The sequence below is a fragment of the Peromyscus maniculatus genome, chromosome X (genome assembly GCF_049852395.1).
Source record: "Peromyscus maniculatus bairdii isolate BWxNUB_F1_BW_parent chromosome X, HU_Pman_BW_mat_3.1, whole genome shotgun sequence".
NCBI lineage: Eukaryota > Metazoa > Chordata > Mammalia > Rodentia > Cricetidae > Peromyscus > Peromyscus maniculatus.
This window is the reverse complement of record NC_134875.1, coordinates 145,815,542-145,873,964: the sequence shown is the minus strand read 5'-3', so window position 1 is coordinate 145,873,964 and position 58,423 is coordinate 145,815,542. Positions and strand designations below refer to the sequence as shown.

The 58,423-nt window shown below is 39.2% G+C and overlaps 3 protein-coding genes and 1 pseudogene across 4 annotated transcripts; 3 read left to right on the top strand and 1 right to left on the bottom strand.

The window, feature by feature from the left end:
* Window positions 1-1,912: 1,912 nt before the first annotated feature.
* Window positions 1,913-2,692, top strand: LOC143270826 (uncharacterized). The gene has a single exon (XM_076561959.1). It carries the CDS (start codon window positions 1,919-1,921, stop codon window positions 2,579-2,581), a length of 663 nt encoding a protein of 220 aa, XP_076418074.1. The 5' UTR covers window positions 1,913-1,918; the 3' UTR covers window positions 2,582-2,692.
* A 6,234-nt stretch (window positions 2,693-8,926) lies between these two features.
* LOC143270783 (uncharacterized) lies at window positions 8,927-11,287 on the bottom strand. The gene is made up of 2 exons (XM_076561891.1): window positions 11,183-11,287; window positions 8,927-9,710 (listed from the first exon to the last, which is right to left on the bottom strand). Exons 1-2 carry the CDS (start codon window positions 11,209-11,211, stop codon window positions 9,038-9,040), a joined length of 702 nt encoding a protein of 233 aa, XP_076418006.1. The 5' UTR covers window positions 11,212-11,287; the 3' UTR covers window positions 8,927-9,037.
* Window positions 11,288-23,737: 12,450 nt separating this feature from the next.
* LOC143270768 (uncharacterized) lies at window positions 23,738-26,156 on the top strand (annotated as a pseudogene).
* Window positions 23,738-51,777, top strand: LOC102915039 (uncharacterized). 2 transcript variants are annotated; one of them, XM_076561845.1, is made up of 3 exons: window positions 23,738-23,849; window positions 48,461-48,573; window positions 50,987-51,777. In XM_076561845.1, exons 2-3 carry the CDS (start codon window positions 48,545-48,547, stop codon window positions 51,663-51,665), a joined length of 708 nt encoding a protein of 235 aa, XP_076417960.1. In that variant the 5' UTR covers window positions 23,738-23,849; window positions 48,461-48,544; the 3' UTR covers window positions 51,666-51,777. The 2 variants fall into 2 exon arrangements, with proteins under 2 accessions (XP_076417960.1, XP_076417959.1); XM_076561844.1 differs by lacking the exon at window positions 23,738-23,849 and adding an exon at window positions 47,940-48,019.
* Window positions 51,778-58,423: the final 6,646 nt, after the last annotated feature.

Here is a 58,423-nt window from a genome sequence, read left to right as displayed (position 1 = left end):
GCCATTGACATGTGGGTAAGTGTCTAGAAGCCCCATGTGGGACTGCAGGTAATCATTGAGCTGCCCTGCAGATTTAATTGTGTAGGTCCCTGATGTTGAGTTTATGAATTAACCTCTCTCTGTTGTTTCCTTACTTACAAAATGGAGGAAATGATTAGATGGGTGTCCTTAGTAAGATGTATGCATATTCCTGAAGTGTTTAAATGAGATTCTTCTTAAGCCAAGGACAGGAGTGAATGGAAAGGATTGTGGGATCAACAGGGGTAGAGAGACATTGCTCTGAGCTGAAATGTCTGCCTAAACAGAATTTCTTTTTTCTGAAGGTTTTTTCCACTCTTTCTCTGACTGCATATATGGGCATTTACTGTTACTGGGAAGAACGACTGTGATCCTGCCACCTTCTAAATGAATCTTCTTGTCCATAATACAAAAAGGTATAAAACTTTTTGTTATATATGGGAGCTTTCAAATATGGTCTTTATGAATCATGCGCATCTACTCCACGTGTTTCAAACACCCGAAGAAACAGATACTGCCAAGCTAGCTCATTTTTTTTTTTCTGGAACACCAGCAATCTTCATTGTGTTCTCAGTACTGCTTCAAAGCACACTGTTCTTGGAGTCCATTGCCTCCAGCCTGCCTTGGAAAGGAAGATGATGTGGGCAGGGTGTTACCCAAGCCACCATGAATTGTGAACTCATCTTGCTGATGAAACTTCCCTATTAGAACAGCTACTGCCTTCACTCAGTCAGGAAGCACATTCTACAGAGACTTTAGAGCAGGGGGTAGCTGTTAGGGAAAGTTTCCTGGCAAGGAGATCCAGTGTGTAGGCTCCTTCAACCTTCTGCATGCGCAGTTAGCAGTGATGTTATCCACCTGCTTAGTGAGTAAATGACTCACCTCTCCTTCCTTCATCCTAAGATTGGAATTGAGAAAAGTTGCAAAGAAGTTTGTTTAAAGTTACAATATAGAGTGTAAATTTTCTGTGAAAGAAGATATTTGCTAACAAAAATATGTCAGGATTCTTTTTGTTTCACTGAAATGAAGCTAATTATCTAAAGATGAAATTTTAAGTAAGAGATGTGCTAAAATTAGAAAAATCCACTTTTATGGACTTCTAAGATTTTATGTGTTAATTATCCATTTCCCCTATTCCTCTGACTCACTCTCTGGACAATTTTACATATAGATTTTGGTTTACAGATACTAAAGAAGAATTCAGGGCTTGTGTGTATTAGATAATCACTTTACCACTGAACTCTATCCCCAGCTATATTACAGATAGATGTTGATGGGCATATGCTTTCTGGTTTCAATTATAAAATTTGTATAGCTTTCTTTAGAGAAGTGTACATTTCTGTAAAATTCACAAAGAGGGATGGCATTGTACACTATCATTTATGAGGTCTATCATGTATAGATCTCTTTTTATACACATATATGTATACACAAATTTATGTCAAGTTTGTTATTTTTGCATAAATGATTTTACTATGTGAATTATTTTCATTTTCTTTCACAGATGATTTCAGTTTGTAACAATCATGAAATGTTATAGTACTATATTTTCAAAATGACTATTAATTTGAGAATTCCTCTGCTTTTTCCTCTCTTCATGGTATTAAAATATTTACAAATTGCAATTACAGGTAAAATAAGCATGACATTACATATGATATTGCAAACTCTCTTCTCATTGTCAGTTCTAAGCATTAAAATTCCTAGTCAACAAATATTATTATCTACTCTGTGAAGAATAATAATCTGTACAAAGACCACTGAAACATCTCTATGTGACAATAGGGACAAGGTATGAGAGCTCAGTGCTCTCTAAGCCATGACTCCTTCTGTTTTCCTGCCTTCCCTTGTATTCTCACTGACTCTATTCTTCTTTGATGCCTTCTTCAGATTTGCCAACATGAAGGAGTACATCTTCAAGTTCAGTGGCCTGATTTGCAGTACATCAGCTTTAGTATTGGAAATCATCCTTGCAAACAGCCAATGCTGGCGCCTGTGGGAGTTTAACAACAAGGTTGTACAATTTGTGTCAATTGGACTCTGGGAAGCTTATTACACTCAGGACGTTAACATCTCTGGGGCTGTAACCAGGATGTTGGTTCACACTCCTATCAATGAAACCTGGAACAAGTCATCAGAATTTCAGTATTTACAAGTCCTGATAGCGTGGGCCATTTTGATGAAAATCCTAGTCCTGATTTTTACTTCAGTGGCCATTAAGATCAGCTGTAAGGAAGGCCCATTCATTGAGATGGAGCTGTTTTGCTACAAGATATCTGCCATAATTTTGGCTGCGAGCAGCCTTTTCACACTTATCACTGTGACCTTGAACCACCTAGTAGACATCTATGGGCAAACCACTCTTGACTTTTCAGCCGACTTTCCCGTTAAAAAGGAGGACATTATAAAGAAACACTGCACAAACGTGTTCCCAATGGGTGTCCTGACTGCCACGATGTCACTCTTTGGCGTGATTTTGTTTCTCTGTGAGATGATCGCTTTGAAAGTACAGAGTCAGGTGAAGGGCCAGTGTGCTTCCAACCTGGCTGAGCAAAAGGTCTGAAGTGAGGGCTCTGGCATTTTAACATCTACCAGGAGAATCCTTGAAGAAATTGCCCATTTGTACACAGTACTGTGTAATCACCAATTCATTCTATATAAAATATCAACTTGATTTCTGGGAGTGTGTCTAAGTTTTATTCCTTCCTTGCTGTCAAACACATTCCATTCGTTAAATGTTTTCACATTCTAAACTGCAGGTTGTGATCCCATTCCACAGTGCCAACAAGCAATAGCAAGAAAGAATACAGTATAAAGGCATGTGTCCTCAGTAAACCTAGTAAATCCCATGAGAAATACGGTTTGCAAGTAAGCAGACACCTCAACACAAAAAAAATAAACCCCATTCTTGTGTGGAGACACTTAAGTATTCATATCTCTGAAAGGTAGAGCAGGAAGTTTTAGCCTTGGCACTGCTGGGAGTGTGGGATGCTGCTCTCTTGGAGAAAGAAGGCAATGCTGTTTGTTCACTGAGTATGCTAGTGCCATCTGTTGTCTGTCTCTATTAGAAGTCAGTAGCCATCTCCTATTTGCCCAGTTGTGAATAAATGCTCCAAATACTGAGGCATTTCCAGTGTGCTCTGATGGTCCATGTGGTGGGTAGCATAGGACCATGCTAATCTATCAGCCATCCTTCAGGACCTTAAAAAAATCCTGATTTTCTTTCTGGGAACATTAGTCCCTATTCTTTAATCAGGTCATCTTTCTGAGTGTGTGTTAGACTGTGTGAATACTTTCTCTCAATGGATCTATATCAATGGTTCTCAACCTGTGGTTTGTGGTCCCTTTTCTGGGTTGAATGACCCTTTCACATGGATTGCCTAAGATCATTGGAAAACACAGATATTTACATTATGATTAATAAAAATAGAAAATTGCAGTTATGAAGTAGTAATGAAAACAATTTCATGGTTGGGGGGTCACTAAAACACGGGAGAGGGTTTTAGAGGGCCACAGCATTAGGATGTTTGAGAACAACTCATCTAGATGTTCCATCTCCTTCACCACCAACCACCATATCACATACCTGATTCATTTCTCTGACAAAATACATAACATGAGCAATAAAGGAAGAAAAGTTTATACTGGCTCTTAATTTGAGGAAATACACATCATGAATGAGAGATCATGAGGGCAAGAGTCCCAAGTTGCTTGCTACATTGCATTAGTAGTTAGGGAGCAGGGAGAGTAGTTAGAGCACTGCAGATGCTCACCTAGCTCCCTCCTTGTTAGGCAGCCAGGAGCCTCAGTCCAAGGAATGATGCTACTCTATTTCAGATGGTTCTTCCCTGCCCAATTAACCTCATCTTAACCTCTTTGAGACATTACCATAGGCTTCTGTATTTCTTGATTTCAGATCCTGTTCACTCAACATTCAATATTAACCATTCCTAATCCTCTTCTTGACAATTTATGGTCCAAATATATCATTTTTATTACATTAATTTTTTTTTGTGGGTGTGTGGTTGTACCAGAACATTTGTGCCATGGCTTGTGGTGATGTTATAGGGGACTTGGAAAGCAGTAGCCTTCTAGAAGTATATGAATTTCATTAATTCAAGTGGACAAACTATGTATGTGCTGGAAATTTAACCCACACAGGACAGAGAGTAGAGTGACAGGTGAAGATGGTAGAGTTACATCTATAGATATGTGACAAGGAATTTTAAACAGGAAGCCAATGGGTTGAAAATAACAGAGATATGCGTGTTCCTGACAGAAAGTAACTATTATAAACTCAATATACCCAGACTCAACTGAGCACAGAAGCAAGATCAGATGTCAGGAAAAGTTTTGATTATGAGCAATGTGTGGCTGATGACAGGATATAGAATCATAGAACAAAAAGACTTCTAAACATGTATGTGAGAATATTTAGGCTAGGATAAGTGAGGTGGATGATTTATGATAAATATGTGTGGCATCATTCCATGAGCACTGGACTCAGACTGCATAAAAAAGAAGAAGAAGATCAGAATCATTCATAGCTCTCTGTTCCCTGGTGATAGGCACAGAGTGACCAGAAGCCTCATACTTCCTACACCATACACTCTCTGCTGTTATAGTACCCTCAAACTGTGAGATCTCTAATATCTTCTTGAAGTCATTTTCATGGTAGATATTTTCTGTTTTTTCTGGGTTGGGATGTTCAGGTCTTGCTGATGTATTCTAGAAAATCTTTGACATTAACCAGAAGCTCTTAACCTCTTCTTGACTCTAGCTCTTGTCTTTTCATCATTCAGTATTAAACGTCTTAAGCCCACTTCTTGCCAATTTCACTTCATAGTATTACATTATTACATTCATTTACTTGTGTGCAAGTGTTTGGAGTGTTTATGTGTTATTTTCTAACATGGCACCATGTGCAACTGCAGACATATGGAGGTCAAGAGTCAACTTTTAGATGTGTTGTATGGGTCTTGAGTGAGGGGTCAAAGCTTGAAGGTATCATCCAGGTTCATTGGGGTTAAGAACTTAGGTCCTGGAAAGAAAACTCAGAAAGACAGGAAAGGGAAATAACAATTGAGTAGAGAAGGGTACTATACAGAGCAGGGCGATTCCAGTCCTGAGGTAGGAAAGGCATGCAGTAGCTGCCTGCCAAAAGTGACACTGACAGAGATGTGAAGGATTCTGATAGAAAGTAAAAGGTATGGATCTGAGAAAGACACAAAAACAATTCCCCACAGGAGTGAACAATTGTGAGAGTCCCTAACAGTTGCAAATTGACAGAGAAACAGATAGTCTCTGGGCATAGGGAAAGAAACAGAAGCAAAACCCCACAAACTTTATTAAAACAGTCAAACAGTATCCTCTAGACTAGTGGTTCTCAACCTTTCTAATGCTGCACCCCTCTAATAGAGTTCCTCCTGTTGTAGTTACTCCTAACCATTTTCTCATGGCTACTTCATCTCTGTAATATTATTAATTTAAAGAATTGTATTTTCAATATTTTTGGAGATAGAGGGTTGTCAAAGGGGTCTCAAACCACAGGTTGTAAACTAGTGCACAAGGGGATGGGAGGTGCACTCTATCTGGGAATCTGCTCTGAAGCTGAGGTCAGATCATTTTGATAGGCAATGTCACCTCTAGAGTCCCTCTCCTTCATGATTGGTCCTAAGCAAGTGTTCCTTGAACAGTTTCTGTTGCCTCTGCTTCCTGCCTGTTAACAAATTTTATCAGTTCCAGTCTCCTAGTTGGTGTGAGAAATGAGCATTCTTTTTTAAAGGAGACAGGCATAATTTTTTAAAATAAACAATTTCCCTCAACTTCTCTACATTGCCCTTTCTCACAGATTAACATTGGATGGCACCAGACTGTGTGCAAATGGAGTTCTGGCTAATTCTAGCTGAAAAGACATGATGTTTCCAGGTATTGATCAGAAAGATGGGAGCCCTTGGTTAGAAAGCAGACTCTTCATGCCAGTCAAGAAGGCTGCATTAGGACACACTTGTCTGTGTAAATATAGGATCTGGAACAGCCAGTTGATAACTGTGTTGTGCTGGTGAGGTACCATCTATCATAGTGTGAATCTACGAAAACAATTACAACCCGAAGTGATCATGTGATTTAAGAAAAATCATAAAGAGCCACATTGTGATAGTTTTGAGCTTTGTACTTATGAGAGGAGGAATACAGGCAAGAAACACCGCAAACCCCTCTGCAGGCCTTAGAGTAACCATAAGTGAGGGTAATGAGTTCCTTGTTGCTTTTCTCTACTGCAGCCTCTGTGTGCTGACCACAGGGAGGTACATCCCCAGGTCGGTGAATCCCAGCTGCAAAGGACTTTTCAAACAGGGTTTCAATTAGGGCTCTCTGTTTTCAAATGACTGTGGTTTTAGTCCCAATTGCTTATTTGTTTTGTATTATAAACCTGTGTAAGAGTCCTGATCATTTCCTGTGCCACAACCTGCAGGTGATCCTGCTTTGTAATGTCCTGCACAAGACAAATTATTCTACAAATTTAAGTTCAGCCATATTCAGGTTTTTAGGACACAGGTACAATGCAGCCAGCTCTGTGCCAGCATAGAACATGAATGACCCCTGGCCCCTTTCACCTTACATTCCTTGATCCTCTTTGAATACTCATAAGCAGCTCCCAACTCTCCACATCCTTCTAGAATTGCACACTCCCCATGGAATGGCCAATTAAAATCTTTTTTTTAGAACATTTGAGAGCATTTCTAAGGCATAGGTCCAAATATTTCCACATTACTCAAGTACTGATTCCAAAAGTTTAAAATTTCATGGTTAGGTTAATAATATTAACTTGAACAATTCTATTCCAAGGACCAATTTTCTACTTTGCTTTCCAGTCTCATGGTTGTGACAAATATCTGACATGATGAAAGACAGGAAAGAGTGGATATTTGAATATTATTATCTCACAGTTTGAGGGTACTATAACAGCAGAGAGTGTATGGTGTAGGAAGTATGAGGCTTCTGGTCACTCTGTGCCTATCACCAGGGAACAGAGAGCTATGAATGATTCTGATCTTCTTCTTCTTTTTTATGCAGTCTGAGTCCAGTGCTCATGGAATGATGCCACACATATTTATCATAAATCATCCACCTCACTTATCCTAGCCTAAATATTCTCACATACATGTTTAGAAGTCTTTTTGTTCTATGATTCTATATCCTGTCATCAGCCACACATTGCTCATAATCAAAACTTTTCCTGACATCTGATCTTGCTTCTGTGCTCAGTTGAGTCTGGGTATATTGAGTTTATAATAGTTACTTTCTGTCAGGAACACGCATATCTCTGTTATTTTCAACCCATTGGCTTCCAGTTTAAAATTCCTTGTCACATATCTATAGATGTAACTCTACCATCTTCACCTGTCACTCTACTCTCTGTCCTGTGTGGGTTAAATTTCCAGCACATACATAGTTTGTCCACTTGAATTAATGAAATTCATATACTCCTAGAAGGCTACTGCTTTCCAAGTCCCCTATAACATCACCACAAGCCATGGCACAAATGTTCTGGTACAACCACACACCCACAAAAAAAAATTAATGTAATAAAAATGATATATTTGGACCATAAATTGTCAAGAAGAGGATTAGGAATGGTTAATATTGAATGTTGAGTGAACAGGATCTGAAATCAAGAAATACAGAAGCCTATGGTAATGTCTCAAAGAGGTTAAGATGAGGTTAATTGGGCAGGGAAGAACCATCTGAAATAGAGTAGCATCATTCCTTGGACTGAGGCTCCTGGCTGCCTAACAAGGAGGGAGCTAGGTGAGCATCTGCAGTGCTCTAACTACTCTCCCTGCTCCCTAACTACTAATGCAATGTAGCAAGCAACTTGGGACTCTTGCCCTCATGATCTCTCATTCATGATGTGTATTTCCTCAAATTAAGAGCCAGTATAAACTTTTCTTCCTTTATTGCTCATGTTATGTATTTTGTCAGAGAAATGAATCAGGTATGTGATATGGTGGTTGGTGGTGAAGGAGATGGAACATCTAGATGAGTTGTTCTCAAACATCCTAATGCTGTGGCCCTCTAAAACCCTCTCCCGTGTTTTAGTGACCCCCCAACCATGAAATTGTTTTCATTACTACTTCATAACTGCAATTTTCTATTTTTATTAATCATAATGTAAATATCTGTGTTTTCCAATGATCTTAGGCAATCCATGTGAAAGGGTCATTCAACCCAGAAAAGGGACCACAAACCACAGGTTGAGAACCATTGATATAGATCCATTGAGAGAAAGTATTCACACAGTCTAACACACACTCAGAAAGATGACCTGATTAAAGAATAGGGACTAATGTTCCCAGAAAGAAAATCAGGATTTTTTTAAGGTCCTGAAGGATGGCTGATAGATTAGCATGGTCCTATGCTACCCACCACATGGACCATCAGAGCACACTGGAAATGCCTCAGTATTTGGAGCATTTATTCACAACTGGGCAAATAGGAGATGGCTACTGACTTCTAATAGAGACAGACAACAGATGGCACTAGCATACTCAGTGAACAAACAGCATTGCCTTCTTTCTCCAAGAGAGCAGCATCCCACACTCCCAGCAGTGCCAAGGCTAAAACTTCCTGCTCTACCTTTCAGAGATATGAATACTTAAGTGTCTCCACACAAGAATGGGGTTTATTTTTTTTGTGTTGAGGTGTCTGCTTACTTGCAAACCGTATTTCTCATGGGATTTACTAGGTTTACTGAGGACACATGCCTTTATACTGTATTCTTTCTTGCTATTGCTTGTTGGCACTGTGGAATGGGATCACAACCTGCAGTTTAGAATGTGAAAACATTTAACGAATGGAATGTGTTTGACAGCAAGGAAGGAATAAAACTTAGACACACTCCCAGAAATCAAGTTGATATTTTATATAGAATGAATTGGTGATTACACAGTACTGTGTACAAATGGGCAATTTCTTCAAGGATTCTCCTGGTAGATGTTAAAATGCCAGAGCCCTCACTTCAGACCTTTTGCTCAGCCAGGTTGGAAGCACACTGGCCCTTCACCTGACTCTGTACTTTCAAAGCGATCATCTCACAGAGAAACAAAATCACGCCAAAGAGTGACATCGTGGCAGTCAGGACACCCATTGGGAACACGTTTGTGCAGTGTTTCTTTATAATGTCCTCCTTTTTAACGGGAAAGTCGGCTGAAAAGTCAAGAGTGGTTTGCCCATAGATGTCTACTAGGTGGTTCAAGGTCACAGTGATAAGTGTGAAAAGGCTGCTCGCAGCCAAAATTATGGCAGATATCTTGTAGCAAAACAGCTCCATCTCAATGAATGGGCCTTCCTTACAGCTGATCTTAATGGCCACTGAAGTAAAAATCAGGACTAGGATTTTCATCAAAATGGCCCACGCTATCAGGACTTGTAAATACTGAAATTCTGATGACTTGTTCCAGGTTTCATTGATAGGAGTGTGAACCAACATCCTGGTTACAGCCCCAGAGATGTTAACGTCCTGAGTGTAATAAGCTTCCCAGAGTCCAATTGACACAAATTGTACAACCTTGTTGTTAAACTCCCACAGGCGCCAGCATTGGCTGTTTGCAAGGATGATTTCCAATACTAAAGCTGATGTACTGCAAATCAGGCCACTGAACTTGAAGATGTACTCCTTCATGTTGGCAAATCTGAAGAAGGCATCAAAGAAGAATAGAGTCAGTGAGAATACAAGGGAAGGCAGGAAAACAGAAGGAGTCATGGCTTAGAGAGCACTGAGCTCTCATACCTTGTCCCTATTGTCACATAGAGATGTTTCAGTGGTCTTTGTACAGATTATTATTCTTCACAGAGTAGATAATAATATTTGTTGACTAGGAATTTTAATGCTTAGAACTGACAATGAGAAGAGAGTTTGCAATATCATATGTAATGTCATGCTTATTTTACCTGTAATTGCAATTTGTAAATATTTTAATACCATGAAGAGAGGAAAAAGCAGAGGAATTCTCAAATTAATAGTCATTTTGAAAATATAGTACTATAACATTTCATGATTGTTACAAACTGAAATCATCTGTGAAAGAAAATGAAAATAATTCACATAGTAAAATCATTTATGCAAAAATAACAAACTTGACATAAATTTGTGTATACATATATGTGTATAAAAAGAGATCTATACATGATAGACCTCATAAATGATAGTGTACAATGCCATCCCTCTTTGTGAATTTTACAGAAATGTACACTTCTCTAAAGAAAGCTATACAAATTTTATAATTGAAACCAGAAAGCATATGCCCATCAACATCTATCTGTAATATAGCTGGGGATAGAGTTCAGTGGTAAAGTGATTATCTAATACACACAAGCCCTGAATTCTTCTTTAGTATCTGTAAACCAAAATCTATATGTAAAATTGTCCAGAGAGTGAGTCAGAGGAATAGGGGAAATGGATAATTAACACATAAAATCTTAGAAGTCCATAAAAGTGGATTTTTCTAATTTTAGCACATCTCTTACTTAAAATTTCATCTTTAGATAATTAGCTTCATTTCAGTGAAACAAAAAGAATCCTGACATATTTTTGTTAGCAAATATCTTCTTTCACAGAAAATTTACACTCTATATTGTAACTTTAAACAAACTTCTTTGCAACTTTTCTCAATTCCAATCTTAGGATGAAGGAAGGAGGTGAGTCATTTACTCACTAAGCAGGTGGATAACATCACTGCTAACTGCGCATGCAGAAGGTTGAAGGAGCCTACACACTGGATCTCCTTGCCAGGAAACTTTCCCTAACAGCTACCCCCTGCTCTAAAGTCTCTGTAGAATGTGCTTCCTGACTGAGTGAAGGCAGTAGCTGTTCTAATAGGGAAGTTTCATCAGCAAGATGAGTTCACAATTCATGGTGGCTTGGGTAACACCCTGCCCACATCATCTTCCTTTCCAAGGCAGGCTGGAGGCAATGGACTCCAAGAACAGTGTGCTTTGAAGCAGTACTGAGAACACAATGAAGATTGCTGGTGTTCCAGAAAAAAAAAATGAGCTAGCTTGGCAGTATCTGTTTCTTCGGGTGTTTGAAACACGTGGAGTAGATGCGCATGATTCATAAAGACCATATTTGAAAGCTCCCATATATAACAAAAAGTTTTTATACCTTTTTGTATTATGGACAAGAAGATTCATTTAGAAGGTGGCAGGATCACAGTCGTTCTTCCCAGTAACAGTAAATGCCCATATATGCAGTCAGAGAAAGAGTGGAAAAACCTTCAGAAAAAAGAAATTCTGTTTAGGCAGACATTTCAGCTCAGAGCAATGTCTCTCTACCCTGTTGATCCCACAATCCTTTCCATTCACTCCTGTCCTTGGCTTAAGAAGAATCTCATTTAAACACTTCAGGAATATGCATACATCTTACTAAGGACACCCATCTAATCATTTCCTCCATTTTGTAAGTAAGGAAACAACAGAGAGAGGTTAATTCATAAACTCAACATCAGGGACCTACACAATTAAATCTGCAGGGCAGCTCAATGATTACCTGCAGTCCCACATGGGGCTTCTAGACACTTACCCACATGTCAATGGCCCTTTCTGGCATTCTCTGTTCCGTGAAATCGAATGTGATTATTAAAACCACCTGGGAATGTAAAATACTTGCCTCTTTTTCTCTTCTAGTAAGACTAAATGTGAGTGACTGCCAGTTGACTGAGAATTTACTCACTTTAAAAATTCTTGTTTCCATGGCTACTAAGGCTGAATGGTGGATTATGAGCAAAGAACACAACTTCCTAGCCATATTTGGCCATAAAGGATCAGTGTGCTTAACTTCCCTTTGTATGTGAATAGTCTTTAAAAGAGGATTTTCCTTTTTGAAATCATGCATCAAATAAATACTACAATGCCTGATGGACATAGTAGAGATAGTTATTTGAAAAAAAACTAAGCCCTCATGCTATGGGATGGTCTGTATGGCAAATGTGTTGCTCTGATTGGTCAATAATTAAAATACTGATTGACCAGTGCCTAGGCAGGAAGTTTAGGTGGGACTAACAGAGAGGAGAAAAGAAAGAACAGGAAGGCAGAAGGAGTCACTGCCAGCCGCAGCCAGGACAAGCAGAATGTGAAGACACTGGTAAGCCACAGCTACGTGGCAAGGTATAGACTTACGGAAATGGGTTAATTTAAGCTATAAGAACAGTTAGCAAGAAGCCTGCCACAGCCTTACAGTTTGTAAGCAATATAAGTCTCTGTGTTTATTTGGTTGGGTCTGAGCGGCTGTGGGACTGGCAGGTGACAAAGATTTGTCCTGACTGTGGGCCAGATAGGAAAACTCTATCTACATCCTCATCCCCCATTCCTTACCCTCCAGTGTCTGTGTGGTGGAAGATAGAAGTTTCACTTTAGGCAAACTGTCTTCATTGGAGACTTTGAGGCCACCTTACCTTGTAGAAACATCTTAGATAGAGACACAATATATATATTGTCAGTAAAAACAGATTATATGTATATAAAACCATGAGGTATTTTTTTTTGAATAGAAAAATATCCTCCTTTTATCTTTCTGTGTTTTACTTCAAACTGTTACTTTGATGATACTAGTTAGGGTTTCTACTGCTGTGATAAAAACACCATGACCAAATTCAACTTGGAGAGGAAATGGTTCACGTGGCTCACATTGCCACATCATAGTGATTCATCTCAACAGATTAGGGCAGGCACTCAAGGCACAAACCAAAGACAGAAAAAGAATCAAGCAGGAGCCATGGAAAAACACTTCTTACTGAGTTGACCCCCATAGTTTCCTCAGTTTGCATTTTTATATCATCCATTACCAGAGGCCCAGGTTTTGTGCTGCCCACCTTCTGCCAGGACATCCTACATAAGATACTAATCAAGAAAATTACTAACCAAGAAAATGTCCTATAGACTTGACTATAGGCAATTTGATGGAGTGAATCCCTTAATTGAGCTTCTTCTTTTCACGAAACTCCTAAGTTCTGACACACTGATATAAAGCTATGTAAATTTACACAATGGTATTTCTTACTATGGTCACATCTTGAGAACATGCCATATTGTAAGCATACAGTTAAAATTAGCCCAAGTGTGCAAATGAGTGGTAAAAAGAGAAGGAAAGTTTCACTTTCTTTTTAAATCTGATCTCTTTGTACTTCATAATGTATTTGTGGTATAATAACCAATGAAGAAAACCTACACTTTGTGCTACATGGCAGCTTCCAGAACACACTGATACCAAAATCAGAGTGAATTTCTTAGAGTGAGCTGTGGAGATCAATGGGAAGTACATCAACATCCTGTTACAGGAAATGGGAAGACAAGAATGTTTCATAAAAAGCATGGTATAGCCCTACTGTATAAATGTGCATGTTGTTGTTTTTATGTATGTGACAAACAGGGAAGATTCCACAGCCTGCCATCTTAGATAGCAGAATTCTAACAGCATTTGCCAGCAAATGATAACCACAGAGTCCGCTGGAAGTAAATGTGACCTGAAAAGCATCATCCAGATTCTCAGGAGCTTGGCCCAAATGTCAGCTGATGATCTGGGTGTGGTGAACCATAACTTTAATCTCAGCAATGGGAGGGAGAGGCAGCCCAATCTCTGTGAGTTCTAGGTGTGACTTGTCTACATAGTGAGCTCGCAGAAAGCCAGAGGTACTCTAAAACCAGGTCTCATGAAAATAAAGAAAGGAAGAATTTTGCTGACATGCACAACATGCCTTTGTTTGAGACCTCTGCTACAAACCCCAATGGTGATTGTGCTCTCTACTCTTGATCAACTTGAAACACAGTAGAGTTTCTTTGAAAGATGGAACCTCAAATGAGGGATTACCTCCAACAGGCTGGATTAATGATTGCTGTGATATAGACCAGCCTTGCATGATGGTTTCCTCTAACAGAACCCTTAGTTCTGATAGGTTGACCTTCTGAACTTTAATTGTCACTGCTTCGTACACCCATTGTCTTTTGCTTCCAGTGGCTCTCAATATAAGGGAGTGTAAAAAAAAAATACTACTTAGAACACCCCTGTTGATAGGTAAGTCAGAGCTGAAGGTGAAGTTAATAATGTGGTGGCTTATATTTACTGTGTTATCATTAAGGACTAAACTAACAGAAAGAATCCATGAATTGAAAATTGGAGGAATTTATTTTAACTAGGACTTTTATTTTAAATATGAAATGTTATAAAAAAAAAAACTTTAGAGACAACTGAAGGAAACTATCCAGAGTCTGAACCAGTTAGTAAGAATATGTTCCTATTTCTCTAGTTTTCTCCTCATTCCCAGTCATGTTTTATTCTCAATGTTACATTAACAGACTTGAGTTATACTTTTGAAGGCATACCTTACCCTCACAATGTTGAAAATTTACATGGGTATCTGTAATGCCATTATTTAGCCATTTTTTTTCCAAATGCTTGGATTTTATTGCCACCCGAAACTATTCTTTTTCAGGAGGAAAGATAAGTAAAATATGGAAAACCATCTTATCTGCTCCTTCTTAGAAAATAGGAATATTTTTAAATTTCCCAAAACATGTCATCATGAATTTCAGATTGTCCATAAAAAATAGCACCCTTTCATATGATGTGAATTACAGAAATGGAATTTTAGCTATTAACTTCAGCTAAAGTGTCCATATTGACCATTACCTACAGCTTACAATCATTGGTAGCCTTAAAGGAAATTAAGCCAAAAGACATTTTATTTAAATATTTTCAGAATGTGGGAAACAAGTGTAATCTAACTCAAATTAGCACTATTGCTACCGAGGGAAATTAATCTGTTTTTCTTCCTCATAAACCATAGAATAAATTGTTTTGTTACTGTTTCATAATAAACACATGGCTGTATTAATTGTTATGTATATAATGAATTGGTTGGTTGGCTGGTTGGTTGGTTTAGTTAGTTGGTTGGTTGCTTGGTTGGTTTGAATCATAGTCTCACAGTATAACTTTGGAGTGAACTTCACTATGTATATGAGACTGGCCTCAAACTTACAGATATCTGCATGCCTTTTGAATGCGGAGATTAAAAGCATGTATTACTATGCCCCAAGAGTGTAACAGTTTCTCAAAGAATGGAATTTATCATTTTTCAAACTCCTCTGGGAAGGCCTCACCACAAAATCCCCCCATCAGTTCTTGCAGTCTACATGCCCTGCCCCAAAATGCATCTGCCTGAGACCCCAGTAACTTCCTGAGTCAAAGAAACCAAACTGCCAGCTCTCATTGCACCAAGAATAATTCCTGAGACACGAATCAGCCAGCCCTCATTAGACCAAGAGTGGCTTTCTGAGACATAGAATCTGCCACCTCTCACTGTACCAAGAGAGGCTTTCTGAGACACAGAATCTGTCAGCTCTGACTGGACCAAGAGCCCTGATTGGACCAAGAGCAGTTCTGTGAGTCACAGAATCAACTAGCTTGGGTTGAGCCAAGAGCAGTTCCCTGAGATACAGAATCTCCCAGCTCCAATTAGACCAATGGTTAAGTTTGGACCTAGAGGGGCCCCCTGCCACACAGAGACAACAAGCACAGATTGGACCAATAGCAACTGGCTAAGAAACAGGGACTCCTTATACCTATTAGAGGAAGAGATAGGCTGAGGTCAATGCAAAAATACATACAACAAGATAAAGAGCATTACAGCATCACCAGAATCTAGCCATTCTCCAACATCAACACCTGAACATCACAATGTAGAAAAAGCAGAAGACAGCAACTGTAAAAAGAGCTTCATGAAGATTCTAGAGGCTTTTGAAGAAAAATAATGAAAATTTCATTTAGAGAAATGGAGGAAGGACTGAAACTGTTCCCTGAGACAGCACCTGACTGGATTAAGAGGTGAGTCTTTATCCTCATACCCGAACACCCCAGCCCCTAGGCTTTGGGAACAGGGGCACAACCCTGTGTCCCTACACTCCAACCCATTGCAGTTCCAGTTTCAGGCCAGTTGGCAGGCAGACTTCTTGCACACAGGACAGACTACCACCATGCCCCATCAGACCCTGTAACCCAAGTCCCCTTCCCACAATCCCACTCACCTTCTGATATTGCAACTGTTCCCTGAGACAGAGCCTGCCAGCACCCAACTGGACTAAGAGGCCTGTTGGCAGGCAGACATCCTGCAGACAGGTCAGATTACCACCATCTACCACATGGTAAGACTGCAGCTACTCCCTGAGACAGAGTCCACTAGGGCCAGTTGGACTAAGAGCTGCTGCCTAAGACAAGAATTCCACCAGGATAGACTAGACCAAGAGATCCTACTGGATCAAGAGTACCAATCAGACCAAGAGAGCGCCCCCCCGCCCCCCCCCCCGACACAGACACCAGTTTCAGCAAGTGGAGAAATAGTTGGGTAGACACCAGGGCAAAAATATAGTCAACAACATAAAAAACCAGTATGGCTCTGTGAGAACCTACATCAGCAAGACCTGAACACCCCAACACAGAAGAAACAGAAACTATCTACCATGAAAATGACTTCAAGAAGATATTAGAAATCTTAAAAGAGGAAATGAAAAAATCCCTTAAAGAAATCGAGGAAAAGTCAAACAAAAAATGGGAAGAAATCAGTAAATATCTTGAAAGCCAATTCAACAAGTGCGGGAAACAGTTCAAGATTTCAAAACTGAAACGAAGTCAATAGAGAAGACACAAACTGAGGTAATGATGGAAGTGGAAAATCTGAGTAAACAAACAGGAACTAATGATGCAAGTATAACCAACAGAATACAAAACATGGAAGAGCAGATCTCTGGCATTGAAGATACGGTAGAAGAAATAGATTCATCAGTCAAAGAAAACACTAAAACCAATGAAGTCATTACCCAAATTGTCCAGGAATTTGTGACACCATGAAAAGACCTAACCTAAGAATAATAGGGATAGAAGAAGGAGAAGAACACCAACTCAAAGGCACAGAAAATATATTCAACAAAATCATAGAAGAAAACTTTCCCAACCTAAAGAAGGAAATGCCTATACAAATACAAGAAGGTTTTTGAACACCAAATAGACTAGATAAAAAAAAGTCCCTGGCCACATAATAATCAAACCACTAAACATACAGAATAAAGAAAAATTATTAAGAGCTACAAAGGAAAAACGCCAAGTATCATATAAAGGTAGACCCATCAGAATAACACCTGACTTCTCAATGGAGACTCTAAAAGCCAGAAGGTCCTGGTCAAATGTTATGCAGATACTACGAGATCATGGATGCCAACCCAGACTATTATACCCAGCAAAACTCTCAATCAACATAGACAGAGTTAACAAAATATTCCATGATACACCAGATTAAAACAGTATGTCTCCACATATCTAGCCCTACAGAAAGCACTGGAAGGAAAAATCCAACCTAAGGAAGTTAGGTACAACCAGGACAACACAGGCAATAGATAGTCAAATACCAACAAATACCAAAGAAGGGAAACATACAATACTACCACCAAAAAATAATGGGAATTAAAAATAATTGGTCATTAATATCCATTAATATCAATGGTCTCAATTCAACTATAAAAAAACACAGGCTCACAGAATGGATACGAAATCAAGATCCATCCATTTGCTGCATATAAGAAACATACCTTAACTCAAAGTCGGACACACATCAGAATAAAAGGCTGGGAAAAGATATTCCAATCAAATGGACTTAAGAAGCAAGCTGGTGTAGCTATTCTAATATCTAATAAAATAGACTCCAAACTAAAATCAATTAAAAGAGATCAGGAAGGGCTCTATATATTTATCACAGGGAAAAGCTGACAAGATGAAGTCTCAATTCTGAATATTTAATGCCCCAAATACAAGGGAACAGACATTCGTAAAAGAAGCTTTACTAAAGTTCAAACAGCACATCAAACCCCATACACTAGTAGTGGCAGACTTCAACACCCCCCTCTCACCAATGGACAGGTCTGCCAGACAGAAACTTAACAGAGAAATAAGGGAAAAAACAGACATTATGACTCAAATAGACTTAATAGATATCTATAGGATATTCCACCCTAACAAAAAAGAATATACCTTCTTTTCAGCACCCCATGGAACATTCTCCAAAATCGACCACATGCTTGGTCAAAAAGCAAATCTCAACAGATCCAAAAAAATTGAAATAACCTCCTGTGTCTTATCAGACCACCATGGCTTAATGTTACACCTGAACAACAACAAAAATTACAAAAAGCCTACAATCTCATGCAAACTGAATAATGCCCAATTGAATCACCAATGGGTCAAAAAAGAAATAAAGAAAGAAATTAAAGATTTCCTAGAATTCAATGAAAATAATGTACAACATACCCAAACCATGAAAAGACCAAACCTACGAATAATAGGGATAGAAAAAGGAGAAGAATACCAACTCAAAGGCACAGACAATATATTCAACAAGATCATAGAAGAAAACTTTCCTAACGTAAAGAAGGAAATGCCTCTGAAGATAGAAGCCTGTAGAACACCAAACAGACTAGACCCCCAGAAAAGTCCCCTTGCCACATAATAATTAAACAACCAAACATACAGAATAAAGAAAGAATATTAAGAGCAGCAAAGGAAAAAGGCCAAGTGACTTATACAGGCAAACTCATCAGAATAACACCCGATTTCTCAATGGAGACTTTGAAAGCCAGAAGGACCTGGACAGATGTAATGCAGACACTAAGAGACCATGGACGCCAGCCCAGACTAATATACCCAGCAAAACTTTCAATCATCATAGACGGAGTGAACAAGACATTCCAAGTCAAAACCAGATTTAAACAATACTTATCCACAAACCCAGGCCTACAGAAAGAACTAGAAGGAAAATTCCAACCTAAGGAAGTCAGATACACCGTCGAAAACACAGGCAACAGAAAAAGCCACAGCAGTAAACCCCAAAGTAGAGAAGAATACACACACTGCCACCAAAAAGAAAAAAGGAATGAACAATCACTGGTCATTAATATCCCTTAATATCAATGGACTGAATTCACCTATAAAAAGACATAGGCTTACAGAATGGATATGAAAGCAGGGCCCGTCTTTCTGCTGCATACAAATAACACATCTCAAATTCAAAGATAGACACTACCTAAGAATAAAAGGCTCGGAAAAGCCTTTCCAATCAAACGGTCTTAAGAAACAAGCAGGTGTAGCCATCCCGATATCCAGCAAAATAGACTTCAAATGAAAATCAATCAAAAAAGATCAAGAAGGGCATTGCATACTCATCACAGGAAAGATCCACCAAGATGAAGTTTCAATTCTGAACATTTATGCCCCAAATACAAGGGCACCCACACATGTAAAAGAAACATTACTAAACTTAAACCACATATAAAACCCCACACATTAATAGTGGGAGATCTCAACACCCCACTTTCTCCACTGGACAGATCTCCCAAATCAAAACTTAACAGAGAAATAAAGGACTTAACTGATGTCATGACTCAAATGGACCTAATAGATATGTACAGAACATTCCATCCTAACAAAAAAGAATATACCTTCTTCTCAGCACCCCATGGAACCTTCTCTAACATTGATCACATACATGGCCACAAAGCAAATCTCAACAGATACAAAACAATTGGAATAACCTCCTATGTTCTATCAGACCACCATGGTTTAAAGTTAGATTTCAACAACAACCAAAACTACAGAAAACCTACAATCTCATGGAAACTGAATAATGCTCATCTGAATCACCAATGGGTTAAGGAAGAAATAAAGAAATAAATTAAAGCACATACCCAAACTTATGGGACACTATGAAAGCAGTGCTAAGAGGGAAATTCGTAGCACTTAATGCCCACATAAAGAAGTTGGAGAAATCTCACACTAGTGATTTAACAGTACACCTGAAAGCACTAGACAAGAAGGAGCAAAGTCTCCCAGGAAGAATAGACCCCAGGAAATTATCAAAGTGAGAGGTGAAATCAATAAAATAGAAACAAAGAGAACAATACCAAAAATTAATGAAACAAAGAGTTGGTTCTTTGAGAAAATCAACAAGATGGACAAGCCCTTTTCCAAACTAACCAAAAGACAGTGAGAGAGAATCCAAAAGAACAAAATCAGAAATCAAAAGGGAGATATAACAACAGACATTGAGGAAATCCAGAGAATCATCAGGTCATATTTCAAAAACCTCTACTCCACAAAACTGGAAAACCTAAAAAAAAATGGATGATTTTCTGGATAGGTACCACATACCTAAGTTAAATCAAGACCAGATAAACTGTTTAAATAGACCAATAATCCCTAAGGAAATAGAAACAGTCATTAATAGTCTCCTAAACAACAACAAAAAAAGCCCAGGACCAGATGGTTTCAGCACATAATTCTACCAGATCTTCAAAGAAGAGTTAATGTCAATACTCTCTCAATTGTTCCACACAATAGAAACATAAGGAACATTACCAAACTCCTTCTATCAGGCTACAATTACCTTGATTCCTAAACCAAGCAAGGATACAACAAAGAAAGAAAACTACAGACCGATCTCCCTCATGAACATTGATGCAAAAATACTCAATAAAATACTGGCAAACAGACTCCAAGAACACATCAAAACAATTATCCACCATGATTAAGTAGGCTTCATCCCAGGGATGCAAGGGTGGTTCAACATAAGAAAGTCCATCAATGTAATACACCATATAAACAAAGTGAAAGAAAAAAAAACCATATGATCATCTCACTAGATGCAGAAAAGTCATTTGACAAAATCCAACACCCCTTCATGATAAAGGTTTTGCAGTGATCAGGAATACAGGGAACATACCTAAATTTAATAAAGGCAATTTACAGCAAGCCAACAGCCTACATCAAATTAAATGGAGAGAAACAAAAAGCAATTCCACTAAAATCAGGAACAAGGCAAGGCTGTCCACTCTCTCCATACTTATTCAATATAGTACTTGAAGTTCTAGCCAGAGCAGTAAGACAAATTAAGGAGAATAAGGGGATACAAATTGGAAAGGAAGAAGTCAAGCTTTCCCTATTTGCAGATGACATGATAGTATATTGAGTGACCCCAAAGATTCCACCAAGGAACTGATACAGCTTATTAACACCTTCAGCAACATAGTAGGATACAAGATGAACTCAAAAAAATCAGTAGCCCTCTTTTATACAATTGACAAAGAAGCTGAGAAGGAAATCAAAGATACATCACCCTTTATAATAGTCATAAATGACATAAAATACCTTGGGGTAACACTAACCAAGCAAGTGAAGGACCTATATGACAAGAACTTTAAGTCCCTGAAAAAAGACATTGAAGAAGATGTCAGAAAATGGATAGATCTCCCATGCTCATGGATAGGCAGGGTTAACATAGTAAAAATGGCAATCTTACCAAAAGCAATCTACAGATTCAATGCAATCCCCATCAAAATACCAACAGAATTCTTCACAGACCTGGAAAGAATAATACTCAACTTCATATGGAAAAACAAAAAACCCAGGATAGCCAAAAGAATCCTGTACAATAAAACAACCTCTGGAGGCTTCACAATCCCTGACTTCAAGCTCTACTATAGAGCTACAGTAATAAAAACATCTTGGTATTGTCATAAAAACTGAACATGGACCAAAGGAATCAAATTGAAGACCCTGGCATTTACCCACACACCGATGAACATATAATTTTTGACAAAGAAGCCAAAAGTGTACAATGGAAAAAAGAAAGCATCTTCAACAAATGGTGCTGGCATAAATGGATATCAATGTGTAGAAGGCTGCAAATAGATCCATATCTGTCACTGTGCACAAAACTTAAGTCCAAGTGGATCAAGGACCTCAACATAAATCCAGCTACTCTGAACCTGCTAGAGGAGAAAGTAGGAAGTAGTCTTGAACGCATTGGCATAGGAGATCACTTCCTAAATATAACACCAGTAGCGCAGACACTGAGACAAACAATCAATAATTGAGGCCTCTTGAAACTGAGAAGCTTTTGTAGAGCAAAGGATATGGTCAACAAGGCAAAGTGACAGCCTACAGAATAGGAAAAGGTCTTCACCAACTCCACATCTGACAGAGGACTGAAATCTAGAATATATATATTCTAGATTTCATATATATATTTCATATATACATGTCTTCCCATTTCCTATAACAGGATGTTTATGCACTTCCCATTGTTCTCCACAGCTCACTCTAAGAAATTCACCCTGATTTTGGTATTCTGGAAGCTGCCATGTAGCACAAAGTGTAGGTTTTTTCATTGGTTATTATACCACAGATACATTATGAAGTACAAAGAGATCAGGATTAAAAAGAAAGTCAAAGTTTCCTTCTCTTTTTTACACTCATTTACACACTTTGGATATTTTTAGCTATATACTTACAGTATGGTATGTTCTCAAGATGTGACCATAGTAAGAAATAACATTGTGTAAATTTACATAGTTTATATGAGTTTGTAAGAACTTAAGAGTTACCTGGAAAGAAGAAGCTCAATTAAGGGATTCTCCCCATGGAATTGCCTATAGTCAAGTCTATAGGACATTTTCTTGGTTAGTAATTTTCTTGATTGGTATCTTATGTAGGAGGTCCAGGCAGAAGGTGGGCAGTACAAAACCTGGGCCTTCTGGCAATGGATGATATAAAAATGCAAATTGAGCAAGCTATGGGGGTCAACTCATAAGAAGTGTTTTTCCATGGCTCCTGCTTGATTCTTTTTCTGTCTTTGGTTTGCGCCTTGAGTGCCTGTCCTAATCTGTTGAGATGATGCACTATGATGTGGCAATGTGAGCCACGTGAACCATTTCCTCTCCAAGTTGAATTTGGTCATGGTGTTTTTTCATCACAGCAGTAGAAACCCTAAGTAGTATCATCAGAGTAACAGTTTGAAGTAAAACACAGAAAGACAAAAGGAGGGTATTTTTCTATTCAAAACAAAATACCCCATATATATATATAATCTGTTATTACTGACAGTATATAATTTTTGCCTCTATCGAAGATGTTTCTAGAAGGTAAGATGGTCTCAAAGTCTCCAACGAAGACACTTTCCTCAAAGTGAAATGTCTATCCTTCCACCACACAGAAAATGGAGGGCAAGGAATGAGGTATGAGAGCTTTTTTTTTTTTTCAAATACCTGTCTGTGCTTTGCCCATCAGTCATGGTAGTACTTATTTGATGCATGGGTTTCAAAAAGGAAAATCCTCTTTTATAGACTATTCACATACAAAGGGAAGTTAAGCACACTGGTCCTTTATGGCCAAATATGGCTAGGAAGTTGTGTTCTTTGCTCATAATCCACCATTCAGCCTTAGTAGCCATGGAAACAAGAATTTTTAAAGTGAGTTAATTCTCTGTCAACTGGCAGTCACTAACATTTGGACTCCCTAAAAGTGAAAAAGAGGCAAGTATTTTACATTCCCAGGTGCTTTTATTAATCACATTCAATTTCACAGGACAAAGAATGCCAGAAAGGACTATCAACATGTGGGTAAGTGAGTGTAAACGCTGCTGAATATCATGTGTCTGGAAGCCCCATGTGGGAAAGCAGGTAATCATTGAGCTGCCCTGCAGTGAGATGTACGAATACTCCTGAAGTGTTTACATGAGGTTCTTCTTAAGCCAAGGACAGGAGTGAATGGAAAGGATTGTGGGATCAAGGGGTTGGAGAGACATTGCTCTGAGCTCAAATGTCTGCCTCATAGAATTTCTTTTTCTGAAGGTTTTTCCATTCTTCTTCTAACTGGAGATATGGGCATTTACTGTTACTGGGAAGAACGTCTGTGATCCTGCCACCTTCTAAATGAATCTTCTTATCGATAATACACAAAGGTATAAAAACTTTATGTTATATATGGGAGCTTTCAAATATGGTCTTTATGAATCACACACATCTACTCTACGTGTTTCAAACACAGGAAGAAACAGATACTGCCAAGCTAGCTCATTTTTTTTCTGGAACAACAACAATCTTCATTGTGTTCTCAGTACTGCTTCAAAGCACACTGTTCTTGGAGTCCATTGCCTCCGGCCTGCCTTGGAAAGGAAGATGATGTGGGCAGGGTGTTACCCAAGCCACCATGAATTGTGAACTCATCTTGCTGATGAAACTTCCCAAGTAGAACAGCTACTGCCTTCACTCAGTCAGGAAGCACATTCTACAGAGATTTTAGAGCGGGGGGGGGGGGTAACTGTTAGGAATATTTCCTGGCAAGGAGACCCAGTGAGTAGGCCCCTTCAACCTTCTGCATGCACAGTTAGCAGTGACATTATCCACATGCCTAGTGAGTAAATGACTCACCTCCTTCCTTTATGCTAAATGATGTAGTATTACCCCTCAGTGTGTAATTTTTCTCCTTTTCATCCTAAGATTGTAATTGATAAAAGGTGCAAAGGAGTTAGCTCAAAGTTACAATACAGAGTGTAAATTATCTGTGAAAGAAGATATTTGTTCACACAAAATATGTCAGGATTCTTTTTGTTTCACTTAAATGAAGGTAATTATCTAAAGATGAAATTTTAAGTAAGAGATGGGCTATAATGGGAAATATCCACTTTTATGGATTTATATGATTTTATGTGTTAATTATCCATTTCCCCTATTCCTCTGACTCACTCTCTGGACAATTTTACACATAGATGTTGGTTTACAGATACTAAAGAAGAATTCAGGGTTTTGTGCATGTTAGATAATCACTTTACCACTGAGCTCTATCTGTTGACGGGCATAGTCTTTCTGGTTTCAATTATAAAATAAGTATAGCTTTCTTTATAGAAGTGTATATTTCTCAAAAATGCACAAAGAGGAATAGCATTGTACACTATCATTTATGAGGTGTATCACTTATGTACAGATCTCTTTTTATAAACATATATGTATACACAAATTTATGTCAAGTGTGTTATTATTTTTACATAAATCAGTTTAGTATGTAAATTATTTTCATTTTCTTATGTTCTTTCATAGATGATTTTAGTTTGTAGTAGTCATGAAATGTTATAGTACTATATTTTAAAAATGACAGTTAATTGAGCATTCCTCTGCTTTTTCCTCTCTTTATGGTCTTAAAATATTTACAAATTGCAAATACAGGTAAAATAAGCATGACATTACATATGATATTGCAAACTCTCTTCTCATTGTCAGTTCTAAGCATTGAAATTCCTAGTCAACAAATTTGATTATTATTACTCTGTGAGGAATAATAATCTGTACATAGACCACTGAAACATCTCTATGTGACAACAGGGACAAGGTATGAGAGCTCAGTGCTCTCTAAGCCATGACTCCTTCTGTTTTCCTGCCTTCCCTTGTATTCTCACTGACTCTATTCTTCTTTGATGCCTTCTTCAGATTTGCCAACATGAAGGAGTACATCTTCCAGTTCTGTGGCCTGATTTGCAGTACATCAGCTTTGGTGTCTGAAATCATTCTTGCAAACAGCCAGTGCTGGCGCCTGTGGGAGTTTAACAACAAGGTTGTGCAATTTGTGTCAATTTGGACTCTGGGAAGCTTATTGCACTCAGGACTTTAACATCTCTGGGTCTCTGACCAGGATGTTGGTTCACACCCCTATCAATTCAACCTGGAACAAGTCATCAGAATTTCAGTATTTACAAGTCCTGATAGCGTGGGCCATTTTGATGAAAATCCTAGTCCTGATGTTCACTTCAGTGGCCATTAAGCTCAGCTGTATGGGAGACCCATTCATTGAGATCCAGCTGTTTTGCTACAAGATGTCTGCCATAATTTTGGCTGTGAGCAGCCTTTTCACGCTTGTTACTGTGACCTTGAACCACCTGGTAGACATCTATGGGCAAACCACTCTTGACGTTTCACCTGACTTTCCCGTTAAAAAGGAGGACATTATAAAGAAACACTGCACAAATGTGTTCCCAATGGGTGTCCTGACAGCCACGATGTCACTCTTTGGCGTGATTTTGTTTCTCTGTGAGATGATCTCTTTGACAGTACAGAGTCAGGTGAAGGCCCAGTGTGCTTCCAAACTGGCTGAGCAAAAGGTCTGAAGTGAGGGTTCTGGCATTTTAACATCTGCCAGGAGAACCCTATAAGAAATTGCCCGTTTGTACACAGTACTGTGTAATCACCAATTCATTCTATATAAAATATCAACTTGATTTCTGGGAGTGTGTCTAAGTTTTATTCCTTCCTTGCTGTCAAACACATTCCATTCTTTAAATGTTTTCACATTCTAAACTGCAGGTCGTGATCCCATTCGACTGTGCCAACAAGCAATAGCAAGAAAGAGTACAGGATAAAGGCATGTTTTCTAAGTAAACCTAGTGAATCCCATGGGAAATATGGTTTGCAAGTAAACAGATACCTCAACACACAAAAAGAAACCCCATTCTTGTGTGGAGACACTTAAGTATTCATATCTCTGAAAGGTAGAGCAGGAAGTTTTAGCCTTGGCACTGCTGGTAGTGTGGGATGCTCTCTTGGAGAAAGAAGGCAATGCTGTTCACGGAGTATGCCAGTGCCATCTGTCGTCTGTCTCTATTAGAAGGCAGTAGCCATCTCCTGTTTACCCAGTTGTGAATAAATGCCACAAATGCCCAGGCATTTCCAGTGTGCTCTGATGGTCCATGTGGTGTGTAGCATAGGGCCATTCTAATCTATCAGCCATCCTTCAGGACCTTAAAAATATCCTGGTTTTCTTTCCGGGAACATTAGTCCCTATTCTTTAATCATGTCAGCTTTCTGAGTGTGTGTTATACTGTGTGAATACTTTGTCTCAGTGGATCTACATCAGTGGTTCTCAACCTGTGGCTTGCGGCCCCTTTTCGGGGTTGAATGACCCTTTCACAGCGATTGCCTAAGACCATTGGACAACACAGATATTTACATTATGATTAATAACAATAGAAAATTGCACTTATGAAGTAGTAATGAAAATAATTTTATGGTTGGGGGTCACTGCAACATGGGGAAGTGTATTAGAGGGTCGCAGCATTAGGAAGTTTGAGAACAATTGACCTAGATCTACCATCTCCATCACCACCACCCACCATATCACATACCTGATTCATTTCTCTGACAAAATACATAACATGAGCAAGTAAAGGAAGGAAAGTTTATACTGGCTCTTAATTTGAGGAAATACATGTCATGACTGAGAGATCATGGGGGCAAGTGTCCCAAGTTGCTTGCTACATTGCATTAGTAGTTAGGGAGCAGGGAGAGTCGTTAGAGCACTGCAGATGCTCACCCAGCTCTCTCCTTGTTATGCAGCCAGGAACCTCAGTCCAAGGAATGATGCTACTCTATTTCAGATGGTTCATCACAGCCCAATCAACCTTACCTTAACCTCTTTGAGACATTACCATAGGCTTCTGTATTTCTTGATTTTAGATCCTGTTCACTCAACATTCAATATTAACCATTCCTAATCCTCTTCTTGACGATTTTATGGTCGAAATATATCCCTGGGCGGAGCCTTTCTTTCACTTATTTGATAGATTTCTTTTTGCTTCTACAAATTAAACAGCCATTTAGTATCTTCTTATCTATATCATGTCTGGAAGTACCATGATGGGTTAGCCAGCACCAAAGGTCCAGACCAATCATGCCACCCTAAAATTCACCTTTCCTTTGCTGACAATTATGGTTCAGGCAGTTATGAACATTGCTTTGGCTATACTGCCCAATACAATATGTACAATCACTTCGCCTTTGGCAATTCAGTACTGCTGCCTGGTCCTATCAACTCTGGTGCCCAAAAACCCATTACATTTAATTCATCCAACTGAGCAGCAGAGTCTCCAACCATAACTGTTTGGCATAAGAAAAATAAAGACAACAAACTTCAAATGTGCTAGTGCCCCCTCACAATTTTGCATTATATAGGATTAGTGAAAGTCAGTTGCCAGCCAGCAGGAAGGGCTCCTGCAGGAAGGCTCCCAATTCACCAAGACCCATCAGCAGACCCTGAAATCTAACACCCTGCCTTCATATCCATCTTCCTGAGACCCCAGCCACTTCCTGAGGCTTAGAAACCAACACCCAGCTCTCACTGGGTTTAGTGAGAGAGCTCTCATTAGTCAAAGAGCTGTCATTGGACCAAGAGTAACTTCAGGAGACAGGGAATCTGCCAGCCCTCATTAGACCAAGAGTGGCTTTCTGAGAAGTAGTATCTGCCACCTCTCATGGGACCAAGAGAGACTTCCTGAAAAACAGACTCTATTAGCTCTGACTGGATCAAGAGCCCTGGTAAGACCAAGAATGGATCCACAAGTCACAGAATCAACTAGTTTGGGTCAATCCAAGAGCAGCTCCCTAAGACATAGAATCTGCCTGTTCCAATTAGGCTAAGAGCTAAGATTAGACCCAGAAGGGCCCCCTGAGAAACAGACACAACAAGCACAGAGGGGACCAACAGCAACTCGCTCAGACACAGGTACCTATTATACCTATTAGAGGAGGAGAAGGGCAGACGTCAAAACAGAAGTACATAAAACACACAAAGAGCAATACAGCATCACCAGAACCTAACCCTCCTCCAACAGCAAGACCTGAATATCACAAGGTAGAAGAAGCAGAAGAAAGCAAACTTAAGAACAGCATCATGAAGATGATAAAGGCCTTTCAAGAAAAAAAAATGAAAACTGAAATTGAGGAAAAGACAAACAAAAAAGTGGAAAAAATCAATAAAGAAATTGAAAAAAAAAGACAAACAAAAATTGGAAGAAATCTATGAAGAAATAGAGGAAAAGACAGGTAAAAATTGTAAGAAAGCAATAAATTTCTTAAAGAAAACCATGAAAAGGCAATTAAACAGGTGAGCGAAACAGTTGAAGACCTGAAAAGGAAAATAGAAACAATTGTGTGAAGAAGACACAAACAGAGGGAAAGCTGGAAATAGAAAATTTGAGTAAATGAACAGGAAACACAGATGAAAGCATAACCAACAGAATACAAGAGATGGAAGAGAGGATTTCTGGTGTAGAGGATACAATAAAAGAAATGGATTCATCAGTCAAAGAAAATAACAAAGCCAAAAAAGTCTTTACACAAAATGTCCAAGACATCTGGGATACCATGAAAACACCAAAGCTAAGAATAATAAGGATAGAGGAAGGAGAAGAATACCAACTCAAAGGCACAGAAAATATATTCAACAAGATCACAGAAGAAAACTTTCCCAAATTAAAATAGGAAATACCTATGAAGATACAAGAAGTCTATAGAACAACAAAGAGAATAGACCCCTCCCCCCTTAAAAAAAAGTCCCCTGGCACCATAATAATTAAACTACTAAACATAAAGAATAAAGAAAGAATAATAAGAGCAGCAAAGGAAAAAGGCCAAGTGACTTATAAAAGCAAACCCATCAGAAAGCCAGAAGGACCTGGACAGATGTAATGCAGACACTAAGAGACCATGGATGCCAGCCTAGACTGATATACCCAGCAAAATTTGCAATCATCATAGACAGAGTGAACAAGTCATTCCAAGACAAAACAAGATTTAAACAATACCTATCCACAAGTCCAGCCCTACAGAAAATTCCAACCTAAGGAAGTCAGATAAATCCATGAAAAAACAGGCAATAGATAACACCGCAGCAGTAAACCCCAAAGAAGAGAAGTACACACATACACACTACCACCAAAAGATAACAGGAGCTAAGAATCATTAGTCATTAATATCGTTAATATCAATGGACTTAATTCACCCATAAAAAGACACAGGCTGACAGAATGGACATGAAAGCAGGACTCATCTTTCTGCTGCATACAAGAAACACATCTCAATTTCAAAGTTAGACACAACCTCAGAATAAAAGGGTGTGGAAAGTCTTTCCAATCAAATGGTCTTTTTTTCTTTATTAAGATATTTTCTACTCACTCCACATGCTATCCACAGACCACCCCTCCTCCCTTCTCACATCCCCCAGTCCTCTTTTCCAAGCCACCTCGCATCCCCACTTCCCCCAAATTGAATTCTCCTATGGGGAGTCAGTAGAGTCCAGCACATTGAGCCTAGGCAGGTCCAAGCCCTTCCCACTGCACTAAGGCTGTGCAAAGTGTCACACCACAGGACCGGGTTCCAGAAGCCTGCCCATAGACCAGGGACCGGTCCCCATCTCCCTGCCTTGGTCCCACCCAAACAGTTTGAGCCAAACAACTGTCTTCCATATCCAGAGGGTCTAGTCAAGTCCCATGGGGGCTCCACAGCCACCAGTCCACAGTTCATGGGCTTCCACTGGTGTGGCCAGTCATCTCTGCATGTCCTCCCATCGTGATCTCGATGTCCCTCACCTGCAGTATCTTTTCTCTCTCTCATCAACTGGATTCCCTGGGCTCAGCCTGGTGCCTGGCTGTGGATCTCTGTATCTGCCTCCATCAGTCACTAGACAAAGGCTCTATGATGACACCTACGTTATGCAAACACTCTGGAAATCAGAATGATGGTTTCTCAGAAAATTGGGAATAAGTCTTCCTAAAGACCCAGTTATACCACTCTTGGGCATGTACCCAAGGAATGCTCAATCATACCACAAGGACACATGCTCAACTATGTTCATATTAGCATTATTCGTAATAGCAAGAACCTGGAAACAACCTAGATGCCTATCAACTGAAGAATGGGTAAAGATATTATGGCACATATACACAATGGAGTACTACTCAGCTGTAGATGTAACCAATCGTCTTATTAAAATAAGAAACACAGAGCCAATGTAAAAGAGAAAGCCGAGAGGTCAGAGCTCAGAGATAAAATCTTACCTCCTACAGTGCTCCTAGCTTCCCCGAGAGAGAGCTACTTCCTGTTTGTCTGTGTTTAAATAGTCTTTCTGTTCTGCCTTCTCATTGGTTGTAAACCCAACCACACGACTGCCTCATCACTGCCTGTAAGTACCGCCCTCCAGGTCTTAAAGGCGTATGTCTCCAGTACTGGCTGTATCCCTGAACACACAGAAATCTACCTAGCTCTTCTAACCACCACGCTCTTGCTATGGCTCTAATAGCTCTGACCCCAGGGCAACTTTATTTATTAACATAAAATTAAAATCACATTTCAGTACAAACAAAATATCACCATATTTCCCCTTTTCTATTTTAATAAAAAGAAAAAAGGCAAAAGGTTATAACTAACAAAAGAAAAACTATATACAAAAGTACAATAACTATATACAATATATACAAGTAACAAATATCTAAACGATGTCTAGTCCATTTGTATTTGACAAATCAGAGAAAATAATTCCCTTATCTATCCTATTTTAGTAAGTCCAAAATGTATCTAATTCACTTTCTATCCTAATTAATCTTCAACTATAACTAACTAATCTTCAACTCCCTCAGAGACCCAAGAAGGAAATAATATTAGCTAACAAAAATAAAAACAGGAAGTGCACAAAAGCAACTTCCAAAAATTTTGTGAGTTGACAGAAACAGCCAGCTGCCTGGACAGTCACCTGAGGTTTCTTCGCAGTGTTGGGGCATCATCTTCAGCCTATAGGCTTATTGTATCTGACAGACTCATTTGTGAAGTAGGTTGTACACAAGGTCAACAGTTCAACCTCACATTGGGTGAGAGCAGTCCATGTACTAGAAACACCTGAATTCCACTAGTGTCATGTCATGATTCAGAATTTTAATTTCTGGAAATTGTTGATGGTTTTTGAATTCAGCTGTCCATTCTTCTTGGCTGTGTATATATGGCTTCATCTCAGCATCCCTTTCTTCTCCACATCCCTCTATTAAGTGCCAGTCTACTATTGAGAGGCGTGAGCTTTCAGTTGCTGTTCCATTGCACAACAGAAGCCATCGGCCCACTGCCTGTTCAGCTGCCTTCGAAGAAAAGGGCACTGTACCTTTTCCGGATTGTGAAGGCCACTTCAGGGATGGTGCCATATTGTCCTGGCCTCAGAAGATGCCTTCTGATAAAGCCATAACCACACTTGTTTTGGCAGGAATCAGTAGTCCTTTGTTTTGTGTTCTGTCTGTCCATTTTGTCCTGTTGATTCGAGGATACTTTGTTGTCCAGTGGCTAACTTTTGCCACAGTGAAAGTTAACTCCATATGCAGTTTCTTCAATGCCCATATTTTCTCAAGTAGATTGGTACTGCCAGGAGTCGACATGTCTCAAAAAAGAAAAATTTCTAGGTTATTAAAACATTTTAAATGCCATATTCGGTAGATCTCTGAAGGTTTTGAAGATGACCTGTCTAAAATATATCTGCTCAATTTTTAAAACATATCTAATATGACTACAATTTCTATTGTAATGTCTAACTACTTTCATTTCTTTATATCCTAATAGTTGGTAATAATGTAAAGTATTTAAAACTAGTAATTGTCTTTTTCTTTTCTTTTCTTTCTTTCTTTTTTTTTAAAAAAAATCAAGAACCTTAAATCTAATCTCCTTTGCTTAGCCTTTTTCCTAACCCTTGACAACAACTTGTAACCTACCCCCCTAAATAATGAAAATTATCCCAGACCCAAAACCCATTAAAAAGACCAAAAAAAAAAAAAAAAAAACCATCCGCCCCACACCACCTCTTTGGGAATGTGGGCGTCATTCTTAAAATGGCTTCCTGCTGGGTATGGGCGAAGTTATCTTTATCCTGAAAGAAAAATTTTAGGTTAATTGTCAAATTCTAGGAAAGGTAACTATATCCTTCATTATTATCCAGTCTGTGTATAATGCCAAAGTACAGGGTTTATCTCAAGTCCTTATTCAAGTAGTCTTTGAGACTGGATCATCTCAGCTAGTCATCTCAAAATTGTAGTTCAAAGCTGATCTGTAGATGATGTTTGTCAGTTCAGTGATATTATTATTGTCCACGTGGAATTGTTGTTGTTGTGGGGCCCCATCTTCTTCCTGGAGACTTCAGTTGATGTTAGGCCTGGCTGTGATTTCCTGCAGAAAACTGATAAGAGACTCGAACACAAAGACATATATATGCAGCTAATTGAAGCCTTTTTTCTAGAATTAGTTAGTACTCTATATGACCATTCATATCTTAACAAAGTTTAAAATGTATAAATATATATTAATCTTGTAAATTTTGATATAAAATTTATACTTTAAGAAAAGTTTAAAGAATCAGAATAGAATCAAAGAGTTGAGATTAGTAATAGAATAGTCCCTTAATTAATTTGGCTTTTGTCCTGTCCCACAGCAGAAAATGGCTCTTTTATTCTGGCATGATACAGGGAGTTTGTATTTTCCTTTTAACAACATGCTTGAGTTTAAAGAAGGAGAGAGCCATTCTCCAACTCCAAAGTCAGCTTTAAATTTTAATTGAACTGGGACTATTAGAAGACCAATAGTGTTAAATCTTTAGAGAAAAGCAGAAACAAACATTTAAGAAGACATAAAATTTTTTAGATAATATATACCCATACGCCGTTTCACTCTGTTTCCTGGGATAGATGATTTGTCCCTTTTCTTCAGTTGTCTCATTTGTCTTGTGTTCTTCAGATTCCTTAACCATCATTCTCCTAAAAGACAAAAACAAAACCCTTTCTCCAAGACTAATTTTGGGGATGTTCCCTTCTGGTAAGTTATTATCTGATTAAATGAAAAGGCATGTGTTACTGGTACAAGTTAGTTTAAATTGGATGTTCATGCTGGTTGACGAACTATCATCTCCTCTAATTAAGAGGTTTCTCTTGTTCAAATCGAACCTTTATCAATTTTGATGGTACCCACACCTTATCTTCTCCTGTAGAAACAAAAGCAAAACCTCGTCCCCAACGTAATACATACCCTGGTTTCCATTCTGAGGTCAGCACATCCTTAAAGTATATAGGCTGATTTAATTCTGTAGTTTTTTCTATTATCCAATGTCTCTCTGCAGCTGTTGTTCCTTTCTCATTGGCATTCAGAAAATTCAAAGTTAATAGAGCATTATACAGTCTATTTCTGGGGTTTTTTGTTACTCCTTTCTGTTTATTTAGCATATCCTTTAGAGTTCCGTTTGATCTTTCTATAACTGCTTGACCTGTAGGATTATGTGGTATACCTGTAATATGCTTTATTTTGTAATAAGCAAAAAACTGTTTCATTTGAACAGAGACATATGATGGAGCATTGTCAGTTTTGATTTGTGCAGGTATATGCACATGATGGCCATAACTTCTAGCAAATGAGTGATTACAGAATCACCTTTTTCAGAACTCAAAGCAGTTGCCCATTGAAATCCTGAATAAGTATCAATGGTGTGGTGTACATATTTCAATTTTCCAAATTCTTCAAAGTGAAACACGTCCATCTGCCAGATTTCATTCCTCTGAGTACCCTTTGGGTTACATCCTGCTGGTAATGGCGTTTGATTATAGAAGGAACAAGTAGGACATTTCTTTACTATTTCTTTGGCTTGTTGCCAGGTTATGGAAAAATCTTTTTTTAAACCTTTACTATTGACATGATGTTTTTTATGAAATACTGTGGCCTCCAGCACATTTCCTATCAATAATTTATCAATCTTATCATTGCCTTGTGCTAAAGGGCCTGGCAGACCAGTATGAGATCGGATGTGAGTTATATATAAAGGATGACTCCTTTTCCTGATTGTATCTTGTAATTGAATAAATAGTGAAGTTAATTCTGAAGCATCAGGGATAAATTCTGCAGTCTCAATATGTAATACTACTCTTTCAGCATACTGAGAGTCAGTTACTATGTGGAGAGGTTCTGAAAAATCCATTAATACCAACAGAATAGCATACAATTCTGATTTTTGCACTGAATTATAAGGACTTTGAACCACTTTACTTAAATTTTCTGATTTGTAACCTGCCTTTCTTTGTTTGTTGGCATCTGTATAAAATGTACGAACTCCAAATATGGGTTTTTGCCATACAATTAGAGGCAAGATCCAATCAGCTCTCTTTATAAGATCAATTCTGTTGCTTTGGGGATATTTGCTGTTAATTTCTCCCAAAAAAATTACTGCAAGCTCTTTGCCAAGGTTCACTTTCTGTCCATAATTTTTCAATGTCCTCCTTAGTTAAAGGTACAACAATTTCTGCTGGGTCTATTCCTGCTAATTGACGAAGTCTCAATTTTCCTTTCCAAATCAAGTCAGAGATTTTTTCCCCATAAGTTTTTAATTTTTTATTTGGTTTATTTGGTAAGAATATCCATTCCAATATAATATCTTCCCTCTGCATTAATATTCCAGTAGGAGAATGCCTAGAAGGTAAAATAACCAAAATGCAATCCAGCTTTGGATCAATACGATCCACGTGCCCTTCATGTACTTTCTTTTCTACCAAGGCCAATTCTTTCTCAGCTTCAGGTGATAATTCTCTTGGACTATTTAAGTCCTTGTCACCTTCTAAGGTTTTGAACAAATTAGTCAGTTCATCATTTTTGACTCCAACAATAGTTCGTAGCTGAGAAATATCTCCAAATAATCTTTGAAAGTCATTAAGAGTCTGTAGTCTATCTCTCCTAATTTGCACCTTTTGGGGTCTAATTTTTTGTAGCTCTATTTTATATCCTAAATAATTAATAGAATCTCCTCTTTGTATTTTTTCAGGAGCAATTTGTAATCCCCAGCAAGGCAAAATTTTCTTTACTTCTTCAAACATTCTTTCTAAAGTATCTGCATTTGAGTCAGCTAGTAAAATATCATCCATAGAATGATAAATTATAGATTTAGGAAATTTTTTACGTATCACTTCCAATGGCTGTTGTACAAAATATTGGCACAGAGTTGGGCTATTTAACATTCCCTGTGGGAGGACCCTCCATTGAAATCTTTTAACCGGTTGAGAATTATTATAAGTAGGCACTGTGAAAGCAAATCTTTCGTTGTCTTTTTCTTGTAAGGGTATTGAAAAGAAACAGTCTTTTAAATCAATAACTATGAGAGGCCATCCTTTTGGTAACAGAGTAGGCAAAGGAATTCCAGATTGTAGAGAGCCCATCGGCTGAATTACTTTGTTAATTGCTCTAAGGTCTGTCACCATTCTCCATTTACCAGATTTCGTTTTAATAACAAATACAGGAGAATTCCAAGGGCTGGTTGACTGTTCAATATGCTGAGCATTTAACTATTCTTCTACCAGCTCTTCTAAAGCCTGGAGTTTCTCTGTTGTTAAAGGCCATTGCTGAACCCATACAGGCTTGTTTGTTAACTGTTTTAAAGGTAGAGCTGTTGGTATTTTTGGAAGATTATCAGGTGTTGTGCCCTGTTCTTGTATAATATGGATGGCTGGTGACCACTCAAAATAATGCCTTCTAATATTTCTCTCAGAAACATGTGCTAGTTTATGATTTGTTTCTGAGATTGGAGGGATTTTAATCTGAGTATTCCATTGTTGCAACAAGTCTCGACCCCACAGGTTCATAGCTATGTTAGCCACATATGGTTTTAATTTTCCTCTCTGTCCTTCTGGACCTATACATTCCAGCCATCTTGCACTCTGTTTCACCTGAGATAATGTCCCAGTTCCTAACAGTTGAACGTTTACCTCCTGAAGAGGCCAAGCTGGATGCCAAAATTCTGGTGCAATTATGGTAATGTCCATACCTGTGTCTACCAGACCAGACAACAAAACACCATTTATTTTTATCGTTAATTTTGGTCTCTGTTCATTAATAGAAGTTTGCCAAAAAATTTTCTTTATGTTTTCTCCTGAATTTTCTATTCTCTCTGTTTCATCATCCTGACCAGCATGATTTTTTCCAATAGTGATTTGGTTATTTAATCGCTCAGAGCAGGGATTTCCTCTACAGCTGCAGGAAAGGTTTGAACTGGTTTTACTATGGGGGCCTGCATGAGGCCCCTCCGGGAGTTTCCGGAAAACTGAGGCAAAGGATTATCCTGTCTGTCCTTTGTTGATCTACATTCGTTGGTCCAGTGTTTTCCCTTACCACACCTTCTGCATACTCCAGAAGGAAGGGGCATTCTGTTGCCATTGTTCCTTGAAGAAACATGGCTTCTAGGAATGACATGTTTACAGTCCCTTTTCAAATGTCCTTGCTTTCCACATACAAAACATCTAACACTTGTCAAACCTTTTGAAATTACTTCTCCTACCCACATATCATCATGCTCATCAGCCTCAACATTAATTGTTTCTCTAATCCAATCTTCCAAAGGTGCACATCTTGCCTTTAACGGCCTGATTATTCTTTTGCATGCTGCATTCGCATTCTCAAATGCCAAGCTTCAATTATTGCCTTACTAGCTTCTGATTCTGTGACCATTCTGTGTACTGCTGAAGCCAGTCTTTCTAAAAAAATCTGTGAAAAATTCTTTTGGGCCTTGCATAACCTTTGTGAATGACTCAGGTTTTTTTCCTGGTTCCTCAACTCTGTCCCATGCATTCATGGCTGCCATTCGACATAAAATTAGGGTTTGAACATCATATAAACATTGTGTTTGTACTGAAGCATATTGGCCTTCTCCAATAAGCTGATCCTGACAAACTTGTATTCCTTTATCCCTCCATTGTTTTTCTAGGTTTCTAGCTTCCTCCTTAAACCACGGTAGAAACTGAAGTCTCTGGCTGGGTTCCAGAACAGCTTGTGCACGGTCCCGCCAGTCCTGTGCTACAATCCTATTATATGTTGACCAAGAGTTTAACATTTGCTTTACATATGGGGAATGCATGCCATAAGATACTATTGCCTCCTTAAACCTTTTAAAATCCATCAGTTCAATTGGAGCCCAAATATTTTGTGTAGCCATTTGATCAGGCAACTGCTGTACGGTTACAGGATAAATTAAGGGTGACTGTGTGAAAACAGGCTTTCTTTCTGTAACCTTATGATCCAAACTTCAACTAACTTCACTGTTAATTTCTTCTGTCTGAATTTTTACAGGTTTAACAAGTTTTTCTAAAGCTGTCATCCTGGCACTTAAATCGACTATCTTTTTAAATAGTAAAATGAGAATAAGCATGGTGATAAACTGCATAATTCCCATAATACTAATCTTTTCATATAGTTGTTCCATTGTCAGACTGCCTAAAATTTCAAACAAAACCCAATTTTCTTCCAATGTACACAGGAAACACATTTTTTTAAATGTGGAAAAAATTTGTCTTTTAAATAGTTTCCTTTATGACTTATCGAATCTGTGTAGAACAGTAGAAATCTGAGCGAATTTCCAAACAGCCTCCTAGTGTCCTAGGTGTGAATCCAGAGAGAGAGAGAAAGAGAGAGACAGAGAGACAGAGAGAGAGACAGAGACAGAGAGACAGAGAGAAAGCAAGAGAGAAAGCAAAAGCAAAAGTGAAAGTGAAAGCGTAGCCGGCTAAAGCTTAAATCCAGCCACTTGTTCCCTCTTGGGCTGAGTCAAGGCTTGGCTTTACAGGCAGGGGCCCTGTTTAGCAGGGCAGGCCTGAGTTGTTTGTAGTACTGGCTTTAAGCAAGCAGCTCACAGTCCGGCCTGAGGCCAAGCAGACCTGGGCCGGGGCTAAGGAGCTGGCTGCTCCGGCTAGGGAGCCGGTTTCTCGGGCTAGGGAGCCGGCCCCAAGCAGTTTTTAATGGATTCTTGTCACGTTGGGTGCCAGATGTAGATGTAACCAATCGTCTTATTAAAATAAGAAACACAGAGCCAATGTAAAAGAGAAAGCCGAGAGGTCAGAGCTCAGAGATAAAATCTTACCTCCTGCAGTGCTCCTAGCTTCCCCGAGAGAGCTACTTCCTGTTTGTCTGTGTTTAAATAGTCTTTCTGTTCTGCCTTCTCATTGGTTGTAAACCCAACCACACGACTGCCTCATCACTGCCTGTAAGTACCGCCCTCCAGGTCTTAAAGGCGTATGTCTCCAGTACTGGCTGTATCCCTGAACACACAGAAATCTACCTAGCTCTTCTAACCACCACGCTCTTGCTATGGCTCTAATAGCTCTGACCCCAGGGCAACTTTATTTATTAACATAAAATTAAAATCACATTTCAGTACAAATAAAATATCACCATACTCAGCAGTAAAAAAAAATTGATATCATGAAATTTGCAGGCAAATAGATGGAACTATAAAATAGCATTGAGTGAGGTAACCCAGACTCAGAAGGACAAACATAGTATGTACTCACTCATATGTGGATACTAAATGTGAGGGAAGGGATGGCCAGACTGCAACTCACAACTTCAGAGAGGCTAGCTAACAGGAAAAGATCCCAAAAGGGACACATGGATGACCCTGTGAAGGAGAATTGGATGAGATCTACATAAGTGGTCTGGGTGTGGGGAAGTAGCAGAGGGCAAAGAGTGGGGGATGAGAACATAGGGCAATGGGAGGGTCAAGCTGGAACAGGGACAGAGTGGGAGAGCAGGGAGGAAGATACCATAATAGATGAGGATATCATGGGAATAGGACGAGGCAGGGTGCTAGGGAGGCTCTCAGGATTCCACAAGGTTGACCCCATCTTGGTCTACTGGCAGTGGTCCAAAGGGTTCCTGAACCTGTCTACTCTAGTGACCAGTATAGCAAATAACCAATCAAATGGTCTTAAGAAGCAAGATGGTGTAGCCATCCTCATATCCAGCAAAATAGACTTCAAATTAAAATCAATGAAAAGAGATCAAAAAGGACATAACATACTCATCACAGGAAACATCCACCAAGTTGAAGTTTCCATTCTGAACATTTATGCCCCAAACACAAGGGTATCCACATATGCAAAAAAAAAATTACTAAAGCTTAAATCACACATAAAACTCTATGCATTAATAGTGGGAGACTTCAACACCCTACTCTCACCACTGGACTGATCTGCAAAATCGAAAGTTAACAAAGAAATAAGGGACTTAACTGATGTTATGACTCAAATGGACTTAATTGATATCTGCAGAACATTCCATCCTAACAAAAAAGAATATACCGCCTTCTCAGCACCCCATGGAGCCTTCTCTAAAATTGACCACATACTCGGTCACAAAGCAAATCTCAACAGATACAAAAAAAATTGGAATAACCTCCTGTTTTCTATCAGACCACAATGGTTTAAAGTTAGATTTCAACAACAACAAAAATTACAGAAAGCCTACAATCTCATGAAAACTGAATGATGCTCAACAGAATCACCAATGGGTCAAGGAAGAAAAAAAGAATGAAGTTAAAGATTTCCTAGAGATCAATGAAAATGAATACACCACATACCCAGACTTATGGGACACAATAAAAGCAGTGCTAAGAGGAAAAGTCATAGCACTAAATGCCCACATAAAGAAGTTGGAGAAATCTCACACTAGTGACTTAACAGCACACCTGAAAGCTCTAGAACAAGAAGCAGCAAAGTCACCCAGGAGGAACTGATGCCAGGAAATAATCAAATTGAGAGCTAAAATCAATAAACTAGAAACAAAGAGAATAATACAAAGAATCGATCAAACAAAGAGTTGGTTGTTTGAGGAAAGTCAACAAGATAGACAAACCCTTATCCAAACTAACCAAAAGACAGAGAAAGAGCATGCAAATTAGCAAAATCAAAAATGAAAAGGGAGACATAACATCTAACATCGAGGAAATTCAGAGAATCATCAGGTCATACTCCAAAAACCTCTACTCCACAAAACTGGAAAATCTAAAAGAAATGGATAGTTTTCTGGATAGGTACCACATACCTAGGTTAAGTCAAGACCAGACAAATTATTTAAATAGACCAATAACCACTAAGGAAATAGAAACAGTCATTAACAGTCTCCCAACCAAAAAAGCCCAGGACTACATGGTTTCAATGCAGAATTCTACAAGATCTTCAAAGAAGAGATAATGCCAATACTCTTTAAATTGTTCCACACAATGGAAACAGAAGGAACATTACCGAATTCCTTCTATGAGGCTACAATTACCCTGATTCCCAAGCCAACCAAAGATGCAACAAAGAAATAGAACTACAGACCAATCTCCCTCATGAACATTGATGCAAAAATACTCAATAAAATATTGGCAAACAGATTCCACATCAAAACAATTATCCACTATGATCACATAGGCTTCATCCCAGTGATGCAAGGATGGTTCAACATACGAAAAGCTGTAAATGTAATCTATGATATAAACAAACTGAAAGAAACAAAACTACATGATCATCTCACTAGATGCTGAAAAGGCCTTTGACAAAATCCAACACCTCTTCATGATAAAGGTCTTGGAGTGATCAGGAATACAGTTAACACACCTAAACATAATAAGGGCAATTTACAGCAAGCCAACAGCCAACATCAAATTAAATAGAGAGAAACTCAAAGCAATTCCACTAAAATCAGGAACAAGACAAGGCTGCCCACCCTCCACTTACTTATTCAATAGGGTACTTGAAGTTCTAGCCAGAGCAATAAGACAACATAAGGAGATCAAGGAGATAGAAATTGGAAAGGAAGAAGTCAAGCTTTCCAAATTTGCAGACGACATGATAGTATACATAAGTGACCACAAAAATTCAACCAAGGAGTTCATAGAGCTTATAAACACCTTAAGCAAAATAGCAGGATACAAGATTAACTCAAAAAAATCAGTAGCCCTCCTATATACAAATGACAAATGGGCTGATACAGAAATCAGAGAAACATCACCCTTTACAATAGCCACAAATGATATAAATATCTTGGGGTAACTCCAACTAAACAACCGAAGGACTTGTATGACAAGAACTTAAAGTCCCTGAAAAAAGAAATTGAAGAAGATGTCAGAAAATGGAAGGATCTCCCATGCTCATGGATAGGTAGGATTAACATAGTAAAAATGGCAATCTTACCAAAAGCAGTCTACAGATTCAATGCAATCCCCATCAAAATGTCAACACTATTCTTCACAGACCTGGAAAGAACAATACTCAACTTCATATGGAAAAACAAAAAACCCAGAATAGCCAAAAGAATCCTGTACAATAAAGCAACCTCTGGAGGCATCACGATCCCTGACTTCAAGCTCTACTATAGAGCTCTAGTAATAAAAACAGCTGGGTACTGGCACAAAAAGCGACATGTGGACCAATGGAACCAAACTGAAGACCCTGACATTAATCCACACACCTATGACCTTATGATTTTTGACAAAGAATGAAAAACTACACAATGGAAAAAAAAAAGAAAGTATCTTGAACAAATGGTGCTGGCATAACTTGATGTCAACATAAATCCAGTAACTCTAAATCTGATAGAAGAGAAAGTGGGAAGTAGTCTTGAATGCACTGGCATAGGAGATCACTTCCTAAATATAACACCAGTATCACAGACACTGAGAGAAACAATCAATCAATGGGACCTCTTGAAACTGAGAAGCTTTTGTAGGGTAATGGTCATGGTCAACAAGACAAAACGACAGCCTACAGAATGAAAAAAGTTCTCCACAACCCCACATCTGACAGAGGGCCGATATCCAAAACATATAAAGAACTCAAGAAATTAGACATCAAAATACCTAATAGTCCAATTTAAAAAATGGGATATAGAGCTAAAAAGAGAATTCTCAACAGAAGAAGCTCAAATGGGTGAAAGACATTTAAGGAATTGCTCAAGATCCCTAATCATCAGGGAAATGCAAATCAAAATGACTCTGAGATACCATCTAACACCTGTCAGAATGGCTAAGATAAAAAACACTGAAGATAGCTTATGTTGGAGAGGATGTGGAGCAAAGGGAACACTCCTCCACTATTAGTAGGAGTGCAAACTTGTACAGCTACTTTGGAAATCAATATGGTGCTTTCTTAGAAAAATGGGAATCAACCTCCCTCAAGACCCAGCTATACCACTCTTGGGCATATACCCAAGGAAATCTCTATCATACCACAAGGATACATGTTAAGCTGTGATCATAGCAGCATTATTTGTAATAGCCAGAACCTGGAAACAACCTAGATGCCCTTCAACTGAATGATGGATAAATAAAATATTGTACATATACATAATGTAGTACTACTCAGCAGAGAAAAACAATGACATCATGAGGTTTGCAGGCAAATGTATGGAACTAGAAAATATCATCCTGAGTGAGGTAATGCAGACTCCAAAAGACAAACATGGTATGTACTCACTCATAAGTGGATACTATATATAAAGCAAAGGATAACCAGACTGCAACCCACAACACCAGGGAGGCTACCTAGTAAAGAGAACCCTAAGTAAGACACAGAGATCACCCAATGAGAGAGAAATGGATGAGATCTACATGAGCAAACTAGGGGGAGATAATGGAGGGCAAGGGTCAGGGGAAAAAGAGCTAGGGGAGCAGGAGGTCCCAGCTGGATCAGGAACAGAGTGGGAGAACAAGGAAAGAGACCCCATGATAAATGAAGACCACATGGGAATAGGAAGAGGCAAAGTGCTAGAGAGGTCCCCAGAAATCCACAAAGATACCTCCACTATAGACTACTGGCAATGGTTGAGAGAAAGCTTGAACTGGCCTACTCTGGTGATAGGATGGCCGAACACCCTAACTGTCATGGTAGAACTCTCATCCAATGACTGATGGAAGCAGATGCAGAGAACCACGGCCAAGCCTCAGGTGGAGCTCCAGGAGTCCAATTGCAGAGAGAGAGGAGGGATTATATGAGCAAGAGATACTGAGACCATGATTGCAAAAAGCACAGGGACAAATAGCCAAACTAGAGGAAACACATGAACTGTGAACCAATAGCTGAGGAGCCCCCACAGAACTGGACTAGGCCCTCTGGATAAGTGAGACAGTTGATTAGCTTGAACTGTTTAGGAAGCCCCCAAGACAGTGGAACTGGGACCTGTCCTTGATGCATGAGCTGGCTTTTTGGAACTTAGGGTCTATGCTGAGACCCTTGGCTCAGGCTTGGTGTAGGGAGGAGGGTACTAGACCTGCCTCAACTGAATATATCAGGCTGGGCTGACTCCCCAGGGGAGACCTTGCCCTGGAGGAGGTGAGAATGGGGGTGGATTAGTGGAGGAAGGTGGGAGCTGGGAGGAGGGAGGTCAGGGGACTCTGTGGCTGATATGTAAAATTAAATTAATTATAAAATAAAAATATTTCAAAAAATAAAAATGGGATTAGTGAAGGGCATATCATCTGGGCTATCCTATTGTGAAGGATTAGGTTTTTGCACAGTGTGCCTACTCTAGCATTGAAATTTGCTGATCCTTATGCCTTCATCACCACTAAGCCAAGGAATAGCAGACAGCTCCAACTCCTGTTCAATAGGCCATTTTGTACAAATGTTTCAGTCAGCTATTCAAACAAACTCATGACACCTTTTTCTTAACTGTGTGAATATCCATATTTAGCACAGAATTTCTACTCAAAGTGCCCATATGAATGAATGCAGCGTGATCCAGTTTCATGTTCCTTCTGCCATTATCACACACTCTTAAAATTCATTACCACACATCTCACCCAGACTTAAATTTGAATGAATCTGCAAACTCATTAAGGTCTTTGTAGTGTAGCATACCTATTCATGGACTACATTTTCTACAACCCTTCCAGGAGCCTGCTCTGCCTTAAGTTTGGTTATAGGTCTAGAGGCAAAGAAATATTTTGGCTCTGAGGGAAATCAGTATTGTCTTGCCTGGCATTTTCTTCAGAGAAAGTCACTATTAGTTTAGCAAACAATGAAGAATTAATTTCTCAGTTAAAGGAAGAGATGGCATTACTTCAGGGGGTGAGGATGTGAGTACATCTTCTATTGAGGGTGGAAAGACTGGGGTGAGATAAACCCTGAGAATCTGTGGGTTCAAAGTTCTCAGCTTCAATCCCATCCAAACACACATTCTCATCCTAAGTTACTGGATATCATTCTTGCCAGTTCATGCCCTTACTTTAATTGCTAAGACACTCCCAGTTTGGGACTTGAGTTTTCACTATAATTCAGCTAACCTTAGAATGAAGGCTTTAGTTTGATTTTCTTCAACTGGAGTTCTGTGGCTGCTAGAATGAAGTTTCTCATCCAGGGTATACTTATGTACCTTTAAACTGTTTATGTCAACTGGGACTGTTCAGTTTTATCATTGAGTTCATTCTTTTCCTTTGTCAAGTTATCCAGAAATGCTAGGAGCAACTGACCAGCATCATCATTTTCCTTATTTTTTTCACAATTTTTGGAAAGTTTTATATGCAGAGTCACCAAACCGCTTGTCCCTCACAATTGGTGAACCAAGATAATCAAATGCATTTGTCTCTTTATGTTCACACCATGGGCTTTTGGTTCCCTCTGAGCTTCCTTGAAAGGTCAGTAACTTGAGAGGTTTTAGTAACTATAGGTTTTGACAAATTGGAAAGCCTATTCCAGATACTCAAAAAATTCACCCTTATATTTCTGTTGCTCTAGAACCACTTCTAATACTAAGATGTTTATTGTCCAGGGTTCTCTAGAGGTTCTGTTCTTATAAAATATATCTTTATCTATATCTATATTTATGTATCAATCAATAAACCTGTCTATCTATCTATCTATGAAAGTGATTTATTATAATGTCTTAGAGGCTGTTCTCCAACTAGTCCAAAAGTGACTGTCTACCAACAGAAGGTCAAAGAATGCAGCAATTGTTCAGTCAACAAGGCTGAGTATCATAGTTGGTCTTCAATATATGTTGGAATCATGAAGAGGTAAGTTCTTATACCAGTAAAGGAACGGGCTTTTGTTGCTAGAGTTTTCCGCCTTGCCCACAGTCAGGACAAATCTTTGTCACCCGCCAGTCCCACAGCCGCTCAGACCCAACCAAGTAAACACAGAGACTTATATTGCTTACAAACTGTATGGCCGTGGCAGGCTTCTTGCTAACTGTGCTTATAGCTTAAATTAGTCCATTTCCATAAATCTATACCTTGCCACGTGGCTGGTGGCTTACCGGCATCTTCACATGCTGCTGGTCATGGCGGCATCTGCCAGTCAGTCCTTCTGCCTTCCTGTCCTTTTATTTCTCCTCTCTGTTAGTCCCGCATATCCTTCCTGCCTAGCCACAGCCGATCGGGTTTTATTTATTGATCAATCAGAACAACTTGACATACAGACCATCCCCCAGCACAGCCAAGTGCAGACCATCTCAGACACCTGCACTCAGGCCCATGGTCCTAATCATCCTCTATGCGGACCTGCTGGGTAACGCCACAAAGAACCCAAGAAGGGCTCCCACAGGACATACAGAACATACCACAGCAGGCTTTATCGTGAGAATGAGAACAAGAAGTAAAAGAAAACATTTTTGCTGCCATATGTTTTATATTGGCTGCCAGCACAATATAATATATCATCGTTAAAGATATGTACTAAAGGTGAATATTCCCACATGGAAGATCTGGACTATAAGTAGGTCTTTTCATTTCAGATGATATAATTAAGAAAAAAAATCCCTCACATGTGTGCCCAGTAATTTGAGTTTTAGTTAATTCCAGATGTTATCAAGTAGACAGCCAAGAATAGTTTTTGGCTATTTGATGCATCACTTAATAAGAAATCAGTTTTAAAGACTTCACTCTGACATTTATGGCTAAGATCAAAAACACTGAAGACACTTTATGCTGGAGAGGATGTGGAACTAGGGGAACTCTCCTCCACTGCTGGTGGGAATGCAAGCTTGTACAACCACTTTGGAAATCAATATGGCGCTTTCTTAGAAAATTGGGAATCAATCTCCCCCAAGACCCAGCTATACCACTCTTGAGCATACACCCAAGAAATGCTCAATCATACCACAAGAGCACTTGCTCAGCTATGTTCATATCAGCATTGTTTGTAATAGCCAAAACCTGGAAACAACCTAGATGCCCTTCAAGTGAAGAATGGATAAATAAATTGTGGCACATATACACAATGGAATACTACTCAGCAGAGAAAAACAATGACATCATGAGGTTTGCAGGCCAATGGGTGGATCTAGAAAAAAATCATCCTGAGTGAGGTAACCCAGACTCAGAAAGACAAATATGGTATGTACTCACTCATAGGAAGATACTAGATGTGGAACAAGGATGACTGGACTGTTACCCACATCACCAGTGAGGCTACCTGGAAAACAGGACCCCAAGAAAGACACGAAGATTGCCCAATGATGGAGAATTGGCTGAGATCTACATAAACAACCTGGACATGAGTGGGAGCAATGAAGGGCGAGGGTCAAGGGAAAGAGAGTGGGAGATCCCAACTGGATCAAGAACAGAGAGGGAGAACAAGGAATAGGAAACCATGGTAAATGAAGACCACATGAGAAAAGGAAGAAACAATGTGCTAAAGAGGCCCACAGAAATCCACAAAATACCCCCACAAAAGACTGCTGGCAATAGCCGAGAGACAGCAGGGACTGACCTACTCTGGTGATGGGATGGCCAAACACCCTAATAGTTGTGCCAGAAACCCCATCCAAGGACTGAGGAATCTGGATGCAGAGATCCATGGCTAGGCCCCGGGTGGAGCACCGGGAGTCTAATTAGCGAGAAAGAGGAGGGTTTATATGAGCGAGAATTGTTGAAACCAAGGTTGGATAAAGCACAGGGGCAAATAGGCAAACGAATGAAAACACGTGAACTATGAACCAAAGGCTGAGGGGCCCCCATCTGGATCAGGCCGTCTGAATAGGTGAGACAGTTGATTGGCTTGATCTGTTTGGGAGGCATCTAGGCAGTGGTACCAGGTCCTGGGCTCATTGAATGAGCTAGCTGTTTGAAACCTGGGACTTATGCAGGGACGCTTGGCTCAATCTGCGAGGAGGGGACTGGACCTGCCTGGACTGAGTCTATCAGGTCAATATTAGTCCTCAGGGGAGGCCTTGCTCTGGAGGAGGTAGGAATGGGGGATGGGCTGGGGGGAAGAGGAGGGGACAGGAAGTGGGAGAACAAGGGAATCTGTGGCTGTTATGTAGAACTGAATAGTATTGTAGAATAAAATAATAATAATAATAATAATAATAATAATAATAATAATAATAATAATAATAATAAAGACTTCACTCTGACATTTCATGGGTCCCCATTGGAACCCATTTGTTGCCCAGGACCAACCACATAGCACTTGTAGTCATGGAAACATAAGAATGCATATAGTTACTTCTCTTAAGGTTGGCAGTCAGTAACACTTGAATTTCCTAGAAGAGAGATGAAAAGGTAAGAATTTTATATTTTCCATGTTGTTTTTATTAATCACCTTCGCTATCTTAAGACATAAGATGCCAAAGAAGGCCTCTGACATATTGATTAGGGTATTTTTGTACATGTTTTCCATTTCAATAAATCCTTCTGAACATCATAAGTGACAGGAAAACCCAAGTGAATAATAACTCTCCAGTGTTTGCACTTCCCATTTATCTGTGTACCTCACTTAAGTTTGTGAATGGGAATTAGCATCTCTGGTATTTCCCTATGTATAAAATGAGAATAACAATTTTCTGGGTATCATTCAAGGGTCACTAATATCCTGAAGTGTTTAACATAAGTTCTAACTAAGTAAAGCATGTGCTGTGAATTCAAAAGTTTCTGAGAGCCCAACCATCAACAAGGCATTGTTCTGAGCAGAAACATGTGCCTAACGGGACTTCTTTTACTCAGGTGCTTCACCACTTCATGTGACTCCCTCTCTAATCAGCATTTTCTGTGAATTAGAAGAAGACTTGTGATATTGTCATCTTCCAAATGGATCACTTCGCCCCTAACACAAAAAGGTAAAAACATAACATATGTTACATGAAAGCTTTCTACTTGTTTCTTTTTTTTTTCGAGACAGGGTTTCTCTGCGTAGCTTTGCGCCTTTCCTGGAGCTCACTTGGTAGCCCAGGCTGGCCTCGAACTCACAGAGATCCGCCTGGCTCTGCCTCCCAAGTGCTGGGATTAAAGGCGTGCGCCACCACCGCCCGGCTCTACTTGTTTCTTTACAAAACACTTGTGTCTACTCTTGGGGGTTCAGACAAGGGCAGTACCACATCCTGCCAAGCTAGTTCATTTGGCACAAAATCATCTTCCCTCCTTTCATTTTTGCTTCAAAGCATACTGCTCCTGCAGTCACTGCCTCAGATCTCTCTTGGCAAGAAAGAGCTCATGGTGATACCCAAGCCACCACCAATTGCAAACTGATCTTGTTGATGCAATTTCCCAAGCAGTAAGTCTACAACCTTCACCATTTTAAAAAGCACATTCCATAGGATATTATGGAACCGTAAGTAGCTTGTTGGTAATGCTTTCTGGCAAGGAGATTCCATTTATAAGACCCTTAGTAAAAGGTGAAAGATTTATACCATCTGAAGAGAAACAGGGAGTCCAGTTGAAGAGAGAGATGAGGGATTATATGAGCAAGGAGTGGGGGTGTCAATATCATAATGGTGAAATCTACAGATACAACTGAACCAAGCTCCTGGAAACTCATGAACTTTCGTCTGCCAGCTCTGCAGCTTGCATGGGACCAGACTAGGCCCTCTGCATACAGGAGACAGTTGTGTAGCTTGGTTTGTCTGAGGGGCCCCTGACAGTGGAATCAGGATCCCTGGTGCCTGAGCTGGCTTTTTGGAGCCCATTATTTATGGTGGGATGTCTTGTTCAGCCTTGATGCAGGGGAGAGTGGCTTGGTACTGCGTCAACTGAGTGTACCAGGCTTTGTTGACACCCCACGGGAGGCCTTACACTTTTGGAGGAGGGGATGAAGGGTGGGTTGGATGGGGAAGGCTTAGGGGGAGCAGGAGAAAGGATGAGAGGGGGAATCTGTGGTTGGTATGTAAAATGAATTTTAAAAAATTTCTTTAATAAAAATACACAAAAAACACCTTAACCTTCTGCATGTGCAATGGCAATAACATATGCACATGCTGGAATCACTGAAGGACTTTGCTTCCTTCCTTTTGTTGAATAACTCTTCAGGACCACTCATCATGATTTTCTCATTTTCCTTATTGCCACACTCAAAGATCTGAGTTTAGAGAAGATGCAAATCAGTTCCTTCATGGTGTTAATGTGAAGTGTAAGTTTTGTGTCAAAGATGACATTGGCTCAACCAAAATACCTCAGGATACTTTATGTGTTGCACCCAAATGAAGCCAATATTCTCAAGGTGCAATACTGAATATGTTAGCAGATACAAAAATTTGCATATCCATGATTCCTCATCTTATACATACATATTATAGTTTTGTGGTTATGGGAAATGAACTCAGCACCTCACACATACTGGATAATCAGTAATCTACCAAAAGCTATATCTACATCCAGTTACACATAGAAGTTAAAGTTTGTGTTCATGCTGGTTTTAATTAGAAAATATTACACATACCTTTCTATAGAATTGAATACCATTAGGAAAATATGTAAAGAATTACGACAGTATCTATTCTAACACCCTTGATCTGCTTAGCATTTCTTTTTTTTTTTCATCTTTTATGTTCATATATCTTTGGATATTGAACGAAGTCAGGTATACAATCCAGAGGTCAAGGCAGACAAACCTCTGTGATTTCAAGGCCAGCCTGGCATACAGAGTGAGTTCCAAAACAGCCAAACCGTTACACAGAAAAACCCTGTCTCAAAAATAAATAAGTAAATAAATAAATAAATAATAAGTAATGAATAAATAATTAAGTCAGGTATGTTTTGGTTTGACATAAATGGGCATACCATCTGTATCATTTTCCTTTTTGCTTCTTTCTTCTCAAGGGTTATACACATTAAAATGCTTGTGTAAGGATCATGCAGCAATCCACTACAATAACGAGCATTCTTCTCCCCAGAACATTCATTAAAGTTATTTACAATTCTTCTGTCATGCAAAGAGAGATGCAGTTAGAATTACCTTAAATGACCCTGAAAACTAGTATTTCACCTTTAACTCCAAGTATTGAAATTCCAATTCAACAAACAGGAATATAGCAGCACTTGAAGGATATTGTGAAATTATTGTTCAAAACATCTTACAATGGGAACTCCTGCCACAGTCATAGATTTAAAGGCTTCTTATACATAAGTACAAAATTGAGACAGCAAGGGCAAGGTATGAGTATTTAGTACTCTGTAAACCATGATTCATTCACTCTGTATATCACTCTGCATTTGTGTTTCTGGATTTATTCTAAATTTTTTCAATCTTATCTACAGATTTGCACAGGTGAAGGAATGGATCTTCAGACTGACTGGCTTCCTTTGCAGCCTCTTGTCGTTGGGGTTTGGAATAATCCTCCAAAGCAGCCGATACTGGCGCCTCTGGGAATTCGATGACGGAGTTGTTCAGCTTGTGTACATTGGACTATGGGAAGCTTATTACCATCGGGAGTTTCGCATCTCTGGTTCTGTGACCAGGATTCTGGTGCACAGCCCTGTCAACTCGACCTGGACCATTTCACCTGAATTTAGATGTGCACAGATCCTGATCTTACTGGCTATGTTTATAAAACCTGTGGTGGTGATTTTTAGCTCAGCGGCTATTAGGGTTAGCATTATCAGAGCCTCAGTCCCTGAGATTCAGATACTCTGCTACAAGTGTTGTGTCTTAATTCTGCTTCTCAGCAGCCTTTGCACAGCTCTTTCTGTGACCTGGAACCATGTAGTAGATCTTTATGGTGAAACCACTCTTGATTTTCCACCCACCTTTCCTGTTAGGAAAGAAGACCTGATCGAAAAACACTACACTCATGTGTTCCCCATAGGGGTCCTGACAGCCACCCTGTCACTCTTTGCTATGATTATGTTCCTCTTTGAGATCAGGTCATTGAAATTACAGAGTAACCTGAATGCCCAGGGTGCTTCCAAGCAGGCAATCCAAATGCCTGAAGTATGAGCTCTGGTGTTTGCAAAATGAGCCAGAAGACTCCTTGGTCAAAATTACTAACATTACACAATATTCTTGTAGTGTTCTACTCACTAAAAATAAAATATTCCTTTGATTATTAGGCTGTGTCTGAAGCTTGTGTCTTCCTCTACATGTCTAATGTCTTCCCTTCCTTAAAGGTGTTCACATCCTAAGCTCTGCATGCAAAGATGATGTGTTCAGATAGTGCCAACTCTTTATGGCAGACAAATGTATTGGTGAAATGAAACTGGCATAAATCAAAAGACCAACCCTAAGGTGAGTGGTTTGTTATTAAAGTGAAATACAACACATGGAATTAATTAATTAATGCCCTAATGTGTATTAAAGAAACACTTTTAAGCCCTAATATATACTGCCTCTGAAGTCTTTCCCATGATGGGACTATCTGAAATTCGCAGGCACTTCCCGTCTACTCTGCTAGGCAAAGGGATCACTGTGTGGAACAACTTGGTAGGATATGGGCATGATTCAGCTGTGTGGAAGATCTCTGAGGGTTAGAGGATTCTACTGAATATGGTTAAGCCACTAATAATGCCATGAACCCACTCCATCCCAAAGAAGAACCTCTTTGGTGCTCTCACTGAAACAATGAAATGCCATCTCCAAATTGGAGAGATGGGGGAGGGAGCTGGTTTCTGGAAATTAGTGTCTGCATTTCCAAGGAGAGCTTCTGAATCATTATGTCTTCTCTGGGTTTAATCAGAAAACAGTGTTTCCCTAATGGGCAGCTCAACCCCTGGATGTAGTGACTACAGCCAGTGTTCCACTGAATAGCTGTATTTTTACTTGGTCTTCTCCCTTTGGTCCCTTCTTCCAGAATCATGTGTGTGAATAGACTTTGGTAGAGGAAGAGAAAGGACCAGTTAAGGTTCCTAATGAGAAAGACGAGGTAGACATCTATGTAAACTAATTGAGGTAGCCATGCTCGTCAGAGAAGCACTGGTACAAATTGTTGCTGCATGCTAATGTTTTTTTTTTTAATTTTTATTCATTTTCATACCAACCACATATCTCCCTTTCATCCCTCATCCTGCTCTCCCCACCCCTCTTCCCGTTCTCCAACAGGGTAAGTTCTCCTATGGGGGGGGCAGCTAAGCCTGGTATATTCAGTTGAGACAGGACCAAGACCCTCCCCAGCTTTTGAAGGGTGAGCAAGGTGTCTGACCATAGGTAATGGGATTCAGAAAGCCAGCTCATGCACCTGGGATAGCTCCTGATCACACTGCCAGGAGCCCTTCAAACAGACTAAGCTACACAACTGAATTCCCATATGTAGAGGGTCTAGTCTGGTCCCATGCAGGTTCCACAGCTGTAGGTCTAAAGTTCATGAGTTCCTTTGAGCTTGGTTCAATTGTCTCTGTAGATTTCCCCCATCATAATCTCGAGCCCCCTTGCTCATATAATCTCTCTTCCCTCTTTTCCACTGGACGCCCAGAGCTTGGCCTGGTGCTTGGTTGTGAATCTCTGCACCTGCTTCTATCAGTTACTAGATGAAAGCTCTATGATGACAGTTAGGGTATTCACCAATCTGCTTACCAGGGTAGGCCAGTTCAGGCACCCTCACCACTATTGCTAGTAGTCTAATCTGGGCTTGTCCTTGTGGTCCTGGGAATTTCCCTAGAAACAAGTTTCTCCCTTACCCCATAATGTCTCCCTCTATCAAGACCTCTATTTCATTGCTCTCCAACACCATCCCTCCCCTAGTTCGACCATCCTGTTCCCTCATGTTCCCAACCCCCATCCCCTCACCTCTTCCCCCCCATCCCCCAGTTTACTCATCGAGATCTCCTCTGTTTCCCCTTTCCAAGGTGATCCATACATCATCCTTAGGGCCCTCCTTGTTTCCTAACTTCTCTGGAGGCATGGGTTGTAGTATGAATGTTCATTGCTTTACATCTACTATCCACTTATGAGTGACTACATGCCATGCTTCTCTTTCTGAGTTTGGGTTACCTCACTCAGGATGATACTTTCTAGTTTCATGCATTTGCCTGCAAATTTCATGATGTCATAGTTTTTTACAGCTGAGTAATACTTTATTGTGTAAATGTACCACATTTTATTTATCCATTATTTCATTGAGGGGAATCTAGGTTGTTTCCAGTTTCTGCCTATTACAAATAATGCTGCTATGAACATAGTTGAGCAAGTGTCCCTGTGGTATGCTTGAGCATCCCTTGGGTATGCCTAAGAGTGTGGTATCATTGGGTCTTGAAGTAGACTGATTCCAAATTTTCTGAGAAACTTCCATACCGATTTCCAAAGTGGCCGTACAAATTTGGACTCCCACAACACTGGAGGAGTGTCACACTTGTTCCACTTCCTCACTAGCATAAGCTGTCTTCAGGGTTTTTGACCTTAGCCATTCTGACAGGTGTAAGATGGTATCTCAGAGTCATTTTGATTTGCATTTCCCTGATGACTAAGAATGTCCAGCAATTCCTTAAATGACTTTCAGCCATTTGAGATTCTTCTGCTGAGAATTCTCTGTTTAGTTCTGTAGCCAATTTTTTAAATTGGAATGTTTGTTATTTTGCTGTTTAATTTCTTGAGTTCTTTATATATTTTGGAGATCAGCCCTCTGTCACATATGGAGTTGGTAAAGATCTTTTCCCATTCTGTAGGCTGTCATTTTGTCTTATTTACTGTGTACTTTGCTTTATAGAAGCTTCTCAGTTTCAGGCGGTCCCCTGTATTAATTGCTGCTGTCGATGTCTATGCTACTGGTGTTATATTTAGGAAGTGGTCTCCTTTGTCAATGTTATCTATGCTACTTCCTTTCTATTCTATCAAGTTCAGTGTATCTCGATTTATGTTTAGGTCTTTGATCCACTTGGACTTGAGTTTTGTGCATGGTGTTAGATATGGATCTATTTGCAATCTTCTACATGTTGACATCCAGTTATGCCAGCACTATTTGTTGAAGATGCTTTCTTTTTTTCCATTGTATACTTTTGGCTTCTTTGTCAAAAATCATGTGTTCATAAGTGTGTGGATTACTGTCAGGATCTTCAATTCAATTCCATTGGTTCACATGTCTGTTTTTATGCCAATACCAAGCTGTTTTTATTACTAGAGCTCTATAGTAGAGCTTGAAGTCAGGGACGGTGATGCCTGCAGAAGTTGCATTATGAAGGATTGTTTCAGAAATCCTAGTTTTTCTGTTTCTCCATATGAAGTTGAGTATTGTTCTTTCCAAGTTTGTGAAGAATTTTTTTGGGATTTTGATAGTGACTGAATTGAATCTGTAGATTGCTTTCAGTAAGATTGTCATTTTTATTATGTTAATACTACCTATCCATGAGCATGGGAGATCTTTCCATTTTCTGATATCTTCTTCAATTTCTTTCTTCAAGGACTTAAAGTTCTTGTCATGTAGGTCTTTCACTTGTTTGGTAAGAGTTACCCCAAGGTATTTTAAATAATTTGTGGTTATTGTAAAGGGTGATATTTCTCTGATTTCTTTCTTGGCCCATCTATCATTTGTGTATAGGAAGGCTACTGATTTTTTTTGGTTAATCTTGTATCCTGCCACATCACTGAAGGTGTTTATCAGCTGTAGGAGTTGCTTGGTAGAATTTTTGGGGTCACTTATGTATACTATCATATCATCTGCAAATAGTGAAAGTTCAACTTCTTCCTTTACAATTTGTATCCCCTTAATCTCCTTTTGTTGTCTTATTAATCTAGCTAGAACTTTGAGTATAGTATTGAATAGATATGGGGAGAGTGGACAGCTTGTCTTGTTCCTGATTTTAGTGGAACTGCTTTGAGTTTCTTGCTGTTTAGTTTGCTGTTGGCTTGCTGTATATTGCCTTTGTTATGTTTAGGTATGTTCCTTGTATCACTGATCTCTAAAAGAATTTTTTCATGAAGGGGCGCTGGATTTTGTCAAGGGCTTTTTCAGCATCTAATAAGATGATCATGTGTTTTTTTTTTCTTTCAGTTTGTTTATATGGTGGATTACACTGAAAGATTTTCATATGTTGATCCATCCCTGAATCTCTGGGATGAAGCCTATTTGATCATGGTGGATAATTTTTTTTTATGTTTTCTTGGATTCAGTTTACCAATATTTTATTGAGAATTTTTGCATCAGTCAGTATTCATGAGGGAGATTGGTCTGTAATTCTCTTTCCTAGTTGCGTCTTTATGTTGTGTGGGTATCAGTGTAACTGTAGCCTCCTAAAAAGAGTTTGGCAACATTCCTTCGGTTTCTATTGTTCAGAACAATTTCAGAAAAATTGGTATTAGCTCTCCTTTGAAATTCTGGTAGAATTCTGCACTGAAACCAGCTGGCCCTTGTAGCAGGAATCTTCAAAAGTTCTTATTAATAAAATCAAACCTGAGCCAGGTATTGGGGTGAACACTGGAAGGTCAGAGAGACAGAACAAACCACAGCTAACCTCACCTGGCCAACTTCTCAGCTGATCTTGTTTCCTCAGACTGGAGGCCTCTGAGTCCTCATCCAGAATTGGTCTCAGCTGAACTGTGCTGCTCACAACCTAAAAGCTTAACCAGCCAAATGCTTAACAGGCCAAATGCTTCTAGTTTCTGGTCTCCACGCCTTATATATCTTTCTGCTTTCTAGCACCACTCCCTGGGATTAAAGGCTCGCTTTCTTGGATTAAAGGCGTGAGTCACCATGCTTGGCTGTATCCTTGAACACACGGATTTCTGCCTCTGGAATTCTAGGATTAAAGGCGTGTGCTACCACTGCCTATTGTCTATGTTTAATATTGTGGCTGTTCTGTCTCTGACCCCAGATAAGTTTATTAGCATGCACAATATTTCGTGGAACACAATACCACCACAGGCTCTGGGCTTTTTTTTTGATTGAGAGCCTTTTGATGATTCCTTCTATTTTCTTAGGGGTTATAAGTCTATTTAAATTGTTTATCTGATCTTGATTTAATTTTGGCATGTGATACCTATAAAAAAATAAATTGTCTATTTCTTTTACATTTTCCAATTTTGTGGAGTACAAGTTTTCAAAGTATGACCTAATGATTCTCTGGATTTCCTCAGTGTCTGTTATGTTGTCCCCCTTTTCATTTCTGATTTTGGGAATTTGGATATTCTCTCTAGGCTTTTTGGTTAGTTTGGATAAGGGTTTGTCTATCTTGCTGATTTTCTCAAAGAACCAGCTCTTTGTTTCATTGATTATTTGTGTTCTCTTTGTTCCTATTTCACTGATTTCTGTCCTGAGTTTGATTATTTCCTGGGGTCAATTCCTACTGGGTGAGTATGCTTCTTTTTGTTCTAGAGCTTTCAGTTGTGCTATGATTTCTCCAACTTCTTTATGTAGGCACTTAGTGCTATGAACTTTCCTCTTAGCACAGCTTTCATAGTGTCCCATAAGTTTGGATATGTTGTGCATTCATTTTTGTTGAATTCTGGGAAGTCTTTAATTACTTTATTTCTTCCTTGACCCAGGGGTGATTCAGTTGAACATTGTTCAGTTTCCAAGAGTTCGTAAGCTTTCTGTAATTTTTGTTGTTGTTGAAATCTAACTTTGAGACCTGGTGGTCCAATAAAGTACAGTGCATTATTCCAATTATTCGTATCTGTTGAGATTTGTTTTGTTACCGAATATGTGGTCAATTTTGGAGAAGGCTCCATGGGGTGCTGAGAAGAAGGTATATTCTTTTGTGTTAGGGTGTAATATTCTGTAGATATGTATTAAGTCCATTTGAGTCATAACTTCTGTTAGTTCCCCTATTTCTCTGTTAAGTTTCTGCCTGGCAGACCTGTCTGTTGTTGAAAGTGGTGTGTTGAAGTCTCTCACTGTTAGTGTGTGGGGTTTGATATGTGATATAAGCTTTAGTAATGTTTCTTTTACAAATATGGTTGCCCTTGTATTTGGGGAATACATGTTCAGAATTGAGAATTCATCTTGATGGATTTTCCCTGTGATAAATATGAAATCCTCTTCTTCATCTCTTTTGATTGATTTTAGTTTGAAGTCTATTTTTTTTTTAGCTATTAGGATAGCTAAACCACCTTGTTTCTTAGGTCCATTTGATTGGAAAGTTTTTCCCAACCCTTTACTCTGAGGTAGTTTTGGTCTTTGAGGTTGAGGTGTGTTTCTTGTATGCAGCAGAAGGATGAATCCTGTTTTTGTAGCCATTCTCTTAGCCTGTGTCTTTTATAGGTGAATTGAGTCCATTGATATCAAGGGACATTAATGACCAGTGATTGTTAATTTCTGTTAGTTTTGGTGGTAGTGTGTGTGTGTTTCCCTTCTTTGAGATTTGCTGGAGTGAGACTATCTTTTGCCTATGTTTTGGTGGCTGCAGCTAACTTTCTTGGATTGGAGTTTTCCTTCTATTGCTTTCTGTAGGGCTGGATTTGTTGATATGTAATGCTGAAATCAGATTTTGTCATGGAATATCTTGTTTTCTCCATCTATGGTGATCGAAAGCTCTTCTGGGTATTGTAGTCTGCGCTGGCATCCATGGTCTCTTGATGTTTACAGCACATCTGTCCAGGACCTTTTAGCTGTCAGAATTTCCCTTGAGAAGTCAGGTGTAATACTGATAGTTCTGCCTTTATATGTTGCTTGACCTTTTCCCTTTTCTGCTGTTAATATTCTTTCTATATTTTGTATGTTTAGTGTTTTGACTATTGTGTGGTGAGGGGAATTTTTGTGGTCCAGTCTATTTGGTATTCTGTATGCTTCTTGTACCTTCATTGGCACGCCTTTCTTTAGGTTGGGAAATTTT

What these genes read in the sequence shown, in the direction of transcription:
- LOC143270826 (XM_076561959.1), top strand. Translation starts at nt 1,919, where the DNA reads ATGAAGGAGTACATCTTCAAGTTCAGTGGCCTGATTTGCAGTACATCA.
- LOC143270783 (XM_076561891.1), bottom strand. Translation starts at nt 11,211, where the DNA reads ATGAATCTTCTTGTCCATAATACAAAAAG. An exon ending in CTTGTCCATAATACAAAAAG is followed by an intron (nt 9,711 to 11,182) that starts GTATAAAAACTT and finishes TGCCTTCTTCAG; the next exon opens with ATTTGCCAACATGAAGGAGT.
- LOC102915039 (XM_076561845.1), top strand. Translation starts at nt 48,545, where the DNA reads ATGGATCACTTCGCCCCTAACACAAAAAG. An exon ending in TTCGCCCCTAACACAAAAAG is followed by an intron (nt 48,574 to 50,986) that starts GTAAAAACATAA and finishes TCTTATCTACAG; the next exon opens with ATTTGCACAGGTGAAGGAAT.